The 60,119-nt window shown below is 28.0% G+C and overlaps 4 protein-coding genes across 7 annotated transcripts; 2 read left to right on the top strand and 2 right to left on the bottom strand.

Annotated features, from left to right (window-relative positions):
* The first annotated feature begins 26,975 nt into the window (after positions 1-26,975).
* Positions 26,976-30,766, top strand: NAC057 (NAC domain containing protein 57). Its single transcript, XM_028067338.2, has 3 exons — positions 26,976-27,184; positions 27,714-27,991; positions 30,157-30,766. Exons 1-3 carry the CDS (start codon positions 27,028-27,030, stop codon positions 30,433-30,435), a joined length of 714 nt encoding a protein of 237 aa, XP_027923139.1. The 5' UTR covers positions 26,976-27,027; the 3' UTR covers positions 30,436-30,766.
* Positions 30,767-30,909: 143 nt separating this feature from the next.
* Positions 30,910-35,579, bottom strand: LOC114181022 (DHHA1 domain protein). 2 transcript variants are annotated; one of them, XM_028067336.2, is made up of 9 exons: positions 35,235-35,579; positions 35,003-35,101; positions 34,545-34,875; positions 33,824-33,958; positions 33,503-33,588; positions 33,209-33,314; positions 33,049-33,120; positions 31,293-31,367; positions 30,910-31,206 (listed from the first exon to the last, which is right to left on the bottom strand). In XM_028067336.2, exons 1-9 carry the CDS (start codon positions 35,447-35,449, stop codon positions 31,183-31,185), a joined length of 1,143 nt encoding a protein of 380 aa, XP_027923137.1. In that variant the 5' UTR covers positions 35,450-35,579; the 3' UTR covers positions 30,910-31,182. The 2 variants fall into 2 exon arrangements, with proteins under 2 accessions (XP_027923137.1, XP_027923138.1); XM_028067337.2 differs by having other exon boundaries at positions 33,019-33,120; positions 35,235-35,575.
* A 1,104-nt stretch (positions 35,580-36,683) lies between these two features.
* LOC114181886 (RNA-binding (RRM/RBD/RNP motifs) family protein) lies at positions 36,684-39,082 on the top strand. Of its 2 annotated transcripts, none has more exons than XM_085672523.1 (4): positions 36,684-37,012; positions 37,974-38,042; positions 38,191-38,297; positions 38,844-39,082. In XM_085672523.1, exons 1-4 carry the CDS (start codon positions 36,703-36,705, stop codon positions 38,952-38,954), a joined length of 597 nt encoding a protein of 198 aa, XP_085528649.1. In that variant the 5' UTR covers positions 36,684-36,702; the 3' UTR covers positions 38,955-39,082. The 2 variants fall into 2 exon arrangements, with proteins under 2 accessions (XP_085528649.1, XP_027924328.1); XM_028068527.2 differs by having other exon boundaries at positions 36,686-37,012; positions 38,830-39,082.
* Positions 39,083-39,180: 98 nt separating this feature from the next.
* Positions 39,181-43,631, bottom strand: LOC114181885 (protein REVEILLE 7-like). 2 transcript variants are annotated; one of them, XM_028068525.2, is made up of 7 exons: positions 43,457-43,631; positions 43,094-43,190; positions 41,655-41,777; positions 41,446-41,557; positions 41,296-41,357; positions 40,720-41,145; positions 39,181-40,423 (listed from the first exon to the last, which is right to left on the bottom strand). In XM_028068525.2, the coding sequence occupies exons 2-7, from the start codon at positions 43,103-43,105 to the stop codon at positions 39,731-39,733; spliced, it is 1,428 nt and encodes a 475-aa protein (XP_027924326.1). In that variant the 5' UTR covers positions 43,106-43,190; positions 43,457-43,631; the 3' UTR covers positions 39,181-39,730. The 2 variants fall into 2 exon arrangements, with proteins under 2 accessions (XP_027924326.1, XP_027924325.1); XM_028068524.2 differs by lacking the exons at positions 43,094-43,190; positions 43,457-43,631 and adding an exon at positions 41,955-42,238.
* Between the last annotated feature and the right edge of the window lie 16,488 nt (positions 43,632-60,119).

Genomic DNA, 60,119 nt, shown 5'->3' with positions numbered 1-60,119 from the left:
GTCAAATTCTACTATGTACTTACATGATAGTAGGATAAAGAGCATGCATATTTATTTTATTTTTTTGAAATAAAGTAAGTTTATTTAAAAGTTTGTAGGTGTTTTAACTCATGGAGTGCTGATCATTTATTCTTTTAATGAATTTAAGGCAAATTTATAGTAAAGGGGTCAATTATTTACTTTTAATACGAGTTGAATTGGTGTTTCGGTATAAATTGAAAATTATTTAGTTGTGGAATTTGTAAAATTACGATTGGGTTGATGCTTAAAATATTTGGTATAATTTAAAAAATAAATAAATTGTCCTACTCTTAATAATACTTTATACAATTTTTATTAATCTGATGGTGTTTCTTAATTTTATTATATTTATTTTATTTTAATCAATTTTTTTGTTATTTACTATTATTTATTTTCTTCTACTTGTAGATACAACGTATTCACATAAAACACAATATAATAGTTTAACATTCTATACTACTTTTTAAAACACCTGAACAAATTTTCCTGCACATAATTGTTTTACCCTTTTTTCATCAAAAATTGATATGGAGTGCAAGGAAGCATAACATATCTTCAACAAATATTGTAGTGATGTAAATTTTTTATATAAAAAATTATTTTCAAATATATAAAATATATTACATTTTAAAATTATATATTTATATAGAAAAATCAATCAAGTTTTCCTTAACTTGAAAGTTAAAATATTAGTAAAATATGTTTTTATCTCTTAACTTTCGATAATAATATATTTTTAAATTATGTAATATATTTTTCATTAAAAGTTAAAAGACAAAAATATTAAGATTAAATATGTTTTTGGTTCCTTAACTTATAGTAAAAATTAGAATTAGTCAATTTTAAAAATTTTGGTCTAATTTAGTCCTTCAACTTTGAAACTACGTAAATTTTGTCATTCTGACCAAATTTTGTTAAGTTCATTTGACGTTTTCGATATGTTTCATGATAGTTTCTTAATTAACGTTAAAGCGAAAATGAATCAAATTATGTAAACAAGTCAAATGTTATCTTGAAATGTGTTTGAAACGTTAAATAAACTCAACAAAATTTAGTTAAAATCACTAAATCTATGTATTTCTAAAGTTAAAGAGATAAATTGAATTGAAGTTTGAAAAATGAACTAATTTTAATTTTCACTTAAAATTAATGGATAAAAAACATTTTTAACCTAAAATATTATAATGAATTATAACCCGCATATTCTTTCAAACTTAAATATTATAAATTAAATTCAGCTAAATGGATTTTTAAGTAACACTAATAATATTATTAAAAACCACAACACTATGATAAAAACACATCGTTGACACTTTCTCTATTTTATATTTTGTATTTTTTATATCTTTCTAAATATTTGACATCACTTATATATTAACCTCAAATTTATTTATTTATTTATTTATTTATTTATTATTATTATTATTATATATATATATATATATTTATTCATCTCTGCATGCAGACATCTCCTATTATTAATGTCTTTCCGCTATTTTTTTTTAATAAATTCTATTGATTCTACAAAATTTAAAGATTGTAAGCAAAGTTGATAACTTGCGTTAAGATTTTTTTATTTAAAGACGTATCTAAAAGACATAAATAAGTATTCCTTCTGATCCCTGCTTTTGGTAATTATATTATTTTGTGTATTTTCGTATAGAAACTATTCGTAAATTATAGATTACTTATGTTTGAAGTTATTACTTATTTGTGTATTGCGAAAGTGACAAACCAACATACCAAATTAATAATTATCAATGTTACCAATTGCTTCTATCATTAAAAATATTATTTAAACTTTATTTGCAAATTAATTAGAGTTGTATTTTTTTTAAAATTGTCACAAATTTTAAATGTTTGTTCATACTCTCTTTTTTTTCACCACGGTCTTAATTAAAAATGCAACCGTATATTAAACTATTATAATATACAATATATTTATAGTGGTTATTATTATTTGAATCAAGCTTAAATTAAATCAAATCAATTCTTTTTACAATACTATTTATTATTTTGTTTAGGTTTTCTAAATGTTTCTCAATATAAACTGAAGTAAGATCATCATACTTTTATTTTTTATTTTTACAGTTGAAACCTACAGGCTCAAACTGAAAAAAAAAATGTGAGAACGTATAAAAGATAGTATGTTAAGAATGATATTATTTTAAAATAATAAGATTATGTTATCTAATTAATAAAACGTTTAATTATAAATAGAAAATTCACAAAGTGATTTCATTACTTAAAAAATACTTTATCTTTCTAAAATCTCTTTTTGGAGTTCTCTCCCTCAATGTGATAATCTATTTGAATATTTAAGACAACCTACCTGTATGATCCTCGCATTGAGATCTTTAAGTTTATCTTATCAATTTCTCCATTTTAGTAAGTTGATTTTCAACTCTTTCTTTAGTGTAAGTTTCTCCATCTTTACATGTGTCTCTCTTTGAGGTCGTGTGTGTTCCTCCCGTCTTCTATTTCTCGTTTTATGTTGATCAATTGTCATATCGGTATGATCTAATCGTCTTTGTGGTATTTCTACGTGTAGATAGAGTACCATATGACTTGGGAAATGTTTTAGTGTTGTTAAAGCCATTTGAGCTTTTCAACAAGTTAATGAAACTATTATTGATTTATGTTGTGTGAGTTTTTATTGTTGGATTGATGAAAATAACATGTCTTGAAAAGTCTCACATTGCCTAGGACAACCAAGAGGGTGAGTGTTAATGACTATATAATGGGCTTTAAGTCCATAATGTTCCTTGCCCCAAGTTAAGGACACTTCAAGCTTGTATTTGACTCTTCTTATTTCTTATAGCATTGTGAGGATTTGATTAAATTATTGCTTTAGGGAGTGTGGGTACTCGGGATCAAAGGGCATGAGAGAGTTGTCTATGTGTTTCCTTGTGTTTATTTTATTTCTCTATTAATAAAGTGATTATCGGGGGTTTTTTTCAACAGTGGTATCAGAGAGCCAAGGTCATGAGTTCGATTCCTGGTAGGCAATTGTCCCATGGCGGAGACCAAGTGGCCAAGTCATAATCTAAGTGTGGGATTCCTGGTAGAACAATTGCCAAGGAGGAGATTGTTGCAGATGACATCAATTGTCCTGTGGCGGAGGCCAAGTGGGCCGAGTCATAATCGAATCGTGGTGCTTGGGCTATTACACTCTTAAGTAAAAAAAGTTGCACCCTGACTAATGGCTACAGTTTTTTGCCTAGTGGTAAGTATTTGTTCCTAACAATTGATATTCCAAGTGGAAATTCTTTGGATGGTTTAATTCCAAGTGGAAATTTTTGGGATAGTTTGATTCTAAGTGAAAATTTTTTGGATGGTTTGATTCCAAGTGAAAATTCTTCGAATGGTTTAATTCCACGTGAAGATTTTTCGAACGATTTAATTCCGAGTGGAAATTCTTGGGACAGTTTGATTCAAAGTGGAAACTTTTATGATGGTTTAATTCCAAGTGAAAAATCTTGGCATAGTTTGATTCCAAGTGAAATTCTTGGGACGACTTGATTCCAAGTGAAATTCTTGGGACGACTTGATTCCAAGTGATACCCCTTATAGTGGAGTATAATTGCTGGTATAGACAATGAAGATGTGTTTATTTTAATTAGGATGGAGAATGTTGGGCTGATGAAAATAACATGTCTTGAAAAGTCCCACATCACCTAAGACAACCAAGGGGGTGGGTATTGGTGATTGTATAATGTACTCTAAGTCCATGATGTTCTTTGTCCCAAGTCAATGACACTTCAAGCTTGTATTGATTCTTCTTATTTCTTATATTTTTGTAATAATAGCGTTGTGAGGTTTTAGTTAAATTATTGCTTTGGAGAGTGTGGGTACTCAGGGTCAAAGAGCATGAAAGAGTTGTCTACGTGTTTTCTTGTATTTATTTTATTTATCTATTAATAAAGTGATTATCGGGAATTTTTCCCAACATTTATAAATTTGAAACTTTGCATGTTGATGCTCTCTTGGGTTTGAGGATGAAATGTGGATTGTTTTGATGAGTTTAGTTCGGTTGAACGATTGTTGTGATCTAGTATGAGTTTGATGATAATTGCATATTGAGTATTTGTGATTGATTTGGTGTGTGAATGAGACAATTTGAAATCTGAGCAATTGAGCAATTGAACGATTTGGTACAAGATTTATCTTATGTAAAATTGTTTTTATTCAAAGTACTAAAAGAGGAGTACCAAAATGATCATTTGGGCAAATCAAAAGTCCCTTAATCATAACACAAAATTTATGCTTTTCTAATGTAGTGTTGAGCCCTATAATGGTGCCGCTGAGCGCCAACTTTTTCAAACTGAATGCAATTGTTACACTTAAGCAGAAAACATAATTTATCACACAAATATCAAAATCATCCAATTAATCCCAACTATAATACCATATACAATTCTAGACTCGATATCCGAATTATGTAAGTGGCATTGGAGCTCAAGGTGACTTGCACTTGAAATGGTTCCCAAACTCTGTAGAGTTTTAGGCACAAGGGGTATTCACCCAACCACTCTCAAGGTAAATCCCATCACCTCTATGTAAGATCGGATTCATAGACCAGGACCTCCTGCTACTCCCTCCGACGTAATCCATCATACTCTACTTGAGTCTTGATGGTTACTAGGAGCGTCAGGATGCCACCAATATAAGTCCTCATGCCCTTACATTTACTAAAACCATATTCCTTAGAATTTCCCTTGAAATCCTATCTCCAACATGTTTTCATTCATACCAATTTCACACTCAATTCCATCACACTGACCATCATGCATAAGAATTACATATAGGACTAGCCATTATCAGATTAATGCAAGTAGTACAACATCAATTAGTCAAAAACAGCTAAGGAGCCAATTTCTGCAAGGAATCTCGCTTAGGCTAGAGAGGTTGTCTCGCTTAGGCGGGCTACTCTCGCCTGGGCGAGACCTCTTACAGTGGCAAAAATAAAATTCTGGGCGAACTCTTGCTCAGGCTAAATTGGTTCGCCTAGACGAGAAGTTATCTCGCTCAGGCGAGCAGCTCTCGCCTGGGCGAAACTACTAGGAAATGTCATCTGTTCTTCACATGCAGGCTCGCTCATGATCATCCAACACCCAATTTCACACACAAACAGTTTCAAACATGAATTGAACACACAATCAAGCAATTCAATCACTCTCGAACACAATTCATGCGAAATTTAGATTAAAGTCAGCTTCCCTTACCTTTTTGTCAAGAATTCACTTGGTGAAATCAAGCAATTTGTAAGACAACAGAGTTTTCAGTTTAACCTAGGAGAATCCATCACCACAACATGGAGAAGGAAGAATTACACAATCAGACTCGAAATTCAGAGATTAACTAGCGAATTCTAGCTGAAATTGAACCCAATTTTTAATAGGAGACCTACCTAGGAGACTGGAAACTGAGGGAGGGAGCCGTTGAGGTTCCTGTGGGTTGGTCCTTCCTGAATCTGAGTATATAAAGGTTGAATTAGTAAGAAGTGGTAGCAGCAGAGAAGAGAGGTTGGGAGGTTGTTGGTTGTAGAGAAGTTGAAATTTAAATGTTTTGTTTAATAGTATAAAAACTATGAAAACGAGATATTACAAAAAGGCACAAGAGCCGTTTTAGCGTTGAGCGTTGGCCATGTGGCGCTCAACGCCCATAGAATATGTTGTGGTGAACATGTATGTTGAAGTTTGAAAGATTTTAGGGAAAATTCTTAGTGATGGTATTATTAGTATATGCCTTGATATATGAGATGTTTGGAATGATGTATCATGAACTCTAATAATCATTCATATTAAAATTTAGTGAGTTATGTGGTAAGAGTAGCAATAGATCCTAACCTTTAGACTTATTTTTTGGTCTCAGACCTGAAGGGGATTATTCATATGTGATGGGGTGATAACCCACTGTGACTTTGAACTTCGTGGGGTCTAGAAACCATCACAAGTGCACACCTCTAGTGGATCCTATATCAAAGACATGTACCTAGATAATTGAATTTAGTGTATTTATATTGATGCTAAAGTTATGTGACTTATTCTCCTATGTATAACTTTCTTTGTTGGTTCTCTTTTGTTTTTCTTTTGCAATAATTATTTAATTGTATGAGCAGATGAGGATATAGGTGAATATATTCAATTCCTCTTATGAACGATAGTGAAACTACTAAATAGAGTTATATATCTCAATGATATTTATGAATAATGTTATATTTAGTAGTTTATACTATTAAATTAGATTACAATAAAGTAACTAAAAAGAGCTAAAAATATAAAAGAAAAATCACCCATTTTTCATGTTAAGTAGAAGATTTTCATTACTATACTCTCATTCAATTTAAACTTCGACAAGGTGAATGAAAGAGAACAAATACTTCTCTTTGAGATGGGTTTTACTTAATATTTTAAACTTTTATATTATTATATTATTATATTATTTTAATTTTTCTACATGAATTAAAATTTAATCATAGAAGTTTAAATAAATTGTATGAACATTTTTCTTTAATTTGTATGATACTGAATTATTTTAACACGAATTAAATATTGTTAAGGAAATATTTATTGTAACTGGCTACAAGTCAAACAACTCTTATGATTTTATAGGCATAGAAATTTTTTATTTATTCTTTGCAAAATAATTTTGTTGTCCTTTTTCATTGTGAGTTAGTTCAATCTCATTTATGGTAGTTTTATCACTTACATCTCGAGCACTTGAGAAAAAATAGAAAAAATAAAAAATAATAAAAATAATAAAGAACATTGATGTCATATGAATTAATGTTGTTGATTGCATTTTGTAAAATTTAATTTTATAATAAACAAATAAACCATTTTGGATGGAAAATGATATTTTTTGGATAGATTTAGCATAGATTGTACACGTGACAGGAAAGAGTTTTTAAAATGATACGGTCTTTGTTGCAGTAAATTTAAAAAGTGCTTTGAATAATAAAATGTTAAAATTAACTCTTAACAACACGAGGCTAAAAACAAGAAGAAGAAGACAATAATTTGTTAACTGAATTCTTGGAGTTTTAAAATATAATAAATTTGGTGAAATATGTAATGATGTGGTGATTAAGAATATAATAATAATTTAGTTTAATCACTCAATTAAATGCTGAATGTTATTTGAAAACATAGTGATGTGAAAATTGTTAATGATTTTTGTTTTATTAATGATGGGAACGGATGAAAGTAATGGAGAAGGTTTGGTTGTTCTGAAATGGCAGGATAATTGATTTGTTCGGAAAAGAAAAAAAGAAAAAAGAAAAAGGAAAAAGGAAAAAAGGGTTTTGGTGAGGGATGGAGGTGGTGGGGATGAAGGTGACGGTGACGGTGACAGGTAACGGTTACAAAATCCAAATGGAGAGAGTGAATGTGTGTCTTTCACAGTTTGACCCGTTTGACCAGACTTGGGTGAGAGAAAAATGAAAATAAATAAATATATTTTATTTTTTATTTTGAACAGTTGAAGAAGAAGAAGAAATAAAATAATGAAGGTGGTGGTGGGTCCCAGAGCGAGTGGATGAACGTATATTCATTCATTCATGTTTGGCCTTCGCACTATTGCCAGCCTTTCACTTCGTCCTTTTATTTTCCTCGAAACCCACACCCTATCCATCATCTCTTTAACTTCATAACTTTTTCTTCTTATTCTGAAAATCTTTTTTTTATACTAAAATTAATAATCATAAAAATATAAAAGAATTCGTATCTACGATTAAAATTCATAACAGATAAAAAAATATAATATTGTAAGTGAGTATCTATATTTGAATATTTTTTATATTCACATGTGTGTAAATATGGTGGATATTATATTATAATATTTGTATATGTGAATATCCATATTTATTATATTTTAATTTAAATTAAAAAGATATTATTAAAATATTAAAATTTTGATTTTGAATGAATTACTTTGTTATCAATTAGTATAAAAAAAATCATTTATTTGTAAACTGTCATTTGTCATTCAATCCTATTTAAATGAGTTACTTGAATTTTGTTTAAAATTTATGAATGTTATATATTGTATTTTATTTGAAATTATGATTAAAATATGTTGTTAACTATTTATTTTAATAGCCATGAATACCGGTGAATATATATGAATATTAAAAAATTATGCAAATACCGGATATGGATACAAATACGGGACGAATATTTATCTAACAGATAAGTTACGGGAAAGCTACTACTCGTATCTTATCACACCGTTGACATCCCTAATTTATTATTTTGGGGTAATAAGAGTTCTATTTTGTGTCAATTTTTAACTTCATACAAATGTTGTATCCAACAATTATTTATTTTTAGTTTTAATTATATTTTAAAATTAAAAATAAAATGAAAAAGCAATTATATAGCCTTCAATTACATAATACATCACAAATTACATATATTTTATATTATTTTAATACTTTTAAAAAACAAATAGAAACATGTAATGGCTTTTTGTTTGTCTCTCTCCTACGCCACTTGCCTTTTAAGTTCCAACCACGATCTTGGCTCTCCCCATCTCATTCCTCTTCTTTTATGCACAACGACACCACTCTTTGCTTCATACAAACCCTTATTTTGTTTTGCTCCATTCAATTTTAGCATGCCAAAAATTGAATCGTCTTCATGGGTCCATTTGCTCCCTAAATTAAGAAAATAAAACACAACCTTAAATCTGCATAAAATTTGTCTTATGACCACTCTGCTATCGTAGCTGCAACAAGCTAATTACCCCTTTAATTCAACAACATTAACTATTTTTTCATTTTGTAAAAGTTACTTTATTCACATTCTTCCAAAATAGTTGTTGACATGTTATCCACAACATAAAAAAAATTAAATATATAAATATGATTATTTTATCTTACTAATTAAATCTAAATTCGATTCTTAATAAATTATAAAAACATATTATAAGAATTTTATTTAAGTTTTTACCTCAAATGCTAATCAACTGGGTGAATGATCTTCAAAATAGCAATTTTTAATTGTTTTATTGATGATTAATTACAAAATAAAATATGAAGGTTATGCAAATGTTGAAATTTGAAAATTAATTTAAGCACTTACTAAATAAATAAAAAAACTAAAAACTTATATTTAATCACTTACTTAAAAAAGAGAAAACACTATAAATTAATGTTAACGATTCCAATATTAATGACTTTAATTAAAATGACATTTTTAAAATTAAAAATAATAAAAAACTTATTTATGATAATAATGTTTTAAAAAAAGAAAACCAAATTAATATTATTATCTATAAAAAATAAATATTCAATAAAAATAATCACAACAAATAATTTTGTATCACAAAAAGCTTAAAAAATATATTTTAAATAAAACAATGATACAATTAAACAACTTTTTATTAGTAAATAAAGATAATTCATTTAATTTTATTTTAAATCTCCTATCCTTGAACTTTGTTCCTTCCGCTTAACTTGACAAATTAGTGAATAAAGAGTGAATTAGGACAAACCAATAAATTGTTTTATCTTTTCAAGTTAAAAATTTAAAATATTAATATTTTAAAATATTATTTTAAAGATCTAAATATGTAATAATATTATAATCCAAGTCATTAAATACTTAAAAATTATAATAATTATTTTAATTTATTTGATTAGAAACATCAATTAATTAAAACATAATATATTGATATAATTGAATATTATATATATATATATATATACATATATATATATATCAACTATACTTTATTTTCATTTTTCCTTGTTATTATATATTGAAATTTGTATAAAGAACGAAAACTGAGAAAATATAATAAATAACTTATTTAAAGTTCAATAAAAATAATTAAATATTTTCCTAGACATGAGTAAAAAAACCTTACAGAGATATTATATAGGAACATATAGAATATTAATATACTTTTACTTGTTTATTTTTATGTCCCGTATTCAATTAGCAACATGATTGTATGATGAGTAATTTCAAAAGAAGGTGAGATTCCCATTTTTTTAATTAAAATAAATTTTCACATATGATACTATAATAGTTCTATTATTTTATTATCAGTATGTCTTTTACTATTCACTTTTCAACTCTCATTGTATGATATTGAATTTAGAAAATATCATAAATTCCTTCATTTGTATACATTATTATTATTATTATTATTATTGATTTTAAAATAAAATTTTCATTATTATTGTTGATATGTCCTTCAATATTTGATCTTAAAACTTTCATCGCATAATATTGAATAAGTAGATGTGATGAACTCCATTACATATGAAAATATCTTTGTTTATTAATATACAATATTTTAGTTATTATATTATTACTAGTATGCTACTTAATTATTTTATCTCATATTGTTATTATATAATATTAAATTCACAAATGCCATTTCTATTGAGTTGAGAGAAAAATTCTCCTCATTTTTTTTTGCCATGAATTTCCTTAGATGAAAAAATGCTTTGTTGAGAATATTCAGCTTCTTTATGTTATTCAATATTTAATCCCCAAACTGTTATGGCGAGACATGGGTATAGAATATCTTAATTATTATAATATTGGTTAACAAATATATTTTATTATATGTAAACAATTACTTACTAACAACATCATAATTTTTTATACAACACATATATATCTATTTTTATACAATACATGATACCAAAAAGGAATACATTCAATGAACTTCAAAATTTCCAATTGTAGCAAAACTTGAACTCTAAGCTATCATCATTAGTTAGTTGCTTTTGGACAAACATAGAATCTAGTTCACCCTCCAAGAAATCTTGATAGAGATCCAATTTTTTATTTTTTATTTTTTTTATCTTTTTTTTTATTCGTTAACTTCCCCTTCATTTTATTTCCAAGAAAAGAAAATTCTTGTGGAGGAATATTAGTGGAGAATATGAGATTGTGAATCACACCAACGGGAGAAGGGCACTAAGAAGCTCTTATCAATGAGTCTTTTTCAGCACTTACAGAAAAATCAACGATCCTTTCAATTAATTCATTATATCCTCAATTTCATTCATTGGGTGCTTCAATCATTCTCACAACAATGGCTATGGTTAAATTTGATTTATTGATTAATATCTTAAGCCTTAATTAACTTAGTAAAGTGTTTTTCATTATATGTAAATATAAGATTATATAAGATAGATTTTCAAATCTAATCATTAGATTTCATTTATGGCGGAGTTCGTTTGGGTTTGCTTAACCTAAAGAATGCACTCCTGTTTTCTTAAAACGTTCAAATATTAATAATAATTAAAATCCTATAAAAAAACCTTATCAATCTCGTAAAATTTGAAATTTATATTCATTCATAGTTTATAATTTGATTTTATTTTTAATTGATGTAAATTCTCGAATAAAATAATCGAGTCTTTATTAACTTTTCTTTTTTCTTTTATATTAAATATCTAATTTTTTATATTTTTTAATTAAGTATATGTCATTTAAATTTTTTCTTTTAACTTTGGTTATAAGTGACATTTTTTCCATAATCTTGCTTACTTGTGTTCCATGTAATAATAAGTGGGAGGTTTTAATTATATAAGAATATTACTGTGATTAATGTAAAATAATGAAATAATTTTATTGTTCTTATAAAAAATATATTAGATAATAACAATGGTTACATTAAGTGATGATATAACAAGAGCACCACAATGTTATCATCCAAAACGTTTTTAATAAAAATACAAAAGTCACATTGTTGTATATAAAATAAAATATTATTTTATATTAATTATAAAATCTCACATTTTCTAACATTGTAAAGACAACTGAACAAGAAAACGTAACCTAATTAAAAAATATAAAAATTTGAAATGTTCAATAATTCAATAAAAAAAAGGTTTAGATAATGTTATGAAGTGGTGTTGTTGATTCTGAAATTTGGTGTTCTTCAATCCTTTTCTTTGGAGATGCTATGCAGCAAATAAATTCTCTTCTCTGAACTACTTGTCTCCATCTTCTTTCCAAGGCCCACTTTTCCACATGAATATACCCTTTGTCCTATTTGCCACCATCATAGGGAAAACTATGTTCATCAATACTCTTTTTTAAATTTTCTTTTTATATATATTTATTATACATACATGTCACAAAAAACAACCCTAAAAGAAGAATCTAGAATCAGGGAATAAAATTTATAAGCTTGCTAGATTTTTGCCATATTCTAAATTCTTTCGCATTAACCCATTTTTGTTTTCTTTGGTACAACACTGCCAATTTACCTCACAAGTGAAAGAACAAGAATATTGGTAAGTGACGAGGGTGCAGTACCTGAGCACCATCGTGTTCGCCAATTATATTATTTTTCTTTCTGCCATAAATTAATTATTTTGTTTGCTGCACACAAATTCTTGATTAATTCTTTTCAATTATCATCCACATTTTACGAATCATTACGCACCCAGTGGCGTGTAATAATCATTCATGCACACCCAACCCAACGTCATTTTATTGTCTTTTCTCAAAAAATCAGCTCCAAATTTATGACCTGCATGAAAATTTCTGGAATGTGATTAATTATTAATTTTTTTTTCAAAATATTTTTCTATTGAATTATTGACGAAGGAAATAAATAATGATGTTAGATGGATTTATTCACTTGTATAATATTAATCAAAACCTTATCTTGAAGTGAAAGGGACAAAAAAACAAAGGCTTTCTGGTCTTTATATATATGAGTTGGTTTGTTAATTATATATTCTCTCTGTCACAAAGACCTACCTCTCATCCATTTTCTTTCTTCTTGGATTTGAAGATAAATATATGAATTCATAATATCCATTTTTTTTAAATAGATTTTATCTTCTAAAAATACCCTTTCTTTGTAAATTTCATCACCCAAATGAAAGTTTCTCTCTCTATATATATCTCAAAGTGTTGGTGATGAAGATCCTTGTCATCCCACAAAATCATATTAATTTAATAGTGAATGAGAAGGAAAATGATGAGCTTGAGTGAGTCCTCTTGTTGAGTTTGTAAGCACCAATGGTTGTGAATGAATATGGCACCCACACAAACGCACTCTTTGTGTTGATATTTAATGGTGCTAATTCTAAAAAAAGTGATTCCTACCATTTCAAAAAGTGGTGTTAGGGGCCAAATCATGTAAAAGGGGTGTTGTGTATATTCTATATTATATATTATTTAGGTGCAACTAGCTCAAACTAAAATAATGAGTACTATGGATAACAAGATTTCTTTAATGTTCGATAATTAAGATATATAGGTAATACAATTATTAATAAGCCATCGATAATTTATAATGCTATATTTGAAGTACAAATAATTTTGTAGGATTAAGTAATGAATTTACTATTTTAAAATACTTTAGATGCATCCCTGAGTTTAAAAAATATTAAGATTAGAGTTAGTTGTTGACTCTTCCTTAGTTTCAAGGTGAAGTTGTGTTGCTTTTTCTTAGTAAATTGTTGAATAGTTGTTAGTTTGTTACTCTCCTATAATGTCAAATATTAATTAATACATACTCTCAACTAATATATTAATGTATGACAAACCCTTTTTAATTGAATGTATTGTAGATATGAGACATATATATTTAAAATATGAAATTAGACATTAACGAGTTATTTAATATTGAATAATATGATAGATCTGATAAACAATAATTTTTTTAATAAAATAAGTTTTAAATAATTTTAAATTCATTTTAAGGTGTGATAATATTATGAAATTGACTTGTAAAGTAATATTTATACTCATTTATATCCTATAAATTTATATTAAATTTCGATATAAAATTTCAAACACAAACCTCACAATTCAATCTCATATTTATACTAAATCAAGAAAAGACATTATAATTTTTAATATCATATATAAAATTAACAACCCTTAGTTTTTCTATATAATGAATTGTTAAAGCACTTTCTATCCCATTAACATCCTATTAAAACTTGATGAAATGACCAATGGTTTCCAACAACAAAAACACAATCCACTGGTTTGAATTTTAACGTAAGACATGGAAATACAAACACATGTATTTTTGTCCATGGGAATTGGAAAAGAAGAAATGTCCTTTTATGGAAAAATCAATGAATACCTAATGCAGGTAGAATCACACAACTTTCCAATAATGATAATTTTTGCAAATTTTATAAGTTAAAAATATCTCTCGACTCGGATACTACTTGTTAAGTTTTACAAGTGAGGTTTTTCCGGAAGAACAACACCAATGAGACCTGAGCCCAATTATATAAGGCATTGACACCGCTCTCAACCCAAAACCTTAAGACAATGAGTTTATGATGCACCAATATTTCACAACCAAGAGGGGGGTGAATTGGTATTACAAATTTTGCCCAGTTTTAGCACTTTTGAAATTGTTTTGATAAAAACATTTGCTTTTGAATCAATTGAAATAGTATGGTTTGATGCTTAATGTATGGAACATTTATACTATGACAAGATATAAAGAGAAAGAGATAAAGCACACAAAATTTTTATACTGGTTCGATTCTTAAGAATCTACATCCAGTTCATCTAGCAAACCACAGCTAGAGATATTCACTATATCACAAGAATTTCAAGATTTACAAATACACTTGATAAATCTAAATTCTAAGATAAAGGAACACACACACAAGGCATCCACACACTTGCACAACCACACAACAGCAAGGCTATCACACACACTTTAGACAGAAAACAACAAAAACAAACAATTTCAAATTGTATCAAAACAAAAGAACAAAGCCTAAAAAATGGATTGAGTACACCTTTTCCAAGACTGAAATTTCTTCTTCTTGCCAAGTCAAAATTGAATGTGTCTTGATAGAATTATTCAAGAGGACCTTCCAAGATAGCTCCAAGAACCTGTTTCACACTTCTTTTTCTTTCTTTTGATTGAACAGATTTTGCTTCAGAAAGTGCAGAATCTGTTTTTATATAACAGCTGCAATCAGGCACGAACCTAGTCGACTACATTAGTTGGCTAGTCGACTATCGGGAAGTGCAGAAACTGTTTTTATATAACAGCTGCTATCAGGCACGAACCTAGTCGACTATCGGGATAGCAGATTAACATTTTCAGATTATCACATGGCAGCAGAATAACATTTTCAGATTATCACATACATGTCATGTTAACCATTGTCATGCTATTATGGACATCATCAAAAACATTTCAAATACACTTAATCAGCAACAATTTCTAGCTAATGTGAGACTTAAACTTATACTTGGATTTCTAATAGACCTTAAGTTCACTTCTAATATAGTATCGGAGTCGGTTTAAAAAATAAGAAACCTATCCTAACGAAATTTCTTAAATCCTTTCACTAATTTTTGCTCTATCATTAAAAAATTGAATTTGCTAATAATGGTCATTTTATAGATCTATGTTTGGCTTCTGAAGCAACGTAATTTGCAAGTTTGGTACCAATAAAATAGTTTATTAGTGGATTATGCTCATAGATTATATTATACCCATATGATTCAGATAATGCTTCATCCCCATTGGGGTGCAAAAAGATCACCTATGCTTAATGCCCTTGTTCCTATCATTTTCTCTTCTCTCTTTTTGAACGTACGAAAGGTTCTCCTTTAATTAATAGATAATTTATCAGGAAAAATACAAATTCTATGATTATGCAAAAAATCATAAAATATTTGAGTCAATTCTGATGAATGGTCAGAAATGGAAGTAAAAAATTAGAACAACTTTATCTAATGTTTGGTTAGGTGAGGTGACCATATGGTATTTGTAACCTATTATTTTATGGTCACTTGATGAGCCAATGAGGTCATGTCACGTTACCGATTGTTCGTACCTATTAAATAGTATGCATATCTTTGCCATTTAAAGTTGAGTGCCCCTTCTGAACAAAGGGTACCCTCTGAATTTTTTTCCCATGATTTTGATTTTAACCACATGAAGTGACAATGGTGAAGTGAACCATCAGATCTCTCAAATCTTTGTAAGGGGTTTGAAGGAAATAGTAACAATGGTACAACAAATCAAACACCATTCCTTCAAATAGGACTCAAAATCAACAACTTTAATTTTTCATACACTTTCACTATCTTATCAAGCAAGAGCCACATTTATTTAGTTATTTTATTTGACGGTGACTCGAAAATGGTGTTTGTTTGTGAAGTAACATGAAATTGGTTTTATGTAATGGGTAACATTCTAGATTGTGATTTTATGGGGGTATTTGATGATCGTAACTTTTAGATAAATGTGAATCTTATATAAAAACATGGTATTTTTATACTATTCTATATAGAGCTATCAAAACAGGTAATCCGATTCGATACGGTTCGACTTATCACGGTTGATTATTTAGCGAGTCAATTCAATCCAGTTCACTTATTAACGAGTCAAAAAAAATTCTAACCCGACCCAACCCACCGTGGGTTGGTGGATTAAATGGGTTGGCTCACAAGCTCACTTAATTAAAAAAATACAATCTTTTATTTTTATTTTTTAGTCAAAACTAGATTATAATTCTAATTAAAATCTAAATAAAGTTTAATACAATCCAAATACAAACCAAAATAACAAAAATACAAATTATTTATGTGTTAGCTAAAAAAAACCCTAACATGACCCATATACAAAGCCCAATTTAACAAAAAATACTTGTGTGACCTCTTATTTGCAAGTTAGTGAGCCAACCCGGCTCACCACGGATTCAACCCGGGTGAATTGGGTTAAAAATCAATCCGTATTGAAATTTGTAAAAAAATTTCAACCCAATTCAACTTGAATCCGTAATGAACCGAATTAGTTCGCAATTCAACCCATTTTAAGAGCAAAGAGCACTAATTCTATATTATATAAAGTATTGTACATATACTATTTTTCTCTTTTATCTCTTTTTTTTTCCTGCAAGTGTTGAATAGAGTTTGGTCCATCTCTACCAAACTTTTCTCTCCAAATTATTGATACTGTTTTCATTTCAGTTTTCTCACAATGCAAGTACTTCGCAGACCAACTTTCATGAAGTTCCTTCCAAAGCTGCTTAATAACTTTTGCATTTACCATCAATCATGTAAACCAGAAAATATAAGCCCCAAACATGCTTTTTACTCTACATTTTTTCTATCAATAAACTGCATCAAATTAGTCCTATAGAGACATTTTTTGCTTGCTTCTGCTGGTTAGATTAAATTTCACCTTATTAATTATTTATTTTTTGTGAAAATGAATTAGATATAAGATATGAATGAAATGTGTTTTGGATTACCTGGTTGGATTTAATAAGATGAAGTTAGTGGAGATGGTAGATCTGCATAAGGGTCCCTTGTGTGGGTGAGTAAAATCTGCAGTTGTCCTCTTAGGTAGCAACAAGTTTCAGAAGAATTCAGAAATGAGAGTCCTTGTTCATAATCAAACAGCTTGGAAAGGATGAGTTGAAGGAGGTAGTGAATTGGCTTCTTCTTCATCCTGCACCCCACTCACAAACTCAACTCAGATATCAAATGAAAACATCAATCAAAATCTACACTTTTAGCCAATATACAGTTAATTTTATCAAAATGATAAAGTACCCTTCACTCTTCCATTGGATTTTTTTTTATAATAAAACTTGATGAAAAAATATTTTTTAATTTAATTATAAAGTATTCTTTACTCTTTTAAAAATTTAAAATTGTATTTTTTTTCATTGATGTTAATGGTGTCATTCATAAGATGTATTTTTTTCATTAACTACTATGTAGTCTCGTATCAAAAATACATGAAGAATGATATTTCTTATTTTATTTAAAGAAATTATATTTTTTTCGTTGATGTTACACTTGACATTTACTTAAATTCTCATTCATTTAAGTCTACATTCCGCCTAAATCAGTATTTGGAAAGAAAAAATTTTCAGATTAATAATTGTGTGACTTTATTTTTTGAAGAAGAAAAAAATCACCTAAAATCATTTGACGACTATTTTTAATTTATTTACATGTGATTGCCTATTGACTATTTTGTAAAATCGTGTTCGTCAACTCAACTTAGTCCAGTCCAATTTAAAATTCCCTATCATCATGAAATTCAATAGCATTCTACCGTAAGATGACCTTATTCATGGTTTGTTAAATGGTTTGTTTAATCTCTTATAAAATTTACTATATAATTCATTGTTGACAATATTTACTTAATATATTTTTTATTTAAATTATATTTTAAAAAATATTATATGATTTTTAAAAATATCTTTTAATTTTAGAAATTAGATATTATTTTGAATTAGAAAATCAAGATTGAAATATTGTAAATATTTTTGTATTTTATTATATTTTGTTATATATGTATAGTATATGAATAAAATAAAATAACAAGTTCCTCCACATAACATATATTCTATATCTATCATATCTCATATAACATATTTTCATAACTTAAAAAATTTCAACATCTATAATACTTCATACTGTAATTATATGACATATAATATTTCATATTGTAATTATGTTACTATTTTGTATATTCACATCTCAGTTATATTTGCAAGATTAATATGCAAACTTAAACTAATTTCTAATGCTATTATTAATAATTTTGCTTATATAAGAATGATCAGAAATAACTTCTTTTAATAATAAATTTGTGTATTTTATTTTATAAGTGATAAACGAGATGACAGTCTTAGAAGCATAGAAAATGATACAGGATGATAATGGACAAAAAAAAAAAAAAAAAACTGCATCTTTTTAAAAAGAATGATTTTTTTTTACTTACTAAATGCAAAAAGTATGGTATCCTTATTTGATTTTTAGTTAATCCTTTTACCAAAAAACATTTTCACATGAGATACGTCAATCTAATTTTCTCGAGTCAAAATAAAGTTTGTCGTAAAAATAACACATTATGTTTTCAACTTATTAAAATTTATTTAAATATTTTTACCAATCAAACAATTTTTTTTATTTGGGTAATTTTAATTTCCACGAAACATGATTCTTTGTATATATACACATAAAAAAAAAAAGTTCCCAGCCACCAAAATTTGTTAGTATTAAGGTAGAACACTTTTATATGAATTGATCCATCTAATTAGAGTTACATAAGAGAGTGAAAATCATTTCACCTTAAATGAACAATATATTTAAAAATGTAAGAGAATGTATAAGGAAGAAAGAAAGTTGGAACCACTTGGGTTTGTACCAGGAAAACATATCCCTTTGATGATACATGTTTGAAGGGACCATACAATAAGCAAGTCCTATGAATTATACTATTCACCGCAAACAAACAAACCAAAGAAAAGATTGATGTAATTCATTTTATATTCAAAAATTCACATACTTCATATTCAAATTTGTGAGACAACACTTTTATTTGAAGTCACACATAAAATATATAAATTTTTCTTATATAATTTAAATTAAATACGTTAAAATGCAAGTCCAGATTTTTTACTAGTTTTTTTGTACTGTAATGATTGAATATTAGAAATACATTGTATTAGTACTTTAAATATCTTCTTAATATATTTTAAAATATCAAAATTAATGATAATTAATGTATTATGGAAGCACTATAAAAAATAACACAAACAAAAACTAAAATCCAAATTTTTAAAACAAATTTAAAACTCACATTTAAGTTATTATAAACAACTCAAACATAAATTTAAAACGTTATTTAACATGTAAAAGAAAATTAAAATAATTAAATTACAAAATTTATATCTATTTACTTTTAAATTTTAGAAATTATATTATATTAAAAATAAATTTCAATTGCACCGATATTTATACATAATAAAAACATATTTAATCTAAATTTAAAATGTCCATCGGTATATATTTCTCCATATGTACAAATTTTTCTATGATGTTAAATTCTCATAGATGGGGTTTGAAATAAAAACGTTTACGATATTTAGGAAATATAACTAATAATCAATGTATACTGTAATAATAACCAAAAACATAAATTAATTAATTAGTGACTTCCTTTAAATCTTTGAAGAGAATATTATTAATAATTAATAAAATTACTTGGTCCTGAATTAAGGACGTTAGTGGTCTTATCCTTGACTTGTCCTTTTTTTTTTGGTCTATATTCATAATAATGATAAAGTCATCCATTGTCCTAATTTGTATTCTTCCACTAAAATAATATTTATATTCTAAGGAACACTGTTACCCCATGTGTTGCTTACAAATAAATAAATCAATGGTAGAAAAAAAAATATTTTTACAAATATTATTTTCTTCATTCTGGGCAAGTACGAAAATACTTTTTCCATCATTTTGGAAAACGACACCAAGTGAAGCACAAAAAAACTATTCCAGTGTGAACTGCATATACTAATATCACACATTCAATCAAAAACTAGATAATGGGTTCATTTAACCTAATCTTTCTAATAATTTGGATAATTTATATATTAATTTCTCAATCAACCAAACTTACGCAACATATTCTATATTCTCTGGGATAATCTTACTTTAATTTTTCCTCTCAATTTTCATTTATTAATTTCAAGTTTCCAAATGTTTCTAATAATTTCTTAATTCGTACTTTTATTTACACTCTAATATGTCTTTTCATTCATTTTTTCAATTTTCCCCTCTAATATATCTTTCCATTCATTTTTTCAATTTTCCCTTTTAGTAACTAAATTTTATCTTTCTATTTTATTATTTAAGTGAGTTGACTTTCTAACGTCTAATATTTTAAAAGGTTAATAGAAGATGATGAAATTTATCTTAATGGTTAACAATATTTTCATCCATTATTTTTTATTTATTTTTAATCTATTATTTTAATCACTTTTAGATTATCACCTATATTATTATAAAAAATTAAAATAGATAATTAAAAGAGGATCAGAGTAGTCGTCGATTAAAAATAAATAAAAAAACGTGAGTAAAAAAAAGTTCAAGATATCATATTATCCTATACGAACTAATTTTTTTTTTCACTGGACCATAGTCTTGAATGTCAAAATCATTCCAACATGGGCCAAAACCCGAATCTCAATAGTCATTGTCTTCTTAAACATTGTAATTGTTATTTCTGCACCTCCATAAATTTTAAAATGATATTTTATCCTCTGTAAAAGTGACTTTCAGACATCTTCAAAAACAGTTTTTCAAAATTTTCAGAATAGATTTTTCACAACAGAAATTTCGAAATAATATTTTCAAAATAAATCATCTGAAATGCATAAAATGCATTCTAGAACAAGCTTTTCGGAAACAAATTTTTGAAGCAAACATGTATAAAGAGATATAATATATATCAAACGAGTTTTCGAAACAAGATTTCAAGAACACATGTAATGTGTTCCAGAACAGTTTTTTTTTTTTATATTTTTTTTGGAATGAGATGTCTCTTCTTTTTCTTCCTTTGCAAAGGGTTGACAGTGAGGAAGGGTATTTTAATCTTTATCTCTTAATGAGGTGAAGTTAGTAACCATAGAGGTGCAAAAAGAAAATGTCTAATACTATGGTGTTCAGCCCAAGAGGCCTACAGTGTTCAGCCCAATATAACTGTTTACATCAATTCATATTACTTGTGTTCGTAACCATTGGAATTTTAATAATAACACAAGAAAAATAGTGTAATAGCATATCCCTTTTATATTTATCTAAATAAATAGCCAAAATCACCCTTAATATTCAGAAATCAGTTAGAATGCAAACCGATTTCTCGATATGTTATTTTTTAAATATCGGGACATTTTTTTTTTTGAAACTTTTTTATTTAAAAATGTATTTTATTTTAGTTTTAATAGTCTTTTTCTCATTATGTAAATATTTTAAAATAAAACAATATATTTGAAATACTTTTTTTAAATTATTTTAATTTCTTTAGAAAACAGTTAAAAAGTTGTTAATTTTGAAATTTAGTTATATAGATTTAATATCTTTTTTAACTTACATAATAACTTAAGAAAGTAACATTTTCGAACCTATTGAAAAATATTAGAGCTAGATTTCATAACATTTTAAAATTAAGTAGAAATGGAAAAATGAAGTAGAAAGAAAAAGAGAAAGAGAAATGTGACCTAAAAATGAGTTGTTAAAGAGACATAAATGAAATGGGTCCAACATCCACGTGAGTTCTTCCATACTAAAGTGCCATTAATTTCATTTCAGTTTCTGTATAAGCAAACTCTTTTATCTGCTTAATTGAACACCATTTAAGCACTTTATTATTGTTAAATGAAGCAACTAAACTCAATATTTTCTTCTTCTTCTTGCTATTGAGAAAACCTAAACTTTAAATGAAAATATTTTTTTTTATTTTTTTGTTGTTCCTATAATTTTGAAATGTATAATTGTAACCCTTGAAATTTTTTAAATAACAATGTTTAAAGAAAAAAAAAAGAGTTGTTTAAATAACGTTTCAGAAATTGAAATATTGTGCGTTTGAAAAATTAAATTGATATAAAAAATATTGCACCGATAAAGTGACACGAGATATTTTAATAAATAATTTCAAGTTTGAAGATCAGATACTTAAAAGAAAAACTTTATCATAAATGATAATTTTTTCTTGTTTAAACATAATTTTGTTTCATAGAAAAATAGTCATCACATTATATTATAGATTTACATTATGACAAAGTGTCTAGTTAACAATTCATTTTAGTAACAAAAAATTGTTAGTCAATATAGTGACCAATTTAGATACCAATTTACAAAATAAAAAATTATTAGTTATCAAAATAGTTACTATTATGAATGAAAAATTATAATTGGTCGTTAAATTAGTCACTAATTAATTAAGTATTAATTTGAAAACCAATTCCTCTATAGGAAAAACCTTGGTAGATAATGTTTAGTGACTAATTTTCTTTGGTAGTTAAAATCTTGGTAGCTAAAATTTAGAAACCAATTTAGAGACCAATTTTAATTTTTTATTTATAATAGTGACTAATTTAGTAACCAATAATTTTTTATTTGAAAATTTGATATCTAAATTGATCACTATAATAATTAACAATTTTTTATTACTTAAATTGGTTGTTAATGAGATATTTTTCTGTAATGTTAACTTCTCATCTTGAAAGATATTATGTGAAAAAGGCATATTGATATTTTTGTTTTTCTGTGGGACATCAAAAGATCTAAAGTAAAACTTAAAATTTATGTCAATCTCTACTCGAGTTCCATGTAAACTTTTAAATTTATGTTAGATGTTAGAATGTCTAATGTAAATTTCTTTATAACCTCCATCCACAACTTCTTCTTTATCTTTTTGCAATTTAAGCATTTTCTTTTCTTTTCTTAGGATGTTGTTTATTGAGGTTAATAATATAAATTTCCATCTTGTTTTTAAAATTATACCGTGATTATTTTTGAAGGTTAGTAGACTAAACCTATATTGAGATTAGTGACTCTATGAGTCGTCCATAAAGGGAATCGAAACGTAAACGCAAATTGCACCAGTAATACCAAATCGATACTACACAAAATGTCTTTACTAACTCATTAAAATGTCCAAAAAAACTTCAAAATTGGCGAGATAAAAGCAAGAAAGATACAATAAATGAAAAGAGAGATCCCGAAATTTGATGTGTGTTCTAGATTGTAATGCAACATTTTTGAAGATTGGTACTACAACGTCGTTGAAGACTCATAACACTATTTCCGAACACTAAAACATTGGCGACATAAATAAATTAATGACAAGGTTGTTTAAGTCCAACTTAAATCGACTTGAAGTTTAAGTTCAACGTAAATTTTTACATTGTCCACATTCACGTCAAAGTGCTACTTAACTTAAAAAATAAAAATTATACGATGTAAAAAATCTCTTTTGTTATAGTATAAATAAATAAAAATGTGAATGAATGTGAACAAATGTTGTGTTGAAGGGTTAGATGATAGGGTATCAACAAAAATATGCAATCCCATTCTAATAATGGATTAATGAAATAGTAATTGTTAAACTACTTTTTCTTTGACCTTATAGTTGAAGCTTATAGGAAGTTCTGATTTGACATGAGAACCAACAAACTAAAGTTTTGTATTTACATGAGCAACTAAACAAGTATATAAAGAATGAGTACATTGTTCTTTTGTCACATATGCAAAATCTGAAAAAGTTAAGATGTAATAAGAAAGATATGATGTGGTAGCTAGCTAGAGATCTTGATCAAAGACAACAATAAAGCAATGAGAAAACACAAAAGAAGGGTTAGAAGCACCCAAATGGAAAAAAAGTATGCACTCAGAATATATATGGGGATTATTGCTGAGTAATAATTACGTAGAAAGTTAGGTTATAAAGCAAAAGCTCACTGATTCAAGGTGAAAATTTAAAATAAAAAAATAAAATAAAATTTGATGAAGGAGAAAAAAAGAGAAAGGAAAAGAAAAGTGGGAAACAAAAGAAAGATTACTGAAACAAGTGAATTATGAGTACTGCTGCCACTTTATATCTTCTACTTCCTTTTACCCTCAATCTTACTTCAAAGAGTTTTTCAAACTTTGTGTTTATCATTCGAGCTTGACATAATCACTTGTGTAAGTTGATAATTCATCAATGTGTGTATGCACACAACATAATTTTCCATTCTAGTGTTTAAGAGAATATTACATTTTAGATCGTAGTAAAAAGTTGCAAATTACTCTTTAGCATTTGTTAAGAAAATTATACATTATAAAAAATTATTAAATAACAACCAATTTTCAAAAAAAATAAAAAATTAATACTAATTTGGATATTGTTTTATAAACTAAAAAGTATTAGTATTTAAAATAATCTTCATTATAAATAAAAAAATATAATTAATTTATGAATTAGAGTCTAAAACGATCTCTAACATTGCAAACCAAGATTTTAAATACACTATTAATTCTAAATTAATCTCTAATTTTAAATTAGAGGCTATTTAAACACTAATTTCTTTTTTATTCATAATATAGATTAATTAGATATAATAATTAGTAATTTATAAAATGATATCTAATTTAATCAATATAATATCTAATTATTTTAGTCCCTAAAATTAATGATTTTTTTGTAGTATTTAATGATAGGTTAAATTTTGTGAAAATGTCTTATTTTAATTCCTATGCATAAACTAGTATGTAATGACTATTTTCTTTTCTGCTTTTTACATATAAAACTAAACTAAAATAATATTTATATATAAGAATTAAGAAATATTAACATCACAACACTTCTTCAGTGTATATTTTATTATTAATTAAAAATAAGTAAAATATAATAATTTTTTCATTTATATTTAACGGATTTCTCCTATGATTATTAATTCACAGTCAATTTCATATTTATTTCCAATAATCATGGATAAAAATATTAAACTGATGTTTCGAATTAATATGCTGCTCCATATCTTTGCTTGTGAAAAAAAAACTTGATAAAATATAATTTTTACAAACCTATCCTAGGTTAGTAAAGGACATAAATAGAAAATGTGACAATAATTAATGAAACCAAATAGGAAGAAGTCTAAAAGACAATGTGATAAAAAATATATATTCTATTAATTAAAGAGAACAAAGACAAAAATACATCATGATTTCTTAAAAGACTACAACTTTGAAAATAAAAATTAAATTATACTTTTACTTTATTATGTGATTATTAGTATAAATTTGTAAGATTTATTTATTTATTTGAAATTGTAATATTATTTAATTGGGTTATAATCATGTTAGAATAAATAAAAGGAGATGAATTGGTGTGGAGAACATGTTTGCTCAATTTGTTGGTTTATATATATACCATCGAGAGTTTGAATGAAGCTCAATTGATACCATTTGTTTTAGGTATAAAATCGTTGGAATTTGTAAGATTTTTGAAAATATGAAAAATTTGAAATTATATGAAATATATTTATATGAAGAAATATGTTATATATATATATAACAAAATATTAAATATAAAATATTTACGATATCTCAATTTTAATCTAAAATAATAATTAATTTTTATAATTAAAATATTTTCTAAAAATTAATTTAAATAAAAAAATATTAAGTAATAGTTTAAAACAAACATCATTATTCGAGTGTCTACATGATCAATTAAGTGATACACCTCTTTACTTAAGTGACTTGAGGTTTAAGTATAAGAAATACAAAAATAATTCTTTTATCTTTTTGGCTATTACCTATAATCTATTATTCCCATCCATTCTTATTTCAATGTAAGATAAAAACTTGTCAATAATATTCCACATGATGCACTAATAAATTCTCAAACTAATACTTAATCGGAAACAATTTCACGTGAGTTCGATCTATGTGTTAAATGGACAACCTAAATATTATTCAACCAACGATTGAAAATTAGTTGTACTAGACTTCAAAACAAATTGCACCTTAGCATGTAACATTAGTTGTTAATAATCGAGTGTTTTTAAACAGTAATGTTAAAATATTAATATCTCTGGGGTTTTATATTTTGTTCGTAAGTTTCAGTGAAGTTTTAAATAACTCAATTTTCACCTCAAAACCTTCAGATAACGAGTTTATAAAATTAATTTAACTGATTGAAGCAACATCACACAGCTAACTTGAGACATAACATTAAATATTGAAATAAACAATGGCAGGGACAGGGTGTGATACACAGTTTGTAGTTTATTATTATTAGTAGCAGTATTTGAATTGGCACATTGATTAATTTAATATATATCAACTTATCTTCTGCTTCTAAAAAGTGTGTTGTGTCTGCTCTGTATGAGGGATTGGGTGATGAAGATAGAATTAATTAGTGGAGATTTCACATTAATTTGAAGTCTAAAGATCCCTCACTCAGAAAAAGAAAGGAAAAGGGTGATGAAGGAGGATATTTATTGTATGATGTAAATGGAAGTAGCTACATAGAAGGAAGTATATGTTATGAGTGATAGGGGAAAGGCTTGTATCAAACGTTATGCCAGAATCTGTAAAATCTGTAAAAGAAAAAGAGAAAAAAACTCAAAGATAAGGAACTTTGGTTCCTTTTGGTCTGTTTATAAGCAATGATGGTTGTGATGAGTGAAAACACTTTAGCAGAAGCTACAACAAGAAGAGAAGAACAGAAAAAATGTCACCGGTTGGATTACCACCTGGCTTTAGGTTCCATCCAACCGATGAAGAGCTTGTCAACTACTATCTCAAGAGGAAGATCAATGGCCAAGAAATTGAACTTGATATCATTCCTGAAGTTGATCTCTACAAATGTGAACCTTGGGAATTAGCAGGTTTTCTTCTTTCCTTTAACTATATCCTTCAATTCTATTCTTCCAAATACTTTCTTTCTCCTACTTCTCATTCATCCTTTTATACCTCATAATACTTGGCTTGCACATTCTCAACCTCTTCATCACTATCTGATGGATATGCAGTACACCCTTTACCTAGTTACAACATTTAACTATCTGATAGGTAATGTATATGAAAAAAACTACCACCAAAATTGTACCTAACTTTCAATATCTTTTGTGGATCATGCATGTATATATGGCCTACATTTTTGTTTCCCAAGGAGATTCATTATGCAGAGATTTTATATATACGTGGCTTGAGTTTTAATTCACATAAGACATTAACACCACTTTTAACCCAAAAAATCGAGGTATTGAATATATAATAGATCTTTCATCTTATATGGTGTATAACTTTGTCATTTTTATCTGATGTGAAACTTAGACTCACACTTAGATTATTTTTCGACAGTTGTTCAACTGATAGACTGATTTTGGAACATTTTTGTCGTGTTTGCATGGTTAGAGAAATCATTTTTACCGAGTAGAGATCCAGAGTGGTACTTTTTTGGACCCCGGGATAGGAAATACCCGAATGGGTTTAGAACAAATAGAGCAACTCGTGCAGGGTACTGGAAGTCCACTGGAAAAGATAGGAGAGTTTCTTGCCAAAGCAGACCCATTGGCATGAAGAAGACTTTGGTGTACTATAGAGGCAGAGCTCCACAAGGAATCAGAACTGATTGGGTAATGCATGAGTATCGCCTTGATGACAAAGAGTGTGAAGACACCACTGGTTTACAGGTATGTATGTATGCATATATATACATATATTCAACCTATATTAATACATCAACAATGATACATAGACATTTTAACAGCACAATAACCTCTTATGTATCTTTTATATCTTTATTTCGGACACATTTTATAAGTTATCAGTATCACATTGTCATCTTTTTCTTATGTAACCTTCTTTCTATCACATTGTTATCATTTTCACCTCTGTGTATCTCTCTCATAGTGTATGTACACCGGCATTTGTATTCAAAATATGTGACTGTTAGCACCATAAAGTAAAGCTCTTAATGCCTACTCATAATCAAAAGTGATTAAAATAAGACAACAAAACAGTGACCCTGTAGCTACTGCATACCTGTTATACAAAACCAGTGGCAATTCAAATGCAAGATACATTAAAATAATGTTTGAAGAAAGTTGATAAAGTCCTTCTTGCACTTATTTTAATGTTATCTTGAGTATTTAGGTAGTTATGTTTATTGAATTGCTTGTGGCTTTTTAGGTGTACAAGTAGCTTTACTCTTATTCAGTAATTGCTTGCTATCAGTTTTCATAATCAAGTGATATTAGCTTGCTTTAGTTTTAAAATGAATATTTCTAACAAATGCATTACCAACCATGCACACTTGACCACTTTTACAAGGCAGTCAAAACTCCTTTTATGAAATCAATAGTTAACCACTTTAGATTTTTTTGACTTCTAAGTTACTGCAATCAATGGAGAGTGAAACAAGTTAGGAAGTGAAGACGATTTAGGGTGGCATGAGTGTGGCGAATTAGTAAGTTACACCTTCCAAATTAGCTTTACAAGTCACATCTCAGAAAAGTAAATGTTTTTGTTGTCTTTAAAACTAGCCTATGGTACCCACCTGACCCTTTACCTACTTTCAGAAGTCTCTTTTGTTTGTGTGTGCAGTATGCACACTTGTCATCACATATTTGAACCAAAAAGCAAGAAGTTCGATGCTTAAGGGAGTGACAAAAGCATTTTTCATTGATTATTTTCAGCTCCTCTTTTACACCAAAGACAAGGAGCAAAAAAAGATAGATAAGCTTTAGTTCCATATTCCCATGATGATCACTTCATCAGAGTCACACTAGGAACACAGTGAGAATAAAACTTGAAACTGTAGAAAAAAATGAAGTAGATAAGACAATGTACATATTTGGACAGTACAAGAACGTGAAAATTGCATGGCGTGCATGCAAAGCCTTCACTTTTGTAGGAGCTTTATTCCTCCTCTCTCTCATGTTACTTTTTGTTTGTTTATTGTAGGTACTCTATAAACGTATGGCTGACATATTCTTTACTTGTGTTACTCTAATACCTCTAAAATGACACCTTCTTCTTTATATTATTGCATGTACAATATAATATAGTGTAATGTAATGAGACAAAACTACTATCCTCTTTATTATCCCTATCCCTTCTTCATTAAAATTCTTTAGTTATCTGTTCAACCTTCCAACCCTGATCTTCAATTATTAGATTCTATGTAAGCCATTTAAGGCTTCTGCATCTCATAAAGCAGCAACAATTCTCCCATCACTTTCATTCTGTGTCGGTCACTTTTTACTTTATTCCTAAACACCAAAACTGACAAATGGGTACTATACTATACCCCCAGAAAATTTACAAATAATTAAGATAATAAAAAGGAGAGGGATAGTACCAGTCAATTGTACCAACCAAATATTCGTTGTAAATAAACTAATATCTAAACCAGAATGTGCTAATTCAGGTCATGGTGATTTTGGCATCTATAATATGTTCACCCTTTTGGTAACCACAAAAGTCTCCACTTGATTAGGACACAGTAGCAGCATTTTTAATATTCTTAATAAGAAACATGGACAGAACATTTAGCACTCTTTGAATCTTTGTGCCACTGGCTTGTTCAGAGGTTTTCTTTTATGGTTTTAACCTCCACCAGTGTAGATCCGTTTAGGCCTCAGTTTTTGACCACACTGCTTTTGTTGATCATTTCAAATGTAGGCAATAAAAAGACCTAAAAGCAATAATTGGTTGGAAAATCCTACACTATCCTTCTGTGTTACTTTAGGCTGCATTAGTTTATATGTATCCAAAAGAGAAAAGTGACACCAACAAAAGTCCAAATGAAGTTCCTTTAGCACAGTAGTTAACTATGTTAATAACTACCTTGCAGGATACTTATGCATTGTGCCGGGTGTTCAAGAAAAATGGAATCTGTTCTGAGATTGAAGAGCAAGGACAATGTAGTATAGCACTAACTGAGAGCTGCCAAACCATAATTAATGAGTGTGAAACCATGTCTCCTGACATACCAGGTGCATCATCATCATGCTTGGAAGAGGAAGACAAAGATGATTCATGGATGCAGTTCATCACAGAAGATGCATGGTATTCTTCTAATGCAGCTATGGTTGGTGGTGAAGAACTCTCACATGTTACATTTACAAACTAATATTTTGAAGACCTAATGGCAGGCCAGATTGGTGGTGAATAACTTGGGAGCCGGATATAAATATAAATATATATATACATTTCATCATATAATAAGATTTTTATACCTTTTCCATATAACTGTTATTAAGAGATTTAACTTTTGCTTTTCTGATTATCATTATACTTAATTGGTGAGGATGGTTTGGTTTGTTTTTGGTTTGGTGGGCTTGTTAATTAGGATCATATTATTGCATTGATTTTATACATTTTTGTACTAACCTCTATCTCGAGGTGATCTGGGTGTTATTTGTGGAATAAATATAAATCACAACTCAAGTGTTAATTATTTTTATTATGTTTTTTCATTTGCAGAAGGAATTCTAGCAGTGAAAGGCAGTTAAGAGTATAATCAACTATGCTAATGCTTGTTTACCAAAATTTCAGAGTGTTTATTCCAGTAACTTTGAAACCTATTGATCTCTAAAGACAAAAATTAAGAAAACTTTAGTCCAATGAAATTCTTAGATGATTGAAGAGACTACTCAAACATTGCTTTCGAATTACATAAAAAGAATATTCAAAAGAACTGCATAATAGAGTAATTGACAGAACTACTAAAACATTCCACATAACTTTGCAATTTGAGCAGCACACAGAATATCATGTGTGACTGTAACTCCTTCATGTCTCCATGTCAAGTGCAAAAATCCAATCACAGCTTTCATTGTTTAAATTCATCAGCTATTAACATGAAAGAGCTTGCATTTCAATGTCTACCACCTCCAAATTCCTAAGATGAGAAAAATATATCAGATACAAGTATAACTAACAAGAATCACATAGAAGATTCATTTATCATTTTGATGAAGGATCAACCTGAGAGATAGGCGTGGTAACTTCATTCTCCACACCCCTTATGCTTATTTTCAAGTTATGGTTCTTTATACACAACTGCACAAATATCTCTAAAAGTGAAAACAAGAGAATAGATAAATGAAAGAAACAATAAAAACTATGACAGAATAAACATCCTATTTTTCATAAATGCATAAAACCTATTCAAACTATAAAAATACAAAGTAAAATTAAAAAAAAAAAACCTCCTACAAGGTCTTAGGATAAACAAATTTGATTGATGAGTTCATTTTTACACAGATATGACTTGAAGATGTTACAGATATTCTGTTTTGATTTTTCACTAATAATTGGACTTTATTCTTCTGAGAATAGTTGAGTTTCATGTTTTAATTTTCTATGAACATTGTATGAACAGATTCCTACATTCAGAGTCTCCGAATATGATTATGATAAGATGTTTACAATCTCAAGAAATCGAGTATGGATGTGTTTATGATGAATTTTTCCATAACTACTTTTAAGAAAAGAAAAAAGAAAATACAATTCTACCTAATAAAAATTAACTTGTGAATAAACTGATCTATATCAGTCTTTCATATTAGATTTAATTTATAAAATGACTTATTTCATTGTTTTCCTTAAACTTGAGAAGATGTTTATCTAAACTAATTCTTACATAGATTTTTGGTTAATGCAATTGCAAGATCAAAGATTTATAAACGTGTAAAACAAGTTTTAAACCACCAATTTACTGATAGAATGAACTGAAATTTCATGTTTGAGCTTCATCAGTAAAATTCTCTTTCAAATCTGCAACTACTTTCGCAATTGTCCACTCCTTTAGAAGTTCTAAATATCCATCCTTAAACAATTGAAATTTATTTATAAAGCTGATTTTAACATATCATTCTCTGATATAAAACTCAGTCCAATGAAAAGAATATTATACATCAAACAAATTAGGCCATGGTTATAGGACAGTAACTGAAGTTACTTCTGGTTAATAGAGAAAATGCTGAAAGAACATTGATTAAGGATTAGACACAGAAAGTTTGGAAATTGAGAATGAAAAATAAATAAGAGTGCCTAACAATAACACAGTAGAAATGTGAATGTATCCTTTCAATTATATATTATCTTTTTTCATATTTTCGTTAACTTTTAAAGTTTACTTGAGTGAAGAAAATCAGTAGAAAAAGTTTTAAACTTTAGCCTAATTCATTTAATCTTTTTATTGACAGTTACAAATTCTAATTTAGACTTCACATTTCTTGGTCAATTTCTAATTTTTAACATAATCCAAGTCTCAACACAATCAAAGCAGCAAGTTTCCAAAAATAAAACAAGTAAAGGAAGATATTTTAGAGTGTTTAATCAAATAATTCTGAACTCAATTCATTTCTATAACCTATGATGTTAGATGTAAAAGACCAACATTCAAAACTTTAATGCAATGACATCCCATGAAGAACACTATTTAAACTTGATTTTAAATTACATAAAGAAGGCTAATTACATAAAAAATACAATATTAATAATAGGATACTTATCACATGCATATAAATATCATGAGAAGGTTCTAAACAAAACTATTTATAGAGGAATTGACTAAAGAAAGATGAAAAACTAAACTGATACCTAATAAAAAAATAGTTTGTATAATACAATGAATATGATGGAACTACGAAAACATTTCACATGGCTTTCAAATGTGAAGAACATCATATAAGAACTCTTTTGTCACCTCATGTCAAGTGCAAAAATCCAATCACACCTTCCATTGTTCAAACTTATCAGCTGTTAACATGAAAGAACCTGCATTTCTATGCCCACCACCTCCAAATTCCTAATAGAAGAGAAAAAGATATTAACTAAAAGTATAACCAACAAGAGTCTCAAAAAAGATGCAATTAGCTATTTGATAAAGGAAAAACCTGAGTGATAGGTGTGGTATCTTCTTTCTCCTCACTCCTCAGACTTATTTTTAGCAGTTGGTCATTTTCAAGCTCTGGTACTTTATACACAACTGCACCAATACCTCTACAAGTAAAAATAAGTGCATAATTAAGATCAGATATCAATTCCTTAATTATGTTCTGATTCTCCACTAGTTGTTCACCATGGTTTAATCTTCTATATACATTGTATAAACAGCTCTGTATTCAGAGCGTTAAGAGTAACAGCAACATGATTTAATTAATAGTAATAAGAAATTAAAATGAACAAACCTCAACTTCATTTCCTTGCTTTTAGTAGCTAATTGATGTCCCAATTCACTTCTTAGCAGTGAAAGAGTAGAATCTGCATTGACAGCCTACAAAACACAAATGGTTGCAAACAACAAGATTCTCTTTAGTTCTTTCCTAATAAAGAGAAGTTTGAAAAACAAAACTAAGGTTCAATATAAGTATTAAAAATTATCATCTATTCATGAATAACTAAAAACTGCAGATGGATGGTTTAAAGAAATTTGACTGCAAAACTAAGGAATAGAGTGGAAGTAGAGGAATAGATAGTGAGATCTTAAAAGAAGGAAACATCAACCATACCAGGCAATGACCAAATGCACCATTCCCAAGGGCAATTTCATATGACTTGCTGAGACAATCATCAATTAACTTTTGCTTGAGTGATAAGCTTTGCATACCTCTACTAATGATAGCATTCAAGTCTAGAGAAAGCAACTGCCATAATATACAAAATTGTCAGTTATTTCAACTATTCATACAAATGACTTATCACTCTATCTTGGTGGCAATATATAAATATGAAAACAAAGAACTATCACTATCACTCTTAATGAGGGAGGGAAAATTTAGCGGAGAATAACGTAGAATCACTACAATGAACTTGTTCCAATCCAAGTCCGTCAAATGACATCATTAGGATCATCCACCGTATCCGAGGTATTATCCACTTTGAAACCAGGAACTTCATCATGATTTTGTCTTTTAAAGACACCTTCTAAAGATAAAACCGTAATGAATTTTAGACTCCAAAGTGGACAATATTTCGGATGAGATGACCCTAACCATGTCACTCAACGGACATGACATCAAAACAGAACTCATGGGCAAATTTACATGACAAAACAAAGGAGTAAAAAAACATCTTCATGCACTGACCAATTCCTCAATGTGCTTGTTCAAATTAGAGAACACAAACACAAATTCAAATATACAAAGTCTTACATTGTGAGTGTATTCCAATCAGATTCTAATGATAATCAGAAAGTTTAGAAAACAATGAAAGACACAGGAAGCAGATTACCTGGTCAAACAAGGAAGGATTTTTCCTGGCATCAAATTCAATGTTCAAATCCTTCAAACCACTGCTAAAAGCTTTGCTGTTCTGGAGTCTCCACCTCCACAGGTCCACATCTTCAACATACAGAAAAAGTTGTCTGGCACGCTCAAATTCATCAAGAACTGGGGAGTGCTTAGCTGCAATATCAGGACTCAAAAGCTTATCTTTGAAGTAATCAAATGCAATAGTAGCCCCACTCCTCTCCATGTCAAGAACCTTAACCACATTTTCACCAAGTGAATCCTCCTTCCCCAACCTCTCAAGGGCAGTCTTGTGATGGTCCAAAACAATCACCCTACATCCCAAGAAAAAACTCAATCGTATTATACCTAAAAGATAACTCAAACCTATTCTACGGACAAAAGTACAGAAAAATTAAAAACTGCATCTTTTACAAGGAAAACAGCAAACAAAGCAAGAACCTTGGAACTTTGGTAGAGATTTCCTCAATAAAACCATCCGGCCCCACAAAATCTAGGAGGTAAAGATCATCAATTTCATCCAGAGGAAGATCTTCCGCCCTGAAAAATTCAATCAAAGACAAAAAATACATACACATAAATCAAAAGGCATAGCAATAGCATGCATGGCAGAACAATGACGGATAGCAGAATGAATGGTACAAATACTGATACTGCTGAATGAGGGAAAAACCTGATGGGGTTGTAAACAGTGTTGGGAAAGAAAAGAGGGGAGAATGAAGATGTGGCCTTGAAGTAAAGGTGTGCAGCGAGAGCAGCAAAAGCACCATCCGGACAAGGGTAGTGGTAAAGTACTGCAGCTGAACAGTGATGATGGTTATCGTTCTTCTTCAAACCCATTTTTATGGCATTGGAGATGTTGTGCAGTTTGGCTTGCGACATCAACATTGTGCAAGTTCTGTTCTGTTGAATTTAATGTAACATCATTGAATCATGTATTTTGTGTCAGGACAAGCTGGCACAGTTTGAGATTTTAACTGCACCAGAAACAGATATTATCTAATGGGTGTTGTTTAACTGATTTTGAAATCAAGTGTTTGATAAAACTGAGGTTTTTCTATGGCCAGGATTGTGTGCAGCGTATGGATATTTATGGAACCTTTATTAATCAGAATATATTCCAGCAAGTTGATCAGATAAACTAGGTTAAATTTAAGTCTGTGGTGTGATAGATTTGGGATATAATGTTAAGATGGATTTGTTGGATTTGAAGGAATGAACTTGAGTGTTTTTTTATTAGATTTAAAAGATAAAGTAGATAAATTTAAAGATAATTTTTGTAAAAGTTAGGTAATGATTTAATGGTTGTGAAATACTTAAAAGAAAAGTTTGAATAGATAAATTTTAAAATTTATCAAATATCTTTAATAATAAAAATATAATAAAATTATAATTAGATAAATTAAAAATATTAAAATTTTTAAAATATATTAATTATTATTAATTTTATTTAAATTTTTATATATATCGATAATAATAGTTATATATATTATAAAGTTTTAACAATATCTTAATTATTATTAAATATTATATACTTATATTAATTAATAATTATTATTTTATATATATCATTAGTTATTATATATTAATATATTAATCATTATATTTAAAATAAAATTTAATTATTATATATTATTAATAATAATTATAATATGTATATAAATTATTTAGTATATATATATATATATATATTAAAATGATAAATAATTATTTTAATTTAAAATATTTAAATTTAAATTAACGGTCATTTAAATGATAAAAGTAGAAATGTATTTAAACAAGTTGTGATCAGATAAATCTGGTTAAATTTAAGTAAAATAAATAAATTCAGTTAGGTTTATCTTAAGAAGATACCATGATGGAAAAGAGATGCACTGATATAAATTATTATTATCATTTGGTGATAAAATTTATTTCATTAGTAGAATCACATATTACGTGTATAGATATCCTCTCCTTTTTTTTTTTCTTTTTTGTTTATTACAGATAATTAACTTAATTTAAAAGAATAATTAATGGTTAGTAATCTCCGGGGTGGAGATAGTAAAAGCTCATGCATAAACTTTCCGGGTCAAAACCTGGTTCAGTCCGGCCCATATAAACTAAAGCATTTGTTTAGCTTTGCTGAGGAAACAGTTGCAATGGCTAACATGGTTTTTGTTGGTGTTAAGGTAGCTGCTGTTTCTCTACCACCATTACCCATTACAAACAATGCTCTAACTTTCGATTCCACCCAGAAGAGACACTTCCTTCCTCTGAATTGCTCCCAAACCAATAACAGAACAACCTCTTTCTCTTCTTCCTTCTCAATCTCATCATCACCCCTTACAAACAAGGGTGGTTGTTCTGTGTTGCCGTGTCTCCCTCCTGCTTCGTCTGAATCCTCAACCTCATCATTTTCCACTGCTAAACCCTCTACCCCTTTTCCTTCAACTAAGCTTTACGTCAGTGGTTAGCTACTCTTACTCTTCTACTGTTCTTACACTTTTTTTTTTTATCCAAATTGATGTACGAAGTGATAAAGTTTTCAGCTTTTTCTTTTTTCTTTTTTGGGTCTCCCTCCGGTTGGGTGCTGGTGTTACTGAACAACAAAAGTTTTATCTGTTGTTACTAGTGGAAAATTTGAATTAAAAAGGGTCTTACTCTACTTCTTTTAGTGAGAGGTAGGTTGATTGTGGAGAATGCTTCCCTTATTTCATTGGAAAATGATGGTTTTATTACATGGGAATTTTCGCATTGGAAGCATTCTGAATCTTGTCTAGTGGCTGCAATGGTGGTGCCATCATTGTTTAACTGATATCTGGTATTTGGAGGAAAGGGATAGTGCTATGGATTTGATCTGCGGAAGAATTATTGTGGATGGCATTTTTTGTTAGTACTATTGTGGATTTGACTTTGGGCATAAATGTTTTGCTTTGCAGAAGAGTTTGATACAATAGTGGAAGAAGGTGACCTGTATCTCTAGCATCAATTCAGTGTTGACACCTTATTGTTTAACTTTTATGGATAAAGAAAGAGGAATGATGTTAAGAGACAATTTATATGAATTCTTCTGCTAGAATAATATTTTCAGTTTCAACTGTTAACTGCTCTGTGTCTATTTAACAATTTAGCAAAAATTCTTTTTTCATCTATCAACCAACATTAAGCTAGGCATTTTGTTCAAACCTTTTGCAAATTGTGTAAGCATTTCATCCGTTGGGCACCTTGATGTGCCTCATATTAAGCTACGATTGCTCTTGATTCAATGACCATTTGCCATATGTTGCTAAAGTCTGCAGACTGTATCCGTTACCTTTTACGCATATTAGGAAGAATTCTTGCTATTTGTTATGAATTTCTTGGATATTTGATTATATATATGTTATTTTTGGACAACAACTTTTTAAATGTTATTTCTTGTTCTTTTCAGGGTTATCATTTCGTACCACTGAAGAAAGTTTGCGAAATGCTTTTAAGAATTTTGGTCAACTCGTGGAAGGTAGGAAAATGATATGATATTTTCCTCTTTGTCAATCATGTTTTTTGACTAAAATTTAGGGTGCAGTATCTGTTAGTCATTTGCCAGTTCTTATCAATTTGTTGGTAACACTTTCTACTTCTAAAATATTTGCCTAACTTTACAACAGTCAAGCTGGTGATGGATAGAATCGCAAATAGACCAAGAGGGTTTGCTTTTCTTCGCTACGCAACTGAAGAAGAATCTCAGAAGGCTATTGAGGGAATGCATGGAAAGGTATGATATCATTTGGTTTATTGCCGTTGTTAAATTGTTGTCATGTTCTGTGTTAATTCATTGACTAAATTTTATAATGCCTCCAAGACTTATCTTGGCCACAACGGTGGATTTTAAATTTTTTAAAGTGAATGAATTAGAATATAACCATGATTGCATTTATGTAGCAAACTAATCTAGAAACTACATTGAGCTCTCCTAGTGATAAGAGAGTCAAAGCAGCATTATGTATGAAACTGAGTGAGATCAGTCGACTGTCTTTGAAGCATCTTATTGTTTAAGTGTGAAGATTTGTAACTCTGAAAACTCAAGATACTATCAACTGAAACTGTCAAAGGATCACTAGAAAACCAGATCCTTTAAAGCAGACCTGGAACTACTGTGCTCCCTTTGATTAGGGGTCTAAATTGTTGTATTATCTTGAATGTCAGTTATTCATTTTTTTTTCCTATTTGCCACCTTTAATTAACAGAAAAAAGAAAAAAGTTTTAAACTATGCTGGATGCTTATAAGAAAGAAACTACTTTTTCAGTTTTTGGATGGCAGGGTCATATTTGTGGAAGTTGCCAAACCGAGATCAGAGCTACCGCAGCGGAAAAGGGAAGGCACAAGATTTTAATACGAAGATCCACAGTTTGTCCATTGCAGTGTACTTGACCCTTTATAAAACATGTTGCTTATGTTTAAAGTATTGGCTTTAACACTTGACAAGAGTACTGAATTGATTGAAATATTGTCACTTTTTCGATCAAATTAATGAGTGGATAACATTGTATGGAGGTGAACTACTTGACTATTGTCAGACCAATCACTGACCAAAGAATGCTTAATATTTCAATCTGGTAATCAAGCTTAAAAGAGGGAACAAGTTCAGAACAGTAAATTCAACAATGAAGAAACAATGTTTATAATCTATGATTAAAAAGAATGATACAGAAAGAAAATCCGAATACATGACACTCTCTCAAGCTTAATACATGGACACAATATGTTTTCCAGAGGCAATCCTTTGTCAGAAGAATAATATGATGTTTAGTGACCTGCGATGCTTGTCCAAGCTTCCCTGGTACACCCTTGTCACTGATGTGTGTCACTGATATATGTGTAACATGCAACTACAAAGACAGATGCAAATGGTAGAAATAAAACTAACTTACAGACTTGCTGCTATGTGTCTATTTGGTTAAAGTAACTGTAACACGATACAAGCCAGAACAAATAATGCCACCAGCCCCCGCATGAATTATTGGACATGAAATGTTTTAACGTGGAAGAAGAAAGTTGTCGGAAAAAAGAATTGGAAATCAGATGCTTGTGAATTAGACAATTAGATCACAGCTACCTAAATCAGGTCCTTATTTCTCACAGCTTTTTTTTCTTGTTCTTTTTCTCTAATACCATGATTATGAATGTTGTAAAAATGGAATGGAAGGCTATGAGCACACACGAGCTCGTTGCCCGTCCCTCTCTTCCAAGGCCGCAATTAAAGAATTTCCATCTCTTTCGGCTAAACATCTTTTATATGGAACAAACCCTCTTGCAGGCTTCTGGGGTGCAGCTCCTTCCCCTTGATATTTTTCACACTTAGAATCAACAGCATCTGAGTTCTTGCCTTGGTTTTCCATGTCACAAACTGATTCTGTGTTGGAACCAGTGCAACAACTTTCCTCCTCTCTTGCTCTTACTTTCAAAGAGGGCCTAAGAGGCATGGGATTTAGGATCTGGTTGCATGGGCTGACACAGAAAGCTGGGAGGCCTTGGTACAAACTCCACTGTGGAAAAGATGCATCAGGTACACATTCACTGAGGCACACGTTCTCCTTCGGTGGCTCTTGGCTGTAATCAGCTCCATCAGAATCAGGTGTTATGGCCCAGTTGCCACCAACCAAGCCTAGTGATAATTGTGTATCTACTTGCTCGGTTGATTGGCCAGGCTTCTCATTCCCAACATCATCCACTTCATCAGACTTCACAGTTATTGCCTTACCATTATCATCTATGTTCTGTAACTTATGATTATCTACCATAGACACTGTTCTTCCAAAAAGCTTAATACTAGTGGTCTGTGGCATATTGGTAGAATCTTCTATAACATATTCAGTTTCCTTGGTACTAAACTCGGGCTTCTGCAGTAACACCAGAGAATTCGAAAGTTAGTTTAACCTTGACCACAATAGTTGCACAAGCTTATCCAAAAAGAACTTTTAGGATAAAAAATTATAAAGGAAAAAGATTAAATTTATTTCCGGTAAGTCATTTTGAAAAAACTATATGGGAGAATTTCTGTAATTTAACTTATACATAAACTAATTTTAATTTCTGGAGAAGTCATTTTTTTTTCTTATCTTTCTCTCTTAAAAGTTCTACTAGAATCGCTAGACTTTCAAAAGATAAATCATAGAAATCAAGAATCTTATCATACCATGCACATGTTTGGGTAGGAAACAATGGATAAAGGAACTGAAGCTGGAGATCCTTTCTCTTCCTCCTCAGATGCTTTGGATGTCATACAATCATTTTCCTTTTCAACAGGTGACAAGCTGACGGAGTGAATATCAGTGGTGCAAGAGTTTGGTGAAAGGCATCTGTTATTCTGCTCTGAAAATGCAGACCCAAATGCTTCCGAACCAACCGTAGATAGCACAGAGGTAGGAGATGGGGTGTCTTTCTCTGCAACCAACAGGTTTGTGGATTGAGATGTTTCAGTTTCATTAGGTATGGTATGTCCTTTGAAAGCATCAAGTGATTTTCGGGGATATGGATGGAGGGGTTTTCTCTTAGGCCGAGGAGGAGGTATGTTAATTGGCTGTATAGAACTCTCAGCACTTCCCTCAGATTCCCTAACAACCTGAAACCAAGTAGAGTGTGATGCTTGAGAACACAGAAGTGAACAAATTCATCTAACTTCAAATGCTATTAAATTGAAAATGATTATAATAGCCTACAAGCTCCCAGTAGAAATTATTTACTGAAGTTTTAAATAAATAACAATATTAACCTTAGAAAAAAACTTTTGAGCATGGCTTCGAATCTGAACAGCTGTTTTGGTACCTATATGCTCTGCATGAAAAGAAAATGATTTTCATCTGACATGAAGACAATGAAAATAGGAATATTTCAGATTAATAACTCAGGACAAAGAGTTTACCTTCAATTTGGCGCCACCCTCGACCGTACAATTTCAAAGCTTCAAGGAACTTTTGATGCTCTTCCTCTGTCCACTTCTCCCTTTGTTTAGTAATGGTATATGGTTTCCTCACCTGATGAACATTGAAATAAGTTTCAGATATCAAAGCTAAAAGTGGAACACCAAGGTCTCCACTAAGAGGAATACTTTAACATCTAAAGTGAAGCAACCTTGGGAGTATGGCCGTTTCCAACAGAAGGTATATGAGCAACATTTTCAGATTGTTTTGCAGCATTTGAATGGCAGTTACTAGCTAAGCCTGATATGGTTGATCTCGTGCTTTCTATTTGATCCTACATTAGTAGTAATTGATGAATCAATAACTTCGCTCCAATGAAAAAATAAAGGGAATAAAGGAAACAGAAGTAGAAAATCTCATCATGAAAGAAAATGATGCTCACTAGAATATATAAGTTCCTTTTAAGAAATAAAGTCACTGGATGAATTCATAATGAAATTCTCTTTCTTACAAATAAAAGAGGACAAAAGTCTCCACAAGATTGAATGCAAGACGATTGAGACCAGCTTCCAATTAAGCAGCAGCATATCATACAGAGTCTAAAAGAGCTGACTTGTCATCTCTTCCAAACACACATACTAACCAATTCAACTATCCGCAAACCAAATCAAATATTCATTTACATTCTAGTGAAAACACTGTCAATAATGTCATATGAAAAATAATCAGCTGAAGCCAATTTGGTCCCTTCTATGAAATTCCTGTCCAAAACCTCTAGCGGAATGGAGGATTAAAATTATCTTTCAAAATTGCATCTGCATAACATTGGCTGCACTTGTTTGCAATTACTCAAGGTTCTTTAGTCTTTCTTTTATTACGACTTCAACTTAAAACCTGTGATACATGCATGGGATGTGAAATTCTTCCCAAATTAAATGTACAGTACAGGTCCGTTAATATCCGTTTTAAAACATAAAAATTTTAAACTAGCATAAATGGAAGAAAGTATTTATTAATAGTTGGGAAACATTTACAATATAAGGAATTAATAATTTCACATCTCCAAAGGATGAATAGATCTGATTTATTAAAGAGAAACAGAAACGGATAAACGGATTAAAACGGTAAAAGAATCCTAAACCATAACTGAAAAACTGTCAACTTAACAAAAAATGATCTAGTTAGTACACAAGACATACCAAATATTAGCTTCTTATCCCAGTCACATATCTAGTTCTTTTTAATGATCTATATTTGTAGATGCCACCGAAGAAATACAGAATATTAATTTAGGAGGATCAGATCAAACATTGAGTTAGGCACTATTCCTAAGAAATTAGAAGCTAGTAAGCTGGAAATTTAAAAAAAGCGATAATGGTGCAGTAACTTAGATGCTGATCAAGCCACCACTTAAAACCCCATTTCTTTTAGTTGCTTTAAGAAAGATTAAATCGAATAAATCTAAGAATCTGCCAATCCATTTTTCATACAACATCCAACATGACCACAAAAGTCTACACAAATAGAAGACGAACAACAAGAACAAAGAAAAAAGAATCCACATAAGTTCCATGTTTCTAATCTAGAGAATGAACAAAAATCAAAGGGTGCTCTAGAAAAGTGGCAGGTTGGAGTGTTTCTTTGCTATACCTGCATCTCCATTGGAGCAAAATGAGAGTCAGCCCTGTCTCAGAAAACACCCAAAACCTCCACAGAGACTAACCCCAGCAGCCAACAACAACAACAGCTGTCACCAATCAAACCACACCAACAAAAAAGTGAATTTTTTGGAAAATAAATCACATAGCATTATTCATAATTTCCTGCTCCATGTTCTCTCAGATACCAAAATTAAACAGCTCAACTTTTTTTTTCTTTCAAAATAGAAATATAAGAGCCAATGCTCAAATCAGATCAACAAGTTACAAATGGCAAATACACGCGAAGAACTAAATCCGAAGTATGTTCTTCTTGTTCCTAACACACACACGCAAAATTGAGAACAGTGAATACCTCTGATTTTCAGACACCCCAAATCGGCAGTTCTAGATTCAATAGTAAAGATGCGAACTTTCTCGGAAAATAAAAATTTTCCGAGAAAATCAAGGCACCCCAGATGGCGAATTGGAAGAGAGCAATGAAAGATTGCGTGAGCAGAGAAGGGGAGGAGAATGTGAGAAAGAGAGACTATAAATTATGAAAATAAAAATAAAAATTAGAAAAAAGGGAGAAAAAGGAGAGAGTGACACGTCAGATTGAGAAAATATTTTGAAAGAAAAAAATAAAAGAAAAAGAAATTTCCATGGACGATTCGAGAAGGCATTAAGGTTTTGTGGCTGAGAACGGTCCGGGCCCAAAGACACGTGGCGATTGTTTGTGATGTCTGATATTTAGTTTTTATTGGGAGAAAATAAAAATAAAAAATTGGTAGAAAAAAAAATGTGATGCTGCAGATTTAATTGTGGAAGACATTAGTGCAGAGAAGATAATTGAGAAGATTTTTATTATAATAAGATATTTTTTTGCTTGTTTTTTAGTGTGGCTTTTTTGACTTATTGCCATTTTTGTTTATGTTCTCCCACCCGCGATTTCAGTGCGTGAATCTCACTGTTGGACCTATCTAGGGTTATTGGGTAACTTAGATGTAGACCAGTTTTACAAATGGGTTTAGATGCTGCTTCAATAATAAAATTACTATTATGAAATTGACTTTTTCAATCATTAATTGAGTCAAAGAATTAGTTTTTACTATATTTGTAAAACTTTATTACATAAATAATAATAGTTGTAAGAAAAATGCTAAGAATATAATTTTTTTCAACCCATTTTCTCTTGTAAAAGAAAAAACGAGTATCACTTAATTATTATTTTTATTTATTACTTTATACTTTTAAATGAATGTTAATGGACAAAGTAAAGAACTTTTACTTAAAATAGAATGTTATTAATCATCTTTAGCAAGCTTTATTATTGAGATCGAGATTTTTTATGCTTTATTATGGACATTGAGTATTTTTATGGTTGACTTTATCAATGAAATAATGGGAAAGAAACAGAACTGCAGAGAGATTTATTATTGTTTACTAGAAAAATAAAATTGATAAATAATTCAAAAAGTTAACCATCAGAGGAATTTAATCAATTGACATCATTTTAAACTAAAAACATGTTATTACCAAAATGATTTTTTCAAACTTTTTTTTATTATTTGTAAAAATGCTTAGCAAATAAACAAATATAATATCTATTAATTAACACAAAGCCTTTTATTGGCATATTAAGTATAGTTCGGGTTGAGATTATAAAAAGAAGATAATGTTTTTAATGACACCAATTAATATTTTAAGACATCAATTATGTGAGTCATCATCAGTGTATTCATGGTTGTCTTAACCAGTGTTAATTATATTTCAATCAGTTCCAATCAAAGGATAATTATTTAAAGTATTAAATAAAATAATATATAAAATATAAAATATATTATCTTACCGTCACGGACTACTCTAATAAAATAATAAAGGTTGAAGACATAATCCATCTGCAAGACTGTGTTCAACATTTGGACAAACACAGTGAATTTTCTTTCATGGCAGAGAAATCTGACACTGAAGCCACAAACATTACTACAACTGTGAGATAAATTGCTGAAATGTGATCAATATTTTTAAAAAAATCTTATCTTTTTATCAGCACAGAACATAAATTATTAGTTCATGTTGCACTGCTGTTTTGTACTATTTTGTTCATCATCTTGCCAAATATGTGTTTAAATATATTTTTTTTTTTACATTTAAAAACTTCAATTTGTAAAGTTAAAGATCGGTTGAGATGAGACGGTAAAACATAAATTTAGATATAACAAGTATTATTATTTAAATCTTTTGAGTACTGTTTTAGTGCTTTGAAAGAAAGTGATAAAAATACAAATATAAAAAATGTGGAAATACATGGATAATGATTGAAATTTGTGATGTGAAAAATTTGGAAGAAGTAAAGCGCGTGGTAGAAAGAAATGTTTGGTTTGCAAGGAGTGTCTGTAAGTAATTTGCGGACTTACGTCAAGAAAAATCCAGACACAGTAACGACCATCAACCACTAAAATCTACCAACAACACTTCAATTTTTAAATATTTGAATAAATAAACTTTCATATATATATATATATATATATATATATATATATTAAGTGCTTCACCTTGATTCACGCATGCTATAAAATATTTTTCACAGTACTCTTGACAACCTATAATATCACATCATTAAAATACTAATTAAATAAACTTATTTTTCTTATATGTAATATTGGAACAAGCTAAATATATTTTTAGTTTTAAATATATCAGCATAATTGAGATTTTTTTTTTCTATTTTAGGTCTTGATATGAATTATAAGTTATGATCTTTAAAATAAATAAATACAGTTTTCTTAATTTAATAATATTAACTTTATTTTTACGTGTTAAAATTTAATTCATATTTAAATTTTTTACACAATTTATTATATTTAATTTAAATATTAACTTAAATTATAATTTAACACCTAAAATAAAATTAATATGATAAAATAATTATATTTATTTATATTGAAAGTTTTATATTAAAATATATGAATATATGAAACAACGATGAATCATAATTTTACATTAGGACTAAAATATATTTAGTTTGTATATATAATTTATATATAAATATATTTTTTATTTTTATATTTAATTGAAATAATTTAAAATATTCATTTTAGTGTTTGTCGGCCCCGTAGAGTTACACACTCATTTGTTTTGATATTGTTATATAATTATAACCTCAATATGTTTTTAGTTTTTAAATTAAGATTTTGTATTAAATTTTAAAAATAAATAAATATAATTTTTGTAATTTAACGTGTTAAGTGTTTTTATATTTTAAGGTAATATTTGAATTGTTTTTTTAAACTTAAAAAATGTAATTAATTTAAAAAATTATATTAATTTACTTTTAAAATTTGAAATTAAAATTTAATAAAATTTAAAATAGGAATGAATTTTAATTTAAAATTAAATATTTAAATATTTAAACTGTTTATATTATCTAATATATTAAAGTGAAATAGTATTTAAGAATAATCAAATGAAAAAATAAAACTATGTTCTATAATATAACATTAAACTGTAATATAGAAAAGTTAAAATTACACCAGTTATTTAATTTAAATATTTTTTTAATTGATTTAAATGTACTTAAAAAAACGAAATAAACCACACACCACATGCACCTATATTATTCATCTCATTTTCTTTACTAGAGTATAATAAACAATATTTTCTTCCTTTTAAAGCAATTCAATATTGAGACTTAAACTTTAAGATACAACACTAATTAAATAATTATAATCTCATGTTATATATTTTTAGGTGGTATTTGTCTGAGTTGTGAATATGTATTGGCTTAAATAATATAATTATTGGAAATGAACATGTTGTTTGGAACGGTTGTAGTTTTATGCTTTTAATATAAAACTGAAATTAATTTTGTCGAATTGCTTTGCTTTTTATTAAAAGATTTGTTTTAATATATTTTTTAAAACAATTATTCATATATATAAAATATTGGAATTAGGTTCAAATCAAGTTAATTATAAATTTAATGCAAATCACACATTACATCCAGTTTAATAAACAATTGTAAACCAAGTCTAAACCAAAAGAAATTAAAATGTTATTAGTTTGTTTTAAGGATTTCAATTATTAACCTCACATTTGATGAAATAAGTATAAGTTAAGTCAATATATATATATATATATATATATATATATATATATATAGTATGTAAAAACAAATCTCTATATTAAATTTAAACTTCTTAAATAAACTCAAGTTTAATCCATACATTCATTTTAAACCTTTAAAATAAATTGACTCAAACTCTCAAACTCAATGGAAGGTTTATTAATACAATCCTTTGTAAATTAATAATGGACCAAAATGAAAATAAAAAGTAAATAAGTTTAAACTCAACATTTAATTTAACTGAATGGTTTAAACTAACCAACCATAAACTCAAATTGAGTCAAAGTTTGATAATCAATTAAGTAAAAAAACTGAAATTCAATCTAGGCTTCTAAATTCCGACATAATAAAAGCTAATGTGGGAGTGTATTTGTTGACTAAGCCTAGATTTTGATAAAAAAACATAGTTAATTGTTGCTCAAAATTTAAAATTCTAGAGTTTCACATTTAATTGAATTAATTAATTTAACATTAGAAATAATAAATGAACTCGTCATTTAACATTACTTGAATTTTTCATAATTCTATCTGTATCAATTGTGTATTGATATAAATATGAATAGTATTTGATTGAATATGATTAATGATAAGTATGTATTTATCTTTCCTGTTCTTCTTCTACACTTTATCACAATATTCGTTTTTATTTTTCTATTTATTTTATTTTAAATTTTTAAAACACGCTTAATTTATTGAGTAATCTAACAAATTTATATTGTCTTATTTTTTATTTTTAGTATCATAACATATTTTTAAAATACACATTTGAATTTATAATTTTTTGACACTTATTCAATTTTTATTTGATGTTTAATTTTTTTTTTTTTGATATTTGACATTAAAAAAAAGTATATCATTTTAATATTGAATATTTCATAACATCATGTGTTTTTTTCTATGATTTTTTTTAATATTTAATTAATATTTAGAACAATCAAAAGTTAGGGACGGGTATATATTATATACTTATATGATAAATATAGAATTGAGACAAAAAGTCATACATATTAGATATGAGTATATGGATGATATCAATTGTACTTCAAGAATAGGAATGAGATAGTCAAACTCGTCCTAATTCGTCTCGCTGTCATCCTTAACTAAGACGTAAATTTAGTTTAACTTTTTATAAACCAATAAATAAATGAGTCATGATCAACACTAACACACACATAATCCTTAATATTCGCTATTTCTAAATAAATAAAATTAATTTATATATAGAAAATTAAGTATTTCATACATATTTAGGCCTACTAAAGACATCATATCATGCTAGCCTTTATACTACTTGATGAATTATTAAGTTTAAACATTTATGACTAATTTGAGCGAGAACACTATTATACAAATATCTAAAATTTCTATAAAATAATTTGTAATGACTCATTACTTGTTTGGGGATTGTTCACTTCTCTATAACAATTGCAATAAGTGATCGCAATAAGTGATTGGATGCATTACAATACAACAAGTTTCGTATTTACATAAATTCATTATGTTAATCTATTTTGGATTTGGATGAAACAACAATGTTTAAAGTGATGATTTCAATAAGCATGCATATAATCAAGACAAGATTGGAAAGTATAAATATGGAATGTGTCAAGATTGAATTACTTTCTGTTCACTGCACTATTACTAATCTCATATATTGTGATGCATATCATTTTCATGTCTTGAAAGTACTAATGTAATTTTAAATCAATTCATTGACTTTAAACCCTAAGGACTTTAAACTCATTATGCTTTTTCAACTCTCTGAATGAATTGTTATCTATTATTTATAGTTAAATTTTCTATTAGTAAAATAATTGAGTACCATTTTTCACACATTTGATTCTAAAAACTATTTTCTGAATCTTTATAATAACCATATAAATATCATATCTATATTATTTATAATCAGTTTCACAACATACAAGATAAGATGAAATAATTCCACAAACAATATTACAACAACATATGAATGAAATGCATAAAATCATATGATTGTGAGATGGCCTTGATATACATGATGATGTGTATTATGTCCAGGTATATGAAATTATATGATGATCTATTATGATTATAAATGGTTAACTAAGATGGCATCATGACCTATTATAATCAACGTATTATATGCATAAACTTATTTAAAAAGCTCGAGCTTCATTCATAATCTAAATTATATAGAATAAGATATTTTGGTAGTAAAAATTTCGAAGAAATTTATGTCTCAAGCTTTGTAAATTAGGTGTAGTTAATTACTATTAGTTTCTATTGGGACATAACTAATATAGGTATTTCAAAAGGCCTCGAGGGTGATCTATTAAATTGATGTAATTGAGATACAATTAATACTGTAGTATGGGACAATTATTTTCGTGTATTTTATTATTGTGATTATTTAGATTGAAAATAAGTGATGATATGAATAATATTAATACACACACACACACACACACATATATATATATATATATATATATATATATATATATATATATATATATATATATATATATATATATATTTTCTTGTTTGAATATTTTCACGTCACTTAAGTAGTAATAACTTCATAAGAAAGATATGAATGATCATCACTATTTAAACAATATATAATGATTATTTAATGTTTAAGTGTCAACTGAGTGACAATTTAACACTTAAGTGAAATATGAAAAAAAAATAGTAAATCAATAAGTAACTACTCGAATAAAAATATTAATCAATAAAATCTTATATCCTGGACGATAAAAAAATAATTAAGCATTCAATGATAACTATGGATTAATTCAAAATATATTTCACTGTACCAAAACTTAACTCAAATTAATATAAATATATTTCAATGAAGAAATATCTAGAAGAACTAAAAACAAAGGATGTAATGTAAAGGAGTGAATATATGTGAATGCGATTCCATGGTGGGGTCCCCACCGTACCTTCCTCTGCTCTGCGCTTTATTGCCACCTCAGCTTATCACTTCCCTTATTTATCGTAAAAGCCAACTTCATTTCTGAATTTCAATTTCTCTCTCTCTTATTTTATTTATTTATTTACTAATTTATTTTAGTTGGAGTGCAAGTTATTGCTATTCATCATGCCCCCTCATAGCTTTCCTGTGACATTGTACTTTCAAGATTGAGTTGTTCAATAGTCCAATCAAATAATATTTTTTCCTCTCTCCTTTCACTATTAAAATTAAAAAAAATATATCAGGTTAATTAAATTCCCATTTTTGAATTTATTTAAATACCATAAAATTACAAAAAGGAAGAATCAGTGAAGTTATCTTTTCTTTAGAGAAAATAATCTAAGAAAGAAGTATCTAGACATTGGTGCTTGGTAGTAGTATTAAGAAAGAGAAAGGGCTAGTTTGAAATTGAAATATAGTTAGCTAGGGGTGATAATATAAAAAGCAGAAAAAATTGTGAGCCACAATTGGATTAGGGTTAGGGTTTTGGAGAAGTTGTTTGTTGGTTTGTTGGTTGGGTTAAGGGACACGTAGCCTTTATGACACTCCCAAGTCAAGACCAAAGCAATCACAAATCTCATCCACATCTGTCTTATGTCCTTTCACCTACCCTACACTTTTGGCCACCACCCCTTAATACTCATATATACTAATATTAATTATCATTATTATTTTTAATGTTCTTTTTTATTATTATAATAATAAACTTTTAAAAAGTGCTCATAATTAGTTATGGATGCATATCAAAAAAACACATTATTTTAGCAATTTAAACCCCTTTTGTTCACACATTATTCATTTATCTAACATGAGGACTTAACTATCTTTTTTTTAAGAAAATAGTTATTAGTAAAATGAATGAACAATACTTGGTACCAAATAATATAAAAAGTTAATTTTAAGCAAAAAAACTTAAACTTTATTTATTAATATATTTTATCCACATGATGAAGTATTTATGAGAAGGGTTTTTTTTCTGTGGATAGGTGGGTCACATGATCTTCTAGCTTTTTGGGGTTAGGGTTTCATTCTGGGCCATAAAATTGATGTGTGCAAATCTCATCAAAGAATTGAGACCTCTAGTTTTAGGGTAGAAGAAACCTGCAAACATGGCCAACTGAGCAAACTTCACATGATATGTATTTTCAATAAAATTAAAAATTGCCCATCTTATTTTTTAAATTAATTGAGTTCAGTTTCCTTGGAAGTTTTATTCATATATTTAAAAGAATTAGTAAATTGTTGTCCACAAGTTTTTGCATATATGGAATGGTTTGTAAACCTTTCCTTTTTTGTAAAACCTTTTTTTTCTACAAAAGTTAACATTTAGTTTAGGACTATTATTTGAAAACTAATTTTGATTGGGTGGTTTGTAAAATATGGTATTTGCAAAAAGTACTTTACTCATAAGGAAATAGGGTGATAATATACCAAAAATAGTAGGAACTTTAAGATGAAAGTGAAAGGAGCGTGATTAGGTATTGTACTTTCTTCCATTTTGCATATTCTTGTTTATTCTAGGTGTTCGTTCTCTCATAAGGGCTATTCAATGTTGCTATAACTTTAGACACATTGATAAATTCAATTATGCTTTATATTTATCAATAGGAATTTAATCACAAACATTGATTTTGACACCCCCAACCCTCTATGGGCCGTTTCTATTAAGGACAAAGGGCCCACTTCAACATTCCAATGCAATTTATCTTTTCACCTATTCATTGAGTTAGGTTAAATTCCATTCTTGGACTTTGGACTTTGTTGTATGTATACCTTGTAAATATGTTGGGGCTTTTCAGCATTCATTTCAATTTGGGAACAATTATGTTTTGCTTTTAAAGAAAATTAAACATGGATTCGATAAGATTAAGATACTTTGAGTTGGATTTATGTAGCACAAGGTAGGAAAAAAAAATATTGGTTTAAATGTTTGCTTGGTCTTATTTTTTTACGATCTCAATTAGATTCTTAGAATTTGATTAATCTTAATTGGATTTTATTTTTTGAAAATATGATGTAATTTGATATTTTTTGTTAATACAATATTAAAGACGTTAACATATATGTTATGTATCAGGTTTTTTTTTTCATTTTTTTAAATTGTCACCTGTCATATGAGGAATCTTGTCACGTGGCAGAAACAATATGATATGACAGTAATAATGTAATGTGTCACTGTTCAAATAAGTGTTATGTACAAAATCTCAATTTAATCCATATATTTGTTGTTTTATCTCAATTCATTCTCAATCTTTTTTAAACTGGAGCAATTTCATCCCTCTCTAAATTGAAACTAAATTTAACTTTTATAAAAATGTTATAATGATATTTTTATTAAAATTAGTTGATATTTTTATTAAAATTAGTTGATATTTTTATTAATATTTTTAATAAGATTATGTTTATATCTAAATATATATTTTACATTGACTTTGTTTAAATTTTGTTTCAAATATTTATATATCAATAATTTCTATACAAATGTTAGAGTTGATTTAAAAATAATAATTTTATAAATTTGAATGTAAAATTTTAAAACAATTTTACAACAATTTAAAATAAACATATTTAAAATTTTAAAACCAAGTATTTGAATTGTTATTTTTACATTGAATTACATTTATATTTTTTTCAAATATTTATATATCAATAATTTTCATACAAATATTAGAGTTGGTTTAAAGATAACAATATTATAAATTCAAGTATAAAATTTTAAAATAATTTTCGAAAAATTTAAAATAAATATATTTAAAATTTTAAAGCACAATTTAAATAAAGATCAATGTAAAATATAAATTTAAATAAACTTAATCTCGTTATAAATATTAATAAAAATATCATTATAACATTTATGTAAAAGCTAAATCTGGTCTCAATTTGGAAATGAATTAAATTATTCTAATTAAAAAAATATTGAATTGAGACAAAATAACATATACATAAACTAAATTGAGATTTTTCATATGACATTGTCACATCATATTGACTATGCCATGTGGTGAGACCCTTGTTTGACACATGGGATTTTTTTAAAATAAATAATTTAAAAAATCATGAACTAATATGTAACACAAAGTTAACATCATGAGTAATGTACTCACATAAATGACCAAATTGTATAACATTTTCAAAAATGAAGACCTAATTGAAATAAAATAAAATATAAGGACACATTTTCAAACAAAAACAAGGATCAACCCAAGCAAAAACATTCTTTGAAAATGTTTAGTGAATGTTTAAAACCAATTATTTAACATGAATGACCAATTATTTAGTGAATGTTGGAAGGATGAAAGTCTCTCTTATATCTAAACAAGTTCCACCATGGGATAACAAAATGCATGCCCTTAAGAAGAATTTGATAAATGTTTCAAAATCAATACAACACATTTGATGAATAAGAATAGGATGACAAAAATATTTGTATCCATATTTACGGATAAAATTTGCGACAGGTAGTTGGTATTTACAAGTATTTATTATCTGTATGTAGCTGGTATTTTAGTATTCATTTATATACGGATCAGGTGCGAATATTATATTATTCATCCCTATGAGTATCAATTACCCGTAAAAAATTAAAATTTAATTTATATTTATTAAATTAAATTAAAATTTATTGTATATTTAATTTAATTTATATTTTTGTAATTTAATTTAAATTTAAATTTATAAAATATTATTTTTTAAATATTTGTAGATATTTTACGAATTTTAAAAAATCCATAAATATTTTTTAAATAATTACCCTACAAATAAATTTTTTCGTTGCATATAAACCCTATCTATGCGCAATCCAATTCAATCCGTTATCATCCTTCAATAAAAATACGTATTTTAAATCACATCAATATGATACAATTTATAGAAATAAAATTCTAAAAGGAACTTTCAGCCTCCCTTTGTCCATATCCTATTTGTAATGTTGAATTAACTTCTTTAGGAACTTATAAATGAAGTATTATCAATACTCATCCATTTATGTGAATGTCAGACTTCTCTATATTAACGTAAAAGCGAATTTGGACATTATTTATAAAAACGAGTTTATTTATCGTCATTATAAAAATTTTAATAATACCAACAAAATTATTTAAATTAAAATTAAAAGTTCAAATAATATGTAAATGTAGGTCAAACATCTTCCCGTAACATAAACCATAAACTGGAATTCATTACATCTAAAGGCAAATATTTGTGTTTAGAATTAATTAATTAATTAATTAATTAACATGTACGACCATAGTAAAAGTTTTGAATTTATTTTATTCATAGTTTTTTTTTATACATTATTTATATGCTTATAATCATAAATATAACTAGCAATGATTTAAAAAAAAAAAAATCTGAGAATTTGGTTGTACTCCACTTTGTTCATGTCACTCTCAGTTTACTGGATATTTAGAAGTCAACATTTGAATATTGATGCATGCATGTTATCAATCAAACTACAAACCCTACTTGTGCCCACACTTCATCGTTGACCATGTCTTTAACATTGCTTCAAAACAAATCACTTATGTATGACCTAATTTTAAAATGTGATCCACGATTTAATTCTCTCTTGATTTACTTGTGTATCATTCAACCATAGTGACTTAAAAGAAAATGAATTAGTATACTTGACGAGACAAAGACCCCTCTCTAATTTTGTGTGTGATTAATGTGCAAAATTCCCTTAAATTTAAATATATTCGAAGGGGTATTATTTTCTATTACGTATAGATTTTTTTTTTTTTAAATAAAGTCTCTCAAAAGAGTTAAAGTAGTATAAAGTGAAAGTTATATGAAACCAAAAAGTGATAATTTTTTTTTTCAAATAATGAATAAATTACATTAATGCTTTCAGAAATTCCGCCATTTTTTCTTAATACTTCATTTTTTTTATTCACGTTCTTCTTAATTGTTTAAGATACACTATGTTGACACTTCTAATTATTACCGACATCCATATTATAAAAAAAAAAATTACATCATATATTATCTTATAATACCTACGATTTTTTTTACACAATTAAAAGTTGTTATCAATAATAAAAAGTTGGATATCACATGTAAGTTCAATAAAATTTATGGTTGCTTAAAAAGAAGAAACTTTAAGGTAGTGTGTAAGCATAAATTGTTCCAAATAAAAGATAAACAACATATGATGTTATGTTTTTCCTTCTACGTTCGAAATTGGATTCTTTATTATTATCTTTTATTGTACTTTGTCGTCAAGTTATTTTAAAACATTATAAATAGTTTTAATATATTGAAACTAGTGTAATTTGGAGCCATATAAAATCAAGGAGAAAACATAAATGCTATAAGTTCTCCCAATAGTTATATAATCTAAATTTTTGTTCATTATTATTAGAATATGTACTTTTATTTTTTTTTAAAGGAAGATATTTAACACGTGTTATTATTTTTCTTTAATATTATTATGGGTTATATATCATGAAGATTATTAAAAAATGGATTTTAAATCTAACTCAATTCTATAAAAATAGTTTGTAAGGCGAGATTTACACCCACTTATATATCATTGAATTGTCTTATCTCCATTTGATGTAAAATTTCCAATACACTCCCTTCACATCGAGAGATATGCATTTCAAAAGTGGGATTAAACATCAGGGGATGATCTCATAATGACCCTATAAGAGGTTGCACGATAGGGGGTGGTCTTATAGTGGCCCTATAGGTGACACGATAAAGGGTGGTCACATAGCGGTCCTATTAGAGGTAGCACAATAGATCCAACAAACTACAAAGTTCCTAATAACAAGTGATTCAATAGGTCAAACAAACAACAAATTTTATAAGGATAAACTCTAAACCATAACTCTTATATCATGATAAGAAGTGAACTTTAAATCTAATTCAACCTTACAAAACCAGCTATATGTTAAGGAGTGAATTTTAAGTCTAATTCAACCCTTTAAAATATTTTTATTATGTGTCTTGTCCTGTTTTCTAACTTCTATTTTCTAGATTTTTGGAATTGTTATTTTTTTTTGAAGAAATTCTACTATAAGTTGGTTATGGAGCAAAAGTTAATTTTAGCTAATCCAAATTTATTTTACAGTTTTTTTAAGTTTAAAATCTTTTTATCGGATAATTTTCTGGCTTCTCGTGCAAATATTTTAAGGTTCGATAGGTTCAGCTTGATTTATAAGATTAATTGATTTATCCAACATCATCGCGTGAGTTTTTGAACCACACTTAACTTATAATTATGTTGTAATATAATAAAGTTTGAGGAATTATTGTTGTCCTTATGCAACCCTACTTCATGTTACACTAAAGAAATTATCTTCTTCTTCACACGACTTTATTTCGTACTTATTGTCGTGAATGGAATTGAAATCAAACACTGTTTCCAAAAATATCAATCATACTTTTCCTTCACAAGTATACATCATAGGGGTTATTCATACCTTCTTTATAATTCAAAGTAAAATTTGATATTCAATTTTGTTATAACTATTTTATGATTATGATATTTTTGTCATATTTTTGTCTTCATAACACAGTACCCATTCAAATAATCTTTAAAAAACTAAAAAAATGGTATCATTAATAATCCAATATTAAAATTTAAAAAAATAAATATTTATGTGAAAGATATTTTATGGGGACAGGGTTAGTGATGCTAAAAGATATAGTGGTGAATGAGATGGAAAAATGTGTGGCTAAGACACTTCTGATCTTGGATAACAACCAATGCACAACTCATTTTTTCAAACCCTAGATTCTCATGCTTCTCTTCTGTTTTTTCCTTTTTCATTTTCTCTTCTCCACCATTCAATTTTCTTTTCTTTTTCTTTTTTAACTTTCCAAATAAATTGGATAAATTATCACAGTCACAGATATTTAGTTGGAGCTGAAAACAACAAATTAGATTATTGTGTTTGTTTTGGTTCATTATTTTGTTTCGGATTCTACAACCCTATCTCTTCCATTAAATTTGGATATATATCTTCAAAGATTAATCTTTTGATTGAAGTTGACAAAAAATATTAAATGAAAAATATTTTATATAAAGTATATATGAATCATAAATTCAATAATACTCTCATAATTTGCCTGTTGTGTTAAGTTATTGCTTTTCAAAATGCTGGGTGTGATTTGACTCTCTAAAAAAATCTTAGCTAGGCTTGCATAAGGCATGTCGGCATGATATAAATACTTATTGAGCTACTTTTTTTTCTCTCTCTCTCTCCCACACATAATATTATTAGTTTTTTTTTTCAGAACTAAATAGGACCAAATAAAATATTTTTAATTAATATTTAATTTGGGAGATTAATTTCATTGATATTCCAATTTGAAATACTAATTAAAAGATGTATTTTAGTAAAATGTAGGATACCGAAAATCCAGATTATATTGTTGATCCATTATGGATTTAGTTAAAAATAAATCAGCTCATTTTGTATGAAATCAAAAAATTTTATAATTCTGATGTATATATGAATTGACAGTAGGTCGACTCATTTAAAATATTTTTAATATTTTTAATTTATTTTATATATTTATTGTAAAGTCATAAAATGAAAATTGAAGTGTTTAGCGTTAACAATAATTGAAGAGGGCAAGGATAAATAATGACAATGTGGTCCATTATTCACCATCCATAAAATTACAGTCTAATTATTTAAGTTTATTTCGTTTGTATTTTTGTTCACATTTCTGTGTGCGCGAATTTTTAATTTTATTATTTTTTAATTTTCCATTTATGTCATATTTTTGTTTCTTATAAAAATATTATTCTTTTTAATTTTCTTAGACGAAGACACCCAAAAAGGAAACAAAAGAAAACAGGTTTTCTTCAGAAAGACACAGTTCAAAACTATGGGCCCATACTGTTTGGGCTGTTTTGTTCTTAACCGTAATTACGGATTTTGGGCTAAATCTGGCCCAATATGAAAACAATAAAAAACAAGTAATTATACTATAGACCCATTTAGAAATATCACAAAAAGAAATTAGTGCACTTTCATATTTTTATCCTATACTCTCATAAAATTTTGATATTCTAGATTATAAATTCCGAAATATAAAATAAAAATAACATCCTAAATTATATAATTTAAAATATAAATTTAGAATACAACTTTTATTTTAAATTATGCATTCCAGAATAATAAAATTGTATTTCAGATGGTATGTTTCAAAATACATAAATAAAAAAATATTTCAAGTTATGCATTTCGAAATATATAAATCATATACTGAATTGCATAATTTAAAACATAAAAAAATTTATGAGATGCTGGAAGAAGCTGACCAAAAGAAGCTAGAAAAAAATTGGATCCTAAGTTTCTATAATCTATAAAAATCTTATGCCATAGAATGTGATAGTTAGTTTTTTTCAGGAATTCGAAGTTAAGAATTTTTTTCTACAAAACAAAACCCCCACAAAAAAATAAATTATTTTCTAGAAATGGTTTTGGTCAAATTTCCATGGTAGAGGTGAAATCTAATTTTCACGAATTAAAACAAATGTTGTGCTGAAAAAAAAAATCATGATAATGTTTGTGAATGAATTGAAATGAATCTTAAAGAAATGTAAGTATATCGGGACATGACATTTTGTTGGATTCTACGAAAATGGTCCTTTTATGAATTTGGGGATTCTTTCTAATGTGGCAAACATTCTTTTAATCTTGTGGCTAAAAATAGTAAAGTAAGGTGTTGGATACAAAGGTGGAACCCACCAAAGAAATATAAAAGAAAACAACCCAACAAAATGGTTTGAAAGACAGAGAATATTTGCCTTTGTGTTGGACAATGGGACATGTTTTGTTCCAAAAATTGATTGTGGTTTTCACCATGCTTTCAAATTCAATACATTACCCCTTCTCTACACTATATCTATAGAGGTTAAAAAATGCATGTCTCTTTTTCACTAATATAAGTTTAAGACTTTATCTAATAAATTAATTTTATAATATTAAATTAGACTTAGAAGGTATTGTCCACTTTGAAATGTTTGGGCTTCATCACGGTTTTGTCCTTACAAGGTGTCTCAAAGAATAGAGGGAGGTAAAAATATTTAAACTTCACTTGATCTCGACTTCTAAACGATGTGAGACTTATTGGGTATACCAGAACATTCCCAATATGTAGATAAATGATATAAACAACTTCAAATTCCTTAATTACCAATAATATTGATATGTATTTTGATTTTTTTTTTTTTAAAATAGTAGATCTGATCGAAGATATCCCCACTCCATATACACTTATTGTATGTGCCTAACCATGTTAAATAGTGAATGAATAAGTAAAATGTATAAATAGCAAAAATGATTTGAGAAAAAAATAATATATATGAGTGAAAAGTGAGGGGAAGGACAATGGAAAGTGAGAATTGTAGGGTACATTGGTTTGAAGTTTTTGGTGTCAATAAATGTTTGTTTTGCCATTTATCCTGAGAAAGAAGCAGTGGGGAAAGACAGAAGAATGTTGAAGAGGTGGAAATGCAAGAGGAAGAAGTAAGTTTGTGGTGTGTTGTGTTTGGATGGAAATGCAAGAGGGGCCATCAACATTCATTTTCAATCTCGTACGACATGGTTGGTTTTCATCAACAAATGTCAACAAACAACCATATTTTCCAATTGCTGCAATCACGCCATGAATGACCACCTAGTACTTTTGAACTGCATTCTTTTTCCTCTCCCATAATCTTTTCTCTGCGTACTATTCCTTCTCCTCCTTCAACATCTTCAACATTTAACCCTAAATCTATTTCTTCATGTTAGATCCTCTCAATCTAGCTACATTTTCAGAATATCTAAGATAACTTTTTAACATGTTGTTCTATCTCTCTCAACATGTCATCTTTATACTTCTCAATAACAAAAACTAAAACATTATCAGAAATTGATATTTAAAATGTTTGAATTCTACATCAATAAGATACTGAATTAATAATATATAAGTAGATGCAAATCT

The sequence above is a fragment of the Vigna unguiculata genome, chromosome 4 (assembly GCF_037176805.1).
Source record: "Vigna unguiculata cultivar grain cowpea cultivar isolate G323 ecotype 2 chromosome 4, ASM3717680v1, whole genome shotgun sequence".
NCBI lineage: Eukaryota > Viridiplantae > Streptophyta > Magnoliopsida > Fabales > Fabaceae > Vigna > Vigna unguiculata.
This window is presented reverse-complemented; position numbering and strand designations above follow the sequence as displayed.

What these genes read in the sequence shown, in the direction of transcription:
- LOC114181885 (XM_028068524.2), bottom strand. Translation starts at nt 42,035, where the DNA reads ATGATATGCTGCTGCTTAATTGGAAGCTGGTCTCAATCGTCTTGCATT. An exon ending in ACTTTTGTCCTCTTTTATTT is followed by an intron (nt 41,778 to 41,954) that starts GTAAGAAAGAGA and finishes CTACTAATGTAG; the next exon opens with GATCAAATAGAAAGCACGAG. An exon ending in AGGGTGGCGCCAAATTGAAG is followed by an intron (nt 41,358 to 41,445) that starts GTAAACTCTTTG and finishes CTTTTCATGCAG; the next exon opens with AGCATATAGGTACCAAAACA.
- LOC114181886 (XM_085672523.1), top strand. Translation starts at nt 36,703, where the DNA reads ATGGCTAACATGGTTTTTGTTGGTGTTAAGGTAGCTGCTGTTTCTCTA. An exon ending in TTTTGGTCAACTCGTGGAAG is followed by an intron (nt 38,043 to 38,190) that starts GTAGGAAAATGA and finishes ACTTTACAACAG; the next exon opens with TCAAGCTGGTGATGGATAGA. An exon ending in TTGAGGGAATGCATGGAAAG is followed by an intron (nt 38,298 to 38,843) that starts GTATGATATCAT and finishes TTTGGATGGCAG; the next exon opens with GGTCATATTTGTGGAAGTTG.
- NAC057 (XM_028067338.2), top strand. Translation starts at nt 27,028, where the DNA reads ATGTCACCGGTTGGATTACCACCTGGCTTTAGGTTCCATCCAACCGAT. An exon ending in TGAACCTTGGGAATTAGCAG is followed by an intron (nt 27,185 to 27,713) that starts GTTTTCTTCTTT and finishes TTGCATGGTTAG; the next exon opens with AGAAATCATTTTTACCGAGT. An exon ending in AAGACACCACTGGTTTACAG is followed by an intron (nt 27,992 to 30,156) that starts GTATGTATGTAT and finishes ACTACCTTGCAG; the next exon opens with GATACTTATGCATTGTGCCG.
- LOC114181022 (XM_028067336.2), bottom strand. Translation starts at nt 35,449, where the DNA reads ATGTTGATGTCGCAAGCCAAACTGCACAACATCTCCAATGCCATAAAA. An exon ending in ATCCTTCCTTGTTTGACCAG is followed by an intron (nt 33,959 to 34,544) that starts GTAATCTGCTTC and finishes ATATTATGGCAG; the next exon opens with TTGCTTTCTCTAGACTTGAA. An exon ending in ATACCACACCTATCACTCAG is followed by an intron (nt 33,121 to 33,208) that starts GTTTTTCCTTTA and finishes CTCTTCTATTAG; the next exon opens with GAATTTGGAGGTGGTGGGCA.